The 69,154-nt window shown below is 31.8% G+C and overlaps 9 protein-coding genes and 1 pseudogene across 19 annotated transcripts; 7 read left to right on the top strand and 3 right to left on the bottom strand.

The window, feature by feature from the left end:
• The first annotated feature begins 959 nt into the window (after positions 1-959).
• LOC113847784 lies at positions 960-3,753 on the top strand. 3 transcript variants are annotated; one of them, XM_027477061.1, is made up of 6 exons: positions 960-1,166; positions 1,233-1,376; positions 1,917-2,069; positions 2,283-2,458; positions 2,677-2,808; positions 3,318-3,678. In XM_027477061.1, the coding sequence occupies exons 2-5, from the start codon at positions 1,245-1,247 to the stop codon at positions 2,777-2,779; spliced, it is 564 nt and encodes a 187-aa protein (XP_027332862.1). In that variant the 5' UTR covers positions 960-1,166; positions 1,233-1,244; the 3' UTR covers positions 2,780-2,808; positions 3,318-3,678. The 3 variants fall into 3 exon arrangements, with proteins under 3 accessions (XP_027332862.1, XP_027332863.1, XP_027332861.1); XM_027477062.1 differs by having other exon boundaries at positions 1,221-1,376; positions 3,318-3,628; XM_027477060.1 differs by having other exon boundaries at positions 960-1,376; positions 3,318-3,753.
• A 760-nt stretch (positions 3,754-4,513) lies between these two features.
• On the top strand, positions 4,514-5,140 carry LOC113848448. Its single transcript, XM_027477962.1, has one exon. It carries the CDS (start codon positions 4,514-4,516, stop codon positions 5,138-5,140), a length of 627 nt encoding a protein of 208 aa, XP_027333763.1.
• A 3,598-nt stretch (positions 5,141-8,738) lies between these two features.
• On the bottom strand, positions 8,739-13,959 carry LOC113847121. The gene is made up of 6 exons (XM_027476006.1): positions 12,680-13,959; positions 11,700-12,133; positions 11,213-11,374; positions 10,118-10,193; positions 9,359-9,514; positions 8,739-9,203 (listed from the first exon to the last, which is right to left on the bottom strand). The coding sequence occupies exons 1-6, from the start codon at positions 13,754-13,756 to the stop codon at positions 9,072-9,074; spliced, it is 2,037 nt and encodes a 678-aa protein (XP_027331807.1). The 5' UTR covers positions 13,757-13,959; the 3' UTR covers positions 8,739-9,071.
• A 4,213-nt stretch (positions 13,960-18,172) lies between these two features.
• Positions 18,173-22,982, top strand: LOC113847195 (O-fucosyltransferase 35). The gene is made up of 9 exons (XM_027476142.1): positions 18,173-18,879; positions 19,632-19,775; positions 19,922-19,994; positions 20,089-20,159; positions 20,240-20,328; positions 20,843-20,975; positions 21,285-21,517; positions 21,777-22,253; positions 22,389-22,982. The coding sequence occupies exons 1-9, from the start codon at positions 18,403-18,405 to the stop codon at positions 22,579-22,581; spliced, it is 1,890 nt and encodes a 629-aa protein (XP_027331943.1). The 5' UTR covers positions 18,173-18,402; the 3' UTR covers positions 22,582-22,982.
• Positions 22,983-23,553: 571 nt separating this feature from the next.
• LOC113846192 lies at positions 23,554-24,100 on the bottom strand (annotated as a pseudogene).
• Positions 24,101-25,243: 1,143 nt separating this feature from the next.
• Positions 25,244-28,854, bottom strand: LOC113846191 (12-oxophytodienoate reductase 3). The gene is made up of 5 exons (XM_027474179.1): positions 28,676-28,854; positions 28,424-28,564; positions 27,289-27,419; positions 26,941-27,123; positions 25,244-26,025 (listed from the first exon to the last, which is right to left on the bottom strand). Exons 1-5 carry the CDS (start codon positions 28,753-28,755, stop codon positions 25,364-25,366), a joined length of 1,197 nt encoding a protein of 398 aa, XP_027329980.1. The 5' UTR covers positions 28,756-28,854; the 3' UTR covers positions 25,244-25,363.
• Positions 28,855-32,696: 3,842 nt separating this feature from the next.
• Positions 32,697-45,067, top strand: LOC113848505. 9 transcript variants are annotated; one of them, XM_027478057.1, is made up of 19 exons: positions 32,697-32,808; positions 33,723-34,020; positions 34,368-34,556; positions 34,743-34,826; positions 35,384-35,443; positions 36,082-36,126; positions 36,985-37,190; positions 38,173-38,652; positions 39,067-39,193; positions 39,276-39,473; positions 39,563-39,649; positions 39,983-40,045; positions 40,535-40,609; positions 40,710-40,760; positions 41,061-41,138; positions 42,292-42,426; positions 42,750-42,857; positions 43,514-43,579; positions 44,544-45,065. In XM_027478057.1, the coding sequence occupies exons 1-19, from the start codon at positions 32,729-32,731 to the stop codon at positions 44,610-44,612; spliced, it is 2,499 nt and encodes an 832-aa protein (XP_027333858.1). In that variant the 5' UTR covers positions 32,697-32,728; the 3' UTR covers positions 44,613-45,065. The 9 variants fall into 9 exon arrangements, 6 of the variants coding, with proteins under 6 accessions (XP_027333858.1, XP_027333861.1, XP_027333859.1 ...); XM_027478060.1 differs by having other exon boundaries at positions 32,710-33,144; positions 44,544-45,054; XM_027478058.1 differs by having other exon boundaries at positions 32,711-33,123; positions 44,544-45,067.
• Positions 45,068-48,913: 3,846 nt separating this feature from the next.
• On the top strand, positions 48,914-50,655 carry LOC113874730 (growth-regulating factor 1-like). The gene is made up of 4 exons (XM_027512944.1): positions 48,914-49,097; positions 49,304-49,748; positions 50,076-50,554; positions 50,648-50,655. Exons 1-4 carry the CDS (start codon positions 48,914-48,916, stop codon positions 50,653-50,655), a joined length of 1,116 nt encoding a protein of 371 aa, XP_027368745.1.
• Positions 50,656-56,360: 5,705 nt separating this feature from the next.
• On the top strand, positions 56,361-59,052 carry LOC113847466 (mediator of RNA polymerase II transcription subunit 20a-like). Its single transcript, XM_027476600.1, has 5 exons — positions 56,361-56,430; positions 56,508-56,647; positions 56,726-56,904; positions 56,984-57,073; positions 58,466-59,052. The coding sequence occupies exons 1-5, from the start codon at positions 56,417-56,419 to the stop codon at positions 58,718-58,720; spliced, it is 678 nt and encodes a 225-aa protein (XP_027332401.1). The 5' UTR covers positions 56,361-56,416; the 3' UTR covers positions 58,721-59,052.
• Positions 59,053-61,157: 2,105 nt separating this feature from the next.
• On the top strand, positions 61,158-64,395 carry LOC113848187. Its single transcript, XM_027477588.1, has 11 exons — positions 61,158-61,226; positions 61,421-61,488; positions 61,622-61,677; positions 61,954-62,011; positions 62,080-62,119; positions 62,729-62,839; positions 62,954-62,985; positions 63,133-63,193; positions 63,483-63,574; positions 63,663-63,899; positions 64,243-64,395. Exons 2-11 carry the CDS (start codon positions 61,444-61,446, stop codon positions 64,393-64,395), a joined length of 885 nt encoding a protein of 294 aa, XP_027333389.1. The 5' UTR covers positions 61,158-61,226; positions 61,421-61,443.
• Positions 64,396-69,154: the final 4,759 nt, after the last annotated feature.

The raw sequence follows: 69,154 nt of genomic DNA on the forward strand, positions 1-69,154 counted from the left end.
CATTTTAATCAAATTTATTATGATATACAGATTTATATAATTTATATAAAAATAATAATTTAATTATATTTATATAGCTGTTTAAACAAAATTTAACATGTGATAAATATACTGTATAAGAAGGCAATAGTTGAATCGGCAAGTCATACTCTATACGAGCGACATATCAAATGATAATAACTTTTATATTATTAATAATTTTATAAAATGTAATTTGATAAAGCGGGGGAGAAAGTTTGTGTTTTTTCGGTGATGATCGCTTCAGATTTTTTTTCTTAATTTCTGTAACTTGTTTTAAAGATTAATTTGATAAAAAAACATTTGAAGAATTAATATAGCAACATCTTAAATTTCTGAATGATTAATTTCTTGGATAATTTATGCTAAAATAAATTTATTTAAATTATTAAATTATTTTTTTCATGTATATCAAAATTAATATATATATATATATATATTACAATTTAATATATATATTCTTATAATCATTTAATTTCAAAATGATTTAATACAAATAATTAATATAATGTAAAAAAAAAAATTGTTTCATGAAAAAAACAATAGATGTACTGTTCGATTTGACTGGGCTCCAAATTTAACAAACTTCATTCCTATTTCGCTAACTGGCTTCCTTGGGCTCTTTTTTAGCCCACTGAAAGTGCCAACACGGACCTTGTTCTCCTTGAGGTGTAACTACACTATACTTTAATTCCAATGGACCATTTACATATAAGACAAACTACTAAGGAAATGAGAGTATTATTATGCTTAAATGATATTATTTATATACTATTTTTATAATAAAATTTTTATTTATTTCTTTTAATTATATTATTTACATTATTTCATATTTTATTTTTAATTTTTGTTTATATATAAACTATAAATTATTGCAAATATTTATTGTATAAAATAACATTTTTTTCTGATGTTTCGATGATCCTCATGATAAAATATTTCCTACTTCCTACTTCAGGGGATTAAACGAAACTAACTAAAAGGACAAAAATTTAGGACTGATTCACAAAATTTAAGGATGGAGATTAGCAGCGTAAGAATACTTAGGAGCAATTAGGGCGAGTGAAATTGGGAAAGCAAATATATTTACCAAAGTGCTTTTCTTCCATTTCCTCTCGGGTGCACGCTTCGGTTTTGGATAATCAAAGGTACAAACAAGAGTATTGATAGCAACAATATCAAATACATATTATACATTGAAGTGATTTTTGCAGGTTTGTTCAAAAATGGATTCAGCGTCGAATGGGGAAGAACCCACGACGTGGGATGAATTATACAATATCAACTTGATGCCTTCTGAGTTGTTTCTTAAGTTCCGAAAACAAGTTCAGGGCATTCGAATTGGTCTCAATATGGAGGTACTTCTCTATTCGCTAGTCACTCTTCCCCTACCCATTTGTTATTATTTGACAAATATTTACACTTATTTGTTGCATTTTAGTTTAGGCTTGCATACATATTTACCATGCTTTAAATTAATAAGCAAATAGAGTTAGAGAGATATCATGCTGTCAAGTTATTTTACAGTTAGAGTTTCTTTGGATTGAATTTGGGAAAAGAGGGACTAGGAGAATGCCTACACTTCAATTTCTGCATTCTGATAGCTTTAGATTTAAAAGTTTGTGATGTGGTTTGAGAACAAGCTTAACATTTTATCAGTTTATAATGCATGGTACAGGAACTAGATTATTCTTTGTTCGCGAACCGCTGCATTTGGCTATTATTTTTTTATCCAGTCTACATGGTTAAAATCTGTTCGAGTGCTGCTATGTGAAATTTAACCACTCATATACTTGGATTGAATCTTTTCAGATAATAGGTCAATACTGTGGAGTTTTTGTTTACATTTATTTACATATGATGACTACTTATTTAGGAATCATTTTTTTTTATTGCAGTTCTATAATGCTCCAATCAATGAATATCAAGCAAAGCTTGTATTGAAGCCTTTAACACCTGAATGGAAGTGGAAGTTAATTTATGAGCCCCTTCATCAAGATGTTCGCATTCTCTCAAAAAAGATCCCCATTACCAAATTTCTTAATCTTCAGGTTTGTTGGTGTCTGATTTTTTTTTTTGTGGCAAGATTGTCGTATTTGTTTTTATTGTTGCTGAAAATGTTTAAAAATAGTATTAAATGTGGCATTTTTATGTGCTTGTATGCGTTGATTCCAATTTTGTTATTATTGATGCCATGATAAATTGATTTTCCGTTGTCTATGATTTCATTTGAAATGATTCACACTGAAAGTAAAACAGTGCAGGTGGGTGTAGGACACAATTTTCAAATGCATGCTACTGGCTGGAAATGGAAGCTCACCACATGCTTGGGTGGAGATGGTGTATCCCGGATCCGAAATAAGACATCAGTTGGCTTGTTTCCTGGCTTTGATTTACGGTTTGGATGGAGGGCCGACTATGTTCTTCCTGAAATTACTGGGCAAGTTTTGTAACTTTGTCGTTGGTAAAGAAATAATCAAAATAATAACTTTGATACTAAAATATATTTACCAGTGATTAGAAAGTATACTATATGATTCATTATTTTTGGATGTGCTATTCTGATACATTATGATTTCTTATTTTTTTTCTACTTGTTATTTTAGTTTTTTGTCATGCAACATATGACTGATTAGTTTAAATTTTAAACCTTAACAGGGCTTTGGGTACTGATGAACCATTGTTCAACATGCATTCTGGACGACTACAAGCATCTCTTGATAGAGTTGAGGCCATCTTAACCCACAGTGATACTGATTGACTTTGGTAAAAGAAGATAATGTTAACGAGGTATAATCCCCATTCCCCTTTGAAAGAAGTTCTGCTTAGTGGTTGAAAATAAGAAATCAGCAAGCAGGACATTGGAATTAATATATACCAAAAAATGAAAATATTATTCCTTCTTTCAAGTCAGTTACTCTCTTAATTTATCCAAAAGCATATATTAAAATCATAAATATATAGAATGATGATTTATTTGCACTTGACTGGAGTCTGTCAATAAGTATATTTTTCTAGTAATATGCATTATTTTATTCTGTGGACACTGAATCATAAAACTCTAACTGAGAAAAAAAAAAGAAATGCTTATTATTATTCAGAATTGAATTAAACCACTTTCTCATGATCCTGTTGATGATGCCGTTGTTGTACTCTTTCAAAACACATTTTTGTAAAAATAATTGCGCCAAACACTAATGGGTTTAGGTGACAGCAAAATTATATAGCTTTATGATAAGCTCCCTACCAATTGCTACTTGAAATTAATGGCTTTCCTAATCTAAGCATAGTTTCTGCAGGGTGTAAGTCAAATTTTGAAGTATGTCACTATCAGTTTGAATATACAAGCCTCAAAGTGGAGTCAAGCTGTTACTGCAAAAGATATTCGAAATGTGTGACATGGCCCCCAATTTAAAATAACTATGGAGCGTTTAATGGGGAGAGTAACTACTCATGGTATTTAGAGGGCATTTGTTCTGTGCATGCATTATTTCAACGAGTCAAGCTATAAACTTGCCTTGCTAGTGCGATAATTTGTACATGTGGCTGTAATCCGGATTTTAGATGTTGTTAATTGCTTGATTACTCCACAAAATAACACTGCTTTGCCAGAGAGAGAAGGTAGTGTGTGTGTGTGTGGAAATTCGAGTTCAGAATTTTCAATCTTTGTTTGCTTTCTCACCTAATCTGCAAAAGAACCAGGTCTAATTGACGATTGAATATGGTTATGTTGCGTATAAACCAATTGCCCTGCCTTGCTGCAGAGACCCAGAAGGACTAATCTCTTTTCCTTGGCAATGTTAGTAGGAAACTCACTGAATGGCAAACTAACACACGGATACCATTAAATACTACGTACAATAATGAATACAGTTTTTCTAAATGTGTACTAAAAAATGATAATGAATAATGCCTTTTTCTTTATGCGTTAAAACGTCAAGTGTTTAATTTAGGTATTCTAAAGTAGCAAAATTTATTAAAATTTTGAATATTTATTAAATTAAAAATATAAATATTTATTTTAATAGAAATTTTTTGCTTTTAGATTTTGAAGATTATTCATACGAGCTAGTGTTAAGAAAACTGTTTTTATTTGCTGAAAGTTAACATTTGTGGCCTGCTCGGATTACTCTTCCTTGAATATTGATCTACATCAGCTACCACATTCCAATCATATGAGACCATCAATTTTACTGCAGGAACATGCGTGTCACCACTCATGTAATGAAAAGATTGTCACGTTCATTCTGTACTTTTATAATATTATTCCTAATCATCAGGTGGCAGAGGCAGGCATTTATGCAGTGCAAATTTCTCCTCTTTCGAGACAGTTTGAATGCCTGCGGAGGGAATGAGTAAAACAAAAGTGGGACCTGATCTATGCTAGCCGTTGTACCCATCCTTAACGGCACCATTTCACCACCTTATAAATTCAAATTCTCGACTCTCTTCAATGACCAAAAACATACTATAATCTTACAAATCAACCTCAGATATGTCTTCTTCCAAGCTCAGAAGGGCATGTTCCTTCACCAGCCTACTCCTTAGCTGTTTGAATTTTGCTTTGTTTATCCTTTCTGCTGCTTCATTTGCACCCACTATTCTCCTTAAGATGCCTCCAACTTCATTTGGCATGGCATTCCTTATGGTTTCTGGCTTCTCACTCCTCTCATCTTTTGTGGGCTTCTACTCTCAGCTCACATACTTCTGTTTTCTCACCCACATTTCCCTTCTACTAGCCTCACTGATAGGACAAGTGCTAAGCATATTAGCTTTGTTTACAAAAGAAAAAGCAAGCATCTCCCTTCTAAAGTCACCAAGGGACCCAAAAGAAGCTAAATTTTTGGTAAAGCTGGAATGTGGGGCTTTCATGGCAATGTGCATGTTGCAGTTGGTGGTGTTGATATTGAGTTGTACAGTGCATAGTTGCTGGGTGAAGGATTATGAGGAACTAGAGGCAGAGAAAGAGGCATCAGCAAGGAAAAGGAGTAGAAGGATTGCAGAAGTGCAAGAGGAATGCATGGCAAATGCAACCAAGACTGCAGAAATCAAAGGTAAGGAGTTGGATGAGAAAGTGAAAAGCAAATATGGGCAGTGGGTGAAGACTGATTTTGAACCATGAGGAGGATCCTTAACATCTTGCTCTATGTTCCTTCTACCTTGTATATTAGTGCACATGTTTGCATCGTTGTTTTTATAGTTCCTATTTCAGTGTCCTATTGTTGGTGTTGTTTGTTCAGGTCACTATGGGTGTGGCCATTGCATTTTAGTGTGTAAGCATTCAAGGTAGAAGTAACCTGGGAATTTCTGCTGCTTCAAGAGAATCCATCGTGTTACTGAATAATAATTTGTACGTTATTATTACTACTATTCTTCTATCAGAATTTTCCATTGATAATATGTTAAATATTGACATTAAAAGTTAGTATATGGATATTAAAGGTTGACATACTTATCGAAATAAAATTTTAATTCTGATAAAAAACAATATTAATGATACTATACTTAGTACTGCACTTTTTTTTTTAACCTTGGCACTAATGATCACATCTAGTTTTGAACAAGCAAAATGAAATTGGTGGGTTCACTTGTCCAATAATACGACTACAAGGAATACAACAAACCCTGGGCTTCTAGCACCGGTGGTTTTGGGGAATCCACACAACTTGAATTTTGAGCAAATCATACTTAAAAAAGTTACATCTTGTCAAAATGATTTTAAATTCAATACACATCCAATGTGTCATCCACTCGATCGAACTACAACTCTCTCGGTATAATGCATAACAAAATAACATATTCAAGTAGAATAAACTCTTATAAAGGAAACCTATTATTAAAAAGCAATAATATAAATTTTGATGGAGTGGGTGAAAGATATTTTTTTTCTTTTCATTTAAATAAAATCTATAAAATTTTAAAAATATATAAATTCTGATTGTTTTTAAAAATCAGAAATATTGAATAGTACGAATTCCAGTAGTACTAAAATGAAAGAAAATGTGATAAAACCAAACCCACCTTAAATCTCGTCAAACTTCATACCGTAAATTTTCGTGATGGAATTTGCCATTTTAAAAAGTTTTCCCACCAATGTACCAAAAACTGAATAAATATTGAATTTAGAGCATAATTCTTTTTTATTTATTTTAAAATTGTGTGTGGCGACACGAAATATTGGTACGAAATTATCCGCTTCTTGGATTCTAAACTTTGTCATACCCATGTAAGATCCACAGTCACAGTAACAACAAAAACAGTTTCAAGTTTACCATTTTCTTCTGAACTCGATCCAACTATGCCTTCCATTTCCACAATTCACGTGCCAGAATTTCAGAGCTTGTTCTTCCATGCATGTCCCACACGTTGCAAATACCCAAGAATCGCTGTTTCTTGGACCATGTCAGTTTCAATTTCTTCATTCTTCAAACCATTTTCTTTGCTTTAATATGATCTTGCTTAGCTTCTTTGTGTTAGGACCATGAACAAGTAGAAGAAAGAAGTTTCAGTGCAGCTTTCGAGTTCAAAGCCACCCGTCTCCATTTTAAGGTTCTGTGATCTCCGTTTTGACCGGCTTCAACCTTCGGATCAAGAATTGGAACCACACAGTAGGTTTGAGTTTGGCCGATTCGTTGCACGAGAGGCCCTTCTTGACAAAGAGTATTGGGTAAGCAACCATAATAGAAACACATGCAAAAAAGAAAGAAAAAATATTGGCTTGCTTTCTTGTTTTCTTTAGTTTCTTGTGTCTGTTCTGTATTCATGTATAACTTATGGTACTTGGCACGTATTTCTATATTTATATATTTATTTGTATTAATATTAATGTGGCAGACAGCAGCATGATTAAGGGCATAAAGTCAGTGGAAATATTGAACGCTATGAACGCTGTATGACACGTTAAATCAAGATTAGTTCCGCTTTTCTTAATAGGGATCATTAATAATAATAATAATGATAATTTGATTTATTACAGTGATCGAGTCTAACGTATTGTGCCAATTATTTTTTTAAATAACAGCACGCTAGTATTAAGTAGATAAAGCGTAAAGATTCACAAGAGATGAAATGTAGGGTGCCACTAATTCTCATTATTTTTTATTTAGATATGGTGATCATTACAAAAAGAAATTTGCTGATCAGGTTGCCGATGTTAATTACTTTGTTTGAGTGTTCTTCCAAGAAAAATCTTAACAAAAATTCCTATCTGAATTTAATAAGATAAAAAACAGGAGCAAGATGGCGAGAGTTGCACATGCACTATCACGATAAAAACATTCTTTTTGCATTCAGACACGTAAATCATTTTCAGAGTTCTGATTATAAAACATCATGGTATGTTTCGGCTTATATTGTCTGCTGTCAAGTTTATCGGGTGGAGAAGGAGCAGAAAAACTGCAAAACGCCCAAGCAGCATCAACAGAACACCGTCAAGCAAATATGGCTATATCGCAAACTTGTGTGTTGCCAAAGCAGTTCGTTGCAAGGGTATTGCAATAAACATGTTGTATTTTGCCGTTGAATCTGCAAAATCTATTAGTAACGTGAACATTGAAATGAGAGTAACTTTTACAAATGATATATGAAATAGCACATCAAAGTAAGGCCAAGACCTTACCATATTAATTTGTGGAGTGTGCCACGTCTATACATGCATGTGGACAGAAATAACATGCATGCCCAGACATTCTAAAAAAACATGGGGTTTGAGGTAATACAATTACTGATTGTTCATTTTTAATATCAGAAACAATAGCTCTTAACGAGGAGCAATAATAATTCAGGCAATTTACTCGTCTTTATGATAGTTGAAATGGCAAACACCCTGTTGTTATAAAAGATCAAACATAAATGTAAAGCACGAAAGATAATGCCTCGACTTTTGATAGCTTGTTAATTCCAAATTTCTTTGCTCTGGTGGGGTGAATTGCAGATTGTAAAGTCAATAATTGAGTTTTTTTTACAATTTTACATTTGTTATACACTTGCGTAACCTCCACAGTTGATTTTTCAATCAGTAATCACAAATTTGTACCTAGTAAAATACATTTCTTTAGAAGATTCAATTCAAATTGGTTTTATAACTTATGTAAGTGCGCGCAGATGACCATGTTATATCAATGCATCATTTCAACTCTTCTTCAGTCTCATATTCCTCAGTCTCATGTTAGAGAAAACTATTTTACCAAAAATGCAAAAAAATAAAAAAAGAAGGAATAGCAAATTGGTTAATGCTAGATATCTAGGATCGTTTATCCATGTTACGATAACAAATAAATCGTAATTTTAACTGAATCTGGTATTTAATTTTGCAAACTCGTTTCCACAAAACTAATTTTTAATTAAAATAAATCAAATCTGAAATTAAGTGATTTATACTAAAAAAATTGAATCTCAAAAAGAAACTTATAATAAAATTCAATAAAAAATTTATTAGTCCACCTAAAAGTTAGGTATTTTAACTTTTAGTCTATAAAATGGTTTGCCATATTTTAATATCCAATTATTTAATTTCATAATAATCGGTGCTCTATAATTCAAGGTACATATAAAATTAACAACTATTTTGCAAATCCAGTTTTTTTTTCAATTCTATAATTAAAATGTTGCAAACAGTAATTTTTCAGAAGCAGATTTATTACGAAGAGGGGCAATCGTCAAATGTCCAGCAACTATATTTTCCATTTTAAAAATTTATAGCAGACATACCCGAGTGTTTTATTCCTTCTCTCAAGAAGAAACTTTATTATTATCTAAATCCACTGTACATAATGAATATGAAAATACTCTGCTAAAATATAATAGTCTGTATGTTTGACTTTGAATGCTTGCAACAAGGAAAAATGTTTTCTCCCCTTACAATTAGACTATCACAGTCAATCAACAAATGCACTACTAAAACAAAAGGTATAACCGGCAACAGTGATTTCCTTGCCTCTTCAGTTAGTACCATGTTAGCAGAAAGTTAAGTCTGCTTTTACTAGAAATAACCGCAGATTTTGCCAGATGTCACCGTCGATATATTTCATTTCTGATTCTATTTCATATCAAATCTACTGAGACTGGTAACGCAAAGCACGTTGAGGGGAATCGGGTACTTTGACATGTTGCAATAAAGGAGACATCTTCAATCCAACGATCTGAATCTCTAGGTTTGAGTGCCCGTTCATAAAAACGTCTGTTACCTACAAAATACTTGACATTTAAAAACTTTTTCGTACAAATCAGCTAATTTCTTTATTTAACTAGGTGAATCAGATCATTTTATATATTCTTTCCATGACCACAAGAGATTCATTACATAAATGCCTTTGAGGCGGGTTTAATTATAGATAAATACCTGCGAGCATCCAAAAAGTTTCAGTAACCTCAGCGAGAAGCAGCTATCAACAATCAAACCCAGTTCATTGTCCATCAAATTTCGGCACCAAGATAGATCTAAAGTATGCAACGTTTTTGCATGCCTAGCAAGTGACAACGTTGTGTGGTGGCCAACCTGGATTATAAACCAAATGTGACAAGCATTCAGAAAACAAAACAGTATTAAATAAGATTTAGCTGGCTGCCACAGCTAAAATGCTAGTTGAACACCAAATAGCAGAAAGATACACAATGTCTTCTATTAGTTACGTAATATTCAAGAGTCAGTTGAGTCCACGGTGTGTACCTCCAATAGGAGGGCAGAGCTTTGTTTCACATAGTTCCATAAAAGAACCAGAAAAGTAACACACAAGCATCATAACACAAGACCTTCAATTTTCACAATTTTATTTATATTGCCTATAAGTTATGAATTTGATCCTTGAAGAAAATAATTTGCAGCATACGGTACATGTTGAAGTGTCAGCTTGAGTAAATACAAATCAGAGAATAGATAATAGAGAAGCAGTTGCATTTTGAACACATAATCTACTATTTTTTAGGTTAAGTTGAAAATAATTTAATGAATGCTTTTATCAGCACAGAGAAGCCTTTCCAGCATGTCACAATGTGTAAGGGCCCATGTATTTAAAGGGCGTGTGTACTGTGTAGCACATACATCCACCACAAACCTGCGAGCCCATGGAGAGAAAGCCAGCTAGGAAGTATAGTAGTTTACCTTCTTAATGTTGTTAAGTGAAAGTTCTTTCATGGACTCTCCCTTGATCTCCAAAAAAGCAGCAATTGCTTCATCGCTGTAGTGAAGGAAAATTAGTTTTAAATTTTATTCATCAGTGAGAATTTATAAGAGATCAAGATTACAAGCAGTAAGCAGTGTTAATCACTATCCTAGGACACATCAAGCATATCATGCATGCATATATAACAACAATAACAACCAAGTCTTATCACATAAGATCAATTACGTGAATTACATAACACTATTAAACAGTCAAAAACTAAATTTTTAAAAATATGATTAATTAAAAAGTCTTTTTTAATAACTTCATATGATCTCCCCTGATCTCTTTTTACCAAATTACTTCTTATTGATGTATCTAAAAGTCTTCTTTGCACATGACCGACCTACCTTAACCCATTTTAAATTTTTTTTTTTTACTGTAAGTGTTACTCCAATATTCTCTCGTATATTATCATGTCTTTTCTCATGTATTCACTCATCCACTTTAACATTCTCATTTCTACTAGTCATACTTTTTCTTGTGTTGTTCTTTTTAGGCATATACTTAGTAATAATAAGATAGGTGGAAGGATGTTCTCAATCCCTAAATACAAAGTACATATATGACTATTGCTAGTCCAAGATTTCAAGAAAGGAATGTGTCAATCAGACCCATATGAAGAAATACTCCCTACATGCCAAATGCTACAAAATCTATACCAATTCATACAAGAAATAACAATACTCTACCAGTAGGCTTGGTGGAATGTGATCCCCCCCAGTTACAGAATCTGATGCATCTTAAGGAAGACAAGAACAACAGAAATCTAATTGGAGTCTTGGAAGCCATCAGAGAAATGCTCAAAAAGGATTGGGAATTCATCACAAAGCACTCTTAAAGAGAAGTCACATTGTTACAGAAACAAAGATAACCATCCTATTATAAAGCTATAAACTCCTATAAGCAAGCCATCTCTTGCAAAGAGCAGACAGATTACAGACAAGTGTCTAGCAAAAGCAATATGCACATGTAGAATGAAACAAGATATCCTGAATGGATTGCAGAGGAAATTGCGGAAAACAAGAAAACACCTGAACGAATTGCGGCAGAGCTTCAAAGTGTGAAGTGCTTGACAATTGTTTGTAAGATATCTTACAGATAAATCAGTCAATTTGTGCAAGTTCATAAGATCAAGTGCGCACAACCCAGGACAGTGTTCAGCAATGACTTTTATTGATGCATCAGTCAATTTTCTGTGGATTAAGAAACATAAATTGACAAGATTAGGTGAAAAATAAATTATAGCAATGAAAGATAATGAGGAAATCCCAATTTTTGGAATTCCTAGCAAACATATTCCAAAGAATGATTAATCCATGCTCAAAGAATGATTTGTGGTAAGTCCATGCTCAAAGAGTGGTCAATGGTTAACCAAACTTTAACGGATTAGTCATGCATCTCAGTTTTGGTAAAAATTTCCCCTTTCCTAAACGGGAAGTCTCCCAAGTTTACTTTGACAAAAGCATCTGTTATCAAGGAGATTCCAGGCATAAATTAGACTGTTCACATAGTACTCACATACAGTCCTTTAAAACAAGCTCCTTCATGTTGTGACCACGTGCAGTGATGTAGTCCTTGATAAATTCATCACAGACAGTTTGAATACCAGCCAATGACAATACTTCTAAATGTTCCAATTTCTTCAGTGCTGGCACAATTAGTGCAGCATCAGTGATTTGGCAATCATCAAGATACAACTCTTTCAGAAGTGATCCTAGTGAATTGGCCAAAATATTAAGACTGGCAGATGTGAGAAGGGAGCACTGGCTTAGATTTATCGATCTAAGTACTGGGGCAGAAGAAACTAGTACTTGTAACCCCTTATCTGAAAGACGGCACGCACCACTGAGGGACAGACTAGTTAATCTAGGCAACCACCTTGCTGACCGAGCCAAGGTAGCATGTAATGCATAATCAGGTATACACCGTCCACACTGGTCAAGTTGTAGCACCTACTCCACAAGTAAATAGATAACCTAAATTCAGATTGTGAAGTTTTTTTAAAAATAAAACGTTGAAAGAAGCTACTAATCAAACCTTCAACAAGCAAATAGGGCATGCAAAAGAGAATTAAACAGCAGAACAAGAAAAACAACTTTAAAAATAAAAATAATTAACTGTACGCACATGAAGATTAATAATAAAGGAAAAATGGGTACAAACAAATTGCCCCGTCACAACAACCAAAACATATCCTAAATCAAGATTTTCCAAGACAAAAAGTAAATAAATAAATTATTATGTGAAACCTGCTGTGTTAACAATCATGGTAAACACGGTCACATGTAGAGCAAGTCATCTCAGATCCTAAACGGAATTCAATTCAACAAAAAGTTAAAACTGTGCTGTCTGTAAATAGAAGTATCATAACTGCTCACCAACAAAAATCCATCCACACAAAACCACCGAATAAGATTTGAAACAGAGGATTCAGTTATGGCAAAATTTCAAGAAATACCGACAGCCATAAAAAAAAGTTAATTAAAGAACACACACACCTCCAATCTGCTAGTGTCACACGTTTGAAAACACTTCGTGAACTGTTCCTCCGTCAACCACGAACAATCTTTCAGCCTTATCTCCGTAGGAGACGAAGACCCATCAAGAAGAAGTTCGAAAAAGTGAATGTTCATCTTTCTCGAATCGCACAGCAACTGGCTAAGCCTGTGCCTCAGTTCATCCGGAACACCCTCAAGCGAAACAATTGCATCAGCATTGTCAGCGAGAACTTTAAGGGACAATTCACGCAAAGAGGGAACCCGAAACCTCAACCCTGCACCTTCTTGATTCCTCTTAGAAACCCATGTAACGGAAGAAGCAGGAACACACCCCTTTTGCGAAATTTTCATCTCTCGATCCTTGATAGCTCTCATAGCTATAGCAAAAGGGGTAGAACTTGAACTATCATCAATTCCAATCCCTTCTTCCCCTTCATCTTTAACATCAGTTTCAAAACGTGCAAAGCGTGATGCATTTTCCTTGGCGGTTTGTCGGAAACGTTTTATAATCTGATTCCTTCTGAACTCATGCACTGTTTGGCGGTGGTAGGGTAGAACGTCGATGTCTGTGTCAGTGTCGGAATCCTGGTTTCCGAGTTCTAAGGCCAATACGTCTTCACGAAAAGCATTGGATAAAAAATCAATCTCAACTAGTGGCTCCTTCCTCTCACCGCCACCGTGTAACTCAAAGGCGAATCTAACGGCGTTGGAATCGTCGTTGCCGGCGTTGTCATTAATCCTAGTACGCTTGACGGCGGCAAAATCGTCGGTGGCGAAAAAATCAACGGCGCTATCAAATTCTCTCTTGAGAAATTCTCTGGCCTCTGGTTGATCTCCGTTATCGTTAGACTGATGATGATGATGATGATGATGGAGAGGAGAGGCGTTAGGTTGGTCGAGAAAGTGAGCGATCATTGTAGCAATGTCTAGGTCAGAATCGGCAATCGAAGGAGAATTAGAAATTGGAATCGGAAGTGATTGAGGAATATATGATGATGATGAAGGAGAAGAAGAAGAAGGAGAAGAAGAAGAAGAAGAAGAAGGAGGTTGTTTTCGATTGGGTTTGGTTGGAAGCATTGTGCTGTGTGGTTGGTGGCCACGCGCGAAAGTGAAAGGGATGTGTGGTGCGGAGAAGTGGGGAGTGAAGAAGAGAATATAAAGGGAGAGGTTTGGTGGGCCTTTGAATGAAACGAGACACAGTAACACTCACTGACTCGACTATGGGTGTGGACTGTGGATGGAGCAATCCCAACGGAATTGGAAAACCAAGAACGAAACACAAAATGATGCCCAGAGAGAATTATTCATATTATTATTATTATTATTGAGAGGACAAAGAATAGAATAGAAACTTCTTCCGTACGTCTCACCCACGCTTTGTTTTTCCTTTTCCCGCCATTTGGCTTTTCCTATTTGTCTCTTTCTTGCTTCTTCTACCTTTTCACTTTCATCAAACATAATATTAGTGACACCTTACAATTGAAATTCCTTCAATTTTTGCTAATTCTAATTCTTCAAACACTTAACATCAAAAATGTTTATTTAAGCAATGGGGAAATTCATATTTCTTTAGAGTTTTATATTCGACTCTCATAAAACTATTAAGTAAACGTCCAAAATATGGTAAGTTGGTAACATGTCCTAACAGATATATTCCTTTAATAAGTAAACTTCCATTCTAACATGAAATTATAAGCTTTACTCGTCACGTCATGGTTTGAAATGTTAAAAAAACAACAATTTAGTCATCAAATTTGTAAATATATTGTAATCTTATTTATTTAAACCCTTAACACTAGTAAAAAAAATAGATAATAAAAATCCATTGAAGTAAATGACATTTATAATATTATAAAATTTATAAAAACTAAACTCTTAATTAAACTTATTTTTTTATATGATATATAATTTTTATTATATTGGAGATAGAAAATTTATAAGATCAATTCTATTATATGCATAAATTTGTAAATTTTTTATCACGATATAAGTAATTAATTCTTATATATCAACTTCAAATTTTATTATTTGATCTTTTTATTAATTTCTTTGTCAATTAAATAAGTGAAATATATTTAGACATATCTATTCTTTTTTATTGTATCGACTTAAAAAGATTAGATATGTTTAAATATTTTTTTAACTGCGATAAAAAATGTTTATTATATGTAAATTATTTTTAATATTTTATCAATTATAATAATTATTTTTTGATTGATTTATATATTTATTAAATTAATAAATTTTATCAATAAATGTATACAATTTTAAACAATAAATAATACTTGATTTTAATATACAGATTTCTAGTATTTTTAAAATTTATAATTCTTTAAAAAATATATATTTTAATCTTGTTATAAATATTTTATTATGTTTTAATTTATATTATTATTATCATCGATAAAGATCAAAATATAGATATATATACTAAAATATAATAAAAAAATTTATAAAAATTAAAATTTAATTTTTTAAAATATGCAAATTATTTCATATACAAATATAAAATATAGAACTAAACGTATAATTTAACTAGAAAAATACATCAATTGATACTTAAAAGAATTAGAGCACTTGACTTTCGAGGTACATTCACTGCTAGCTTGGCCCTCGATTGTTTTTAACTTTATTTTCAATAAATAAAAATTGATTTCGCCTTTTCTGAATTTTCAGCCAAAAAGGTTGCTATCGTTGCCGTCTGATCCCCTTATACTTTTGTAATGAAAGTGACTCGTATATATACAAAATAAAATAATATTAAAATTTATTATTTGACCCATTCAAGACATTTCCATGATAAAATGCAAATTTTTTTAATTTTATCTCAATTTAAAGACATGTAGTGGATTATTGAATTATTTCATTTTGCTTGTAATCACGTATCAGGAGTGAAAATATGTTAACTGCTCGTCAAAACCTAAACTTATGTAAATTTTGAGATTATGTCTTTATAAGGTTGATTATTATAATAAATCTCGTTTAATTTTTTAATCATCAAGTAAGGAGATAAATAAAACTATTTTGATTGTTTTTATATTTTTATTTAAATATTATATTTTAAGTTTTTGTATGTAAACTGGTTTAAATAAAGATTAAATTTATTTAATATTTTTTCAATTAATAATAAAGACAACTAAAATTTTAATAAAATAGATGTTATTTAACAAAGATTATCACAATAAGATGAGAAACGTGTTTTTTTAAGACAGACATAATAATTAATACACGTAATGTTAATGAAACTATAGAGCTACAAATTAATAGAATTAATATGGAATACGCTGTTATATTATTCTTTGGTCGACTGAGGAAATATATTATTTTCAACTAAATTTTGAATTATCTAGTGAAATTTACACGAATCTCATTTTTTTTCTTTTTAATTATATAAATATTATTATCATGTTTCATAATGATATTTAGAACACAACTTAGATTTATGTTAGAAGAATGATAATGAGATTAAAAAACATTTCTTAACTTTAAATCTTGATATAAAGTTAAACATGTAAAAGTAATAAAATATTGTTAAAAAGTTATAAAATTATAATAAATATTATTTTTATTTTTTATTTTTTTTTATTTTTATTCTTAAAAGTTAAGATTAACATATTTTATATAAAGGGTCTAAAATAAAGGTAAAATAATGTTTGAGGAAGAAAATAAATGTTAGACACTTGAAGATTTGAGAGTTGATTTTTGGAGAAAATAAAAAAATATTTTTATTATAATTATTAATACTTGAAAGTTTTTAAATAAGAGTAAGAAAGTTTATAAACTCTAAAACTTTTGTAAGCATTTTTTTAATTTAAAAAGTCTCTTTTTTTTCATCCTTTATTTTCTAAATTCTTTATTTTTTTCTTTCTAAACTCTCAGATAAGACTTAAAATGTCACCCAGAAGGACAGCGAAAAATAGTATACATTACACTGATTGATGCTTAAAAATAAAATTGAGACATATTATATTATTCTACACGCTATCACAACTTTCGAGTTTCAAATGTTCACATATTTTAGGTGATAAATTCCCCAAAATAATATTGCTTGGTATAAGACGACACCTTGCCTTTAGATAGATAAGAGTGTGTTTATTATTATTTTAATATAAATATTTTAGATAATTATTACTCTTAAAATAACAATAAATACCTAAAAAAGCAACGTGATTTCGTTCGAGGTGTCATGTTGATGGCATAACAGGTAAGAGAGCATATATTGGCAGCTAAGAATAACACATGCAACGAAAGAACGAACAAAGTTATTGAGTCGCTTTGCTAATTTTGGACACTCAAAACCTCTACGTGTTCATTTGTTAGATAAAGCCACCTTAGAGTGTGTTTCTTTTTCTGGTCGTGTTCTTGTCTTGTAACACTAAATGGAGGTCCACTAACGTGGCCCTGTTCAAGACTGGTAAAACAATTATTATTGTTTTTTAATTTTTTAATCAGTAATTTAAAACTCTGATTAACAGCTTGTTTAATCACTAATAAATACAATTAACTATTCATTAATTTTATTCAATAATCACACATCTATTTTCATGAAAAATAGAAAATAAAACAGACATTGACTTGAGTCTTCAGTTACATATTATTATTATTTATCTTTCAAGTGTATGATCATATGATGTAATGCCAAAGTGTTGGGCCGGAAAAGACATAAGTAGAGCACTTTTTATTTGTCCCATGTGGAGAGTGTTGTTCACTAAGCTAATTATTGTGTTTATTAAATACCCTTTCTACGTATATTTTATAACCAGTGAATATGGAAGCAAGCGATGTGCATAAGCATAATTCTTTGTTCGTTTCACTCTTTTTGTGATGTATCTTGAGAGAAAAAACAAGCAATAAATGAGGTGATGAAAAATTAAAATTAGAATAAATATAAAGCAACTGTAAAAATTAGGTGTAAAAAGGTTCATGGCTCAACGACTTTATGCGAACATGTATTCGGTGGTCAAAATAGATGTCCATTATTCCACGCATCCCATCCTTTGTGTGTGTGTGTGTGTGTGCGCGCGCGTGAAAGCTTTATCCAGCTAACAATGGAACATGATTTAGATTAACAATCCATTAATTGTCAATTATAGGTAGCAAATAGCAATTATAGGTACGTGGGTTCAGGCTTAGCCTTCATGTTCGAAAATACTCCCAGAAAGTTGTCAGGTTTTTTCATATCACTGTTATTCTTAATTTCTTATATTTTTCTCAAAATTTCGCATCCGGTAGAAGTTAGAGTAAAAAATAATTTGTAAATACTCTTATTTTTTATTTTATTGAATTGCTTATTAGATAAAAAAGATGGCAAGACTAAAAGGGACAAAAGAGACAATACTTTCTCCTGTGAAAAAGAATAACGATAAATTTTTAACGTAGACATATTTATGGTATTTTAAAATATTATAGAAAAATAAAATTATTATTAGTATTATTTACATATAAAAAACATACACACAATCTATCTTTTTCTGAATTATAGCAGTAACCGTGTCAATGATCAGAACCCGAATCATTATTGATCACACTCAAATTTGAGATTTTTTTTTTTTAATTTGTTTCCTTAAGGAAAAGAGAAAACAAGAACTAGGAACAATCTGCGAAGCATTGCATATATCTCGAATTTCGGACACGTAATAAAGGAGAGAGAGAAAGAGAGAAGAAAATGGAGAAGTAGAATATACAAGTACAAGCACAAGTGCAGAAGCTTCGGTGTAACTCTAATGGCGATATTCTCTGAATCAAATCATCATCACAACAGTTCCGATGGAGTTTCCCAGCGAGTCAACAGCCCGCGTTACTCGGGTCCAATGACTCGCCGCGCTCACTCCTTCAAACGAAACAATAACAGCAACTCCCACGGCGGCGCCGTCACCGGCCCCGCCGGTGGCGGCGGCGCTCTCAGTTCCCACAATGAGATTGAACTTCAAATCAACTCACCCAGATCGGAAGAAGGGTTTGAACCTGTGCCTGAGAGGAGGCACGTGCACCATCACGTGAGCCAGAGAATGCACGTGAGAGGGTTGTTGAAGAAACCTCTTGAATCCATTGTTGTGGATTTGGGGTTGAGGGAGAGGAAGAAAATTGGGCATTGGATGTTCCTAGTGTTTTGTGGGGTGTGCTTGTTGATGGGTGTTCTTAAGATGTGTGCCACTGGTTGGCTTGGATCTGCTATAGAAAGAGCTCAATCATCTAATCAGGTTAGTATCTTATAAATGGTAGACTCGTGTCAAGGTTTAATTTTGGGAGGAGTTGAGTTTTTAAGTGTGTATCTGTTTGTCCAAAGTGGAAGGTTGATCCATTTCGTTATGCTTATTGTGGATCTGTTTTTGTTACTTCAGGAACTTTGCGTTTGTTCCTTAAACTAGTTCTGTCCGATCTGGACATTTCGTTGCTGTTTTTGTTTTTGTTTTTTTTTTTTTTTTGGGGGGGGGGGGTTGTATTATTTATAGGAAACCTTGCTTTTTTTTCTGGCGCAAAAAAAAAATTGATGTATACAAGGTCGAATTTGCATCTTGAAAAATGTGAAATTTCTTATTCAGGTTTTAATTTTTAAGCGAACGTTCCAGTACTAATGCTGTGTTGGATAATTGTGGCTTTTAGTTGCATCCATTTGTGGGGTCTGGTAATTTATTTTAGTTTTGTTTGGATTTATCTGCTTTGTTTTTGTGAGCATTTGGGTTGTTTGGTACTGGAAATGCTTCAGTTCTAACGGTTGCATAATATTGCATGTCTAAGTGCAACTTTAGTGAGGAGAACTCACAATTGAGAGTCTGTGGTATTGCACCAATTTTTGAAAGTAACTCGTGTAGGGAGCTGGGGTGGATTAACAAGTAAATATATCATGGTCTGATTTATCCTTTTGTGTTACTATATATATTGGCTGTGTGGGAGGTGGGGTGGTGCTTGTGTATCTCATCTTACTTGTTAAATTATTTTACCTTTTTATCAGGAACTGTCTAAATCCATTGCTAGTCTAAAGCTAACGGATCGAAGCTCCCTTGGTTATGCATATAGGGAGGGAGCAGGTGATGTTGAACGAACTCTAAAGACAGTAGCAACAAGAGTAGATGGCGGCCATAGTGCAATATCTGAAGTAAGTCTCGAATATGTACCTCATGTTTATGCACTTAATTTTGTTTGGTTCTCAAATAAAACACGTACTTGGAATAAAAAGAAAATGGTTATTATAGCTTATTTAGTGAAGGCCTTTTCGTTCATAAAAGTTTGCCTTTTATTCAGGACTCGGGTATCTGGTCTAAACCCAACAGTGACAATTTCACCCAATGCATAGATCTGCCAAGTAATCATAAAAGTATGAAGGTTTATTGTCAACTATACACCTTTCTCCTGTCATGCAGTGGGTTATTCCAATATTTTTATCTCACTTTATGCATTTTTTTTGGCAGAGCTAGATGCAAAGACCAATGGATACATTATTGTAAATGCAAATGGTGGCCTGAATCAGATGAGATTTGGGGTCTGGCTATTGATTTCTGATGGTAGATTATAAAGTTAGGCTGCAAGGATAATCTAATGTCGCAATATATTTGATTGCAGATATGTGATATGGTTGCTGTTGCTAAGATTATGAAGGCAACACTTGTTCTTCCTTCTCTTGATCACACCTCCTACTGGGCTGACAACAGGTTCCCCCCTCCCCACCCCCCCACCATGAGATTAGATAATTGAATCACTTAACAAATGTATAAGGCCCTTGTTTCTTGCAAGCCCAAAACATTCTTCAATTTCAACCAGTGCTTATTATTTATCTGAATTGATATAAGATTCACAGTGTTATTGTTGTTCTAATCATGGCATAGCACAGAACTGGAGAAGATTAAATACATGCAAGAGATGTTGTAGGAATATAGCTTTATTCTGTTAGTACTTTGGAACATTTTTCTAGAAGTATGCTGTCAATTAAAATCCCACAATCAACATTTTTTTCTAGACATTTATCACAAATTTTCCTGTAATGGAAATAGCACTGTCAGGGGAAAGATCTAACTGGTTTTCCTAATCTCTCACTTATATATCCTCCCTTTTGCCATCATTTTTTCAAATTATCACTGTCATCAAGTGATGAGTTTCCAGCTTGATAATTCTTCCATTGAATACTTTTTCTGGTCTACAACTTAATTTGTTTCAATTTATTTGCAGTGGCTTCAAGGATTTGTTTGACTGGAAGCATTTTATTGATACACTGAAGGATGATGTCCACATAATTGAGAAATTACCTCCTGCTTATGCTGGAATTGAGCCTTTCTCAAAAACTCCAATATCTTGGTCCAAGGTCAACATATGTAACTTGTCTAGTCAAATTACTTCGATTTCAAATCTGGAAAGATATGTTTGATTAGTTGATTTTTTGCATTCCTGTTGATCTTGGTGATCCATCCATCTGGTCTTTTAGGTAGCTGGTTGAGTTTTTAAGAATATGAGAGTATTACTGTCAATTGATAGCCTTATATGTGCCATCATATTCATTTTGAATTACTTTGTGTCATACTGCCTGAATTTTATGCACGCTGTTTCATTGTGTCTCCTTTTCATAATGTTTCTCATAACCCTCATTGAATACATACATCTTGCTTATTTACAGGTTAATTATTATAAAACTGAGGTTCTCCCTCTCCTAAATCAGCACAAAGTAATCTATTTCACTCATACTGATTCCCGGCTTGCTAACAATGACATCAGAAATTCCATACAGAAACTAAGATGCCGTGTAAATTACAGAGCATTGAAATATTCAGCTCCGATTGAAGAATTTGGAAACACATTGGTATCTAGAATGCAACAGAATGGAAATCCTTATCTTGCTCTTCATTTGAGGCAAGTTATGATTTAGTAATTTAATGAAAATATTAAGGCTGGATCTTTTTTCTTCTTCTCTCTCTTCCTTATTGTTGTTTAGCATACATTTGATTTTCTTGGAGATAAAGTTATCTCATGGTATAAGAGTCCCAAGTATTACCCTATTTTGGACTAGGCTGATTATCTCAGCTCATTAAAAAAGTTTGTATTCTGGTCAAGAAGTTCAAATAAATATTATGCCTCTAATCACCTTGCTTTTTCTCCTCTTTTGTTATAGATATGAGAAGGATATGCTTGCATTTACAGGCTGCAGCCACAATTTGACTGCAGAAGAAGGTGAAGAACTAAGACAAATGCGATATGAAGTCAGTCACTGGAAGGAGAAAGAGATTAATGGGACGGAGAGAAGATTGCTTGGAGGTTGTCCGTTAACTCCAAGGGAAACTTCGCTTTTACTTAAAGCATTGGGTTTTCCATCACACACCAGGATTTATCTGGTAGCTGGAGAAGCATATGGAAGAGGAAGTATGAAATATCTTGAGGATGATTTCCCCAACATTTTTTCTCATTCCTCTCTCTCTTCTGAAGAAGAGTTGATTCCTTTCAAGAATCATCAGAACATGTTGGCTGGTATAGACTATGTTGTTGCCCTTGAGAGTGACGTATTTCTCTACACTTATGATGGAAATATGGCAAAGGCTGTACAAGGTCACAGGCGCTTTGATAACTTTAAGAAAACCATCAGTCCAGACAAGTAATACATTCATAACCCATTTCTTCTTTTTCTTTATTATTTCAAACATGGTGGTTTGGTGATATGCATTTTAGATCCATGTGAAAGTGTTTCTCATTCATTCTCACTATAGCTGGTTTCAAATGGTTGATGCAGGATGAATTTTGTTAAACTTGTTGATCAGTTGGATGAAGGAAAAATTTCTTGGAAAAAGTTCAGCTCCAAGGTAAAAAAGCTTCACAAAGACCGAATTGGTGCTCCTTATCCAAGGGAGCCTGGTGAATTTCCAAAGCTCGAGGAAAGTTTTTATGCAAATCCGCTGCCAGGATGCATTTGTGAAACAAGATAGTACTAGAGACTCCTCTGAAGGCTATCTGTCTTGTGGCGGCATGACAAGACTGCAATCAAAAGACATTGTGGCTGTGCTGTGATATTTTTCAATACTTGTGTCTTGACTCTTGAGGAGATGGCAATGTGAATGTTCAAAAGCTGGGTTATCTGGTTTAGATTGCCTGGCTGTTGGGATAAGATTACAGTTGGCCAAGGTGTGGGGGTAAGAAACTGAGATTCCTAGCTGTACCTTTAGAATTAAGGATCATTCACGGACAGGCCAGAATATACCACTGTCAATACTTGCAATAGAAATTAAACACCATACCATATTAAGCTACCTCATCCCTAAACACACTTGAATGAGGAAGTCTTTCTTTTTTTTTCCTGGATTGTATTTTATTCAATACTTGTATTAGCATCAAGAAAAGGGGATGTGACTGAATAAGTTGTATTCTTATTGTACAATAAGATTAAAAAGGAAGAAATCTAATTTTATGCATCTTAAATGCCGGTTTCTTTATAGGAATAATACTTAACAGTACATTCTTTAATGAACTTTTTTGCAGAACATTTTTTATTACCAGGTGAAATTTTACTTGAAAATTCATTGAATAGACCCCATAAATTAATTTATGCTGGCCGGTATGAGTTCCGATGGTGATAGCAGTTTTGAATAATTGATCGCAGTCAATTATGCTGACTCCAGATCACTATCATTACATGGAAAAACATGTATGAGAAAAGGATATAAATTAAATTAATCTTATATTGCATTTTTCTCAATTTCGAAACCATCTGCTTTCAAATGAATCTTAATAACAAGAAACATTACAACATAAACCAGATAAAACTAAATTTCAACACCTAACCAATAACCACAAAACCTGCTTGAAGAAGTGTCCTACTCTACCAACACATACATGCATACTAAATCCAAAATGCACAATCCACTTGAGCCTAGTCTCTTTCATGGATAATTTCCTATGGTTTAGCCAGTGCCTCCAAGAACACCCTTAAGCTTCTTCACTTGAGCAGCATCACGAAAAGTGGTTTCCGATACCAATTGTGTGGGAAAATCACTTTTGAAAAAGCAAAGTCCGTAATTTGAAGACCAGAATTGGACAATTGCCAGTGCTGAAGAACCACCATCTACATTGATTTGGAAGTGCAGTAAGCCTTGAGGAAATACCATAACATCTCCCTTCTTAAGAGTTTTGAAGTAGACTTTGTTGGCAGATGAAATGAATCCAGCTTTGATCTTTCCATGCACAACATATAGTATTTCTGAAGCTCCAGGCTGAGTGTGAAGTGTTACAACTCCACCTGGTGCCAAGTCCAAACGGGCTCCAAAAATTCCAAGTCCATTTACACCACCAAACTGATCAACAAAATACTGGAGTCACTGCAGCTTTGTAGGCTTCTTGCAAGAGTATCTGCAGGACCAATAAGAGTTGTATAATCTGCAACACAAAAATCTAGGACAGAAGCATGAAAGAAGGAAAAAAGAGAAAAATGAGGAAGATAATAAGAATCATCGCTTATTTTAGATAGATATGCTCTTAACTCTTAAGCAGTGTTGTTGGTAAGGGTTTGGTTGCATTATATATTGTTAAGAGGGGAGGGCATGGACTTTCTTTTACCACTGCCATTGTGTTGCTTCAATATGGTTTGACATGCATGGATAGATTTTTCTCACGTACAACTATAAACGACAGAATTTGAGCTGGGATTGATGCATGTGAACGTCAGCCTTTTCCCTAGATAACAACAAGAACCTACTTTTTGTTTGAATGTAAAACACAAGCATCTTAGGGTATCTTCTTATGCTGTAAAGGATATTATTTCTTCAAGAGAAGCGTTACACTGAAACCCACTTGTATATGAGCCGATACAAGAGAAGCGTTAATGAGCCAAACAAATTGATATCCAAAGGCCTTAAGTTTAGGTAAGTATAAGTTTTTTTAAAATTTATTAAAATAAAATTTAAAAATTATGAAAATGGTAAATATTTTTTTATAAATTATTCATAATTTTTTTAAAACACGTCCTTGCTTGAAAGAGTCTTACAAAAAAAACTTGACGAAGTTGCAGGCATTTCATTAAGAGGGGGAATGACAAGTTTAGACAACACAGCCTCGCAACGCGCAACGCAATAACCTCAAAAGTCATATGCCCCCATTATTCTTTCACAGTTTGGACCTGCCGGAGTGGTCAGTTTCGGACCAGCTTTAATTTAAGGACACAGATCTAACATGACTATTTTATTTTGTTCTTTTCTTTGTCTTTTCTTAATTGATTTTTTGTATATAATAATTTTTTATTGAAAATAATAAAATATCACAAAATTTAATATATTAATAACATCAAATACTATATTCTTAATAGATTTTATTATTTTTTATTTCTTAACATATATTTTATATGAACTTTAAACAAACCGTTTCTTAATAAAACTTCACGAGAGGCTGTCCCATTATATTTTCCTGTGGGTTCACTGTGTTTGTCATTGATCTCAAGCTGGGAAAAGAAAAAGATTCACTATACTAAGGACTGAAAGATATTGGATTAAAATTATTATAGAAAGCAACAATTGAGAAATAAGTAAGCTGCAGCCTGCAGGCAATATACATGAACATATACAGGCCAAGATATTATATTGTAGCAATTATAACAGGCAATTTTTTTCAGTAAAGCGTATTAAGACAAATTTTCACAATGAAGACAGAATACTCAAGATCAGGACACTCCAATTATGCATATGACAACATCAAAACTCAAAGCTAAAATAAACATTACAATTAAAGGCGTGCCATTGGCTCCTTAGCCTCACTTTCTTTGCTAAGAAAAGGATAATCTGTGTAGCCTATAACGGGATCATGGGTGTAAAATGTCTTCCTGTTATACCTGGTTAGAGGTGCATTAAGCTTAAGCCTTAAAACCAAGTCTGGATTGGAGATGAAAAGACGACCATAGGATACCAAATCAGCATCACCTTGAGCTACAGCTTCCATTCCTAACTCCCTAGTAAATCCACCGCTGCACATGAAGGTTCCCTGATAAGCTTTTCTCAGGTTCCTAATTAAATGAGCTTCCTCTTCTTCACTGCCAGGTCTACCAGACTCGGTTTGGCCATAAGCTGTGTATCGAGGCTGAGTAACATGAAGATAAGTGAGTTTTCTGCCCAGCTTTTTCTGCAGGTTGTTGAGTCTCTCAACCACTGCTAAGCCTAGCCCAAGTGGGTCAGAGTCACTGGCATCAAGGTGATCAATTGCTGGTGAAATTCTGATAGCTACTCTTTCTGCTCCAATAGCAGAAACAACAGCTTGAACCACCTGAATTAAGAACCTGCACCGATTTTCAAGTGATCCACCATATTCATCTGTTCGATCATTGATTCCATCCTTTAAGAATTGATCAATTAGATACCCATGCGCCCCATGAATCTCGATTCCATCAAAACCTGTATGTCATACACCTTGTTTAATAATAATTGTAGCCAAATAACAAGAAAATATGGTAAAGTTTGTCTCCTGTTTCTGATAACTAACGTTAAACACTAATTGAATTGAGTTCCATTCAACAAAACAAAAGCACAAGCTAGTAATCTACACAAATCCATAGCAAGAGATCTAGAGTAATTAGTCTCCATCTAGCTGCATTGAAACTGGCGAAGAAATTAAATGAAGGTATTGGCCAATTAGAAATAGTAGGTCATATTTCACAGCTTGGATGCAAAACTTTTGCTTTGAGAGGGAAACTATAGAAAGAAATGTCACAAAAACTGATCAATACTTCAATAATCAATCTTGTATGTTTCGAAGCATTGTGCAGCTATTTCTCTACACTATGATGCTCATTAAAGCATTATGCGACATTTTGTGCCTAGAACACATCATAAGATGCATCGTTAGGTTAGTGTATTAAAAACGGCAGCATATCATCACCATCATTGTCTCTTCCTTTTATTAAAGTTAGGAATCGCAAGAAAAATATCAGTGTAGGGAAGCAGACCATGTATACATTTTTACATAATCTCAAAATCACAATCTGAAAAAAGAGACTTGCATTAAGTTTTTTAAATCATTGTCAACAAGTTTTCAAAACATACAGTAACATATTCTCAGTTCAGACAATGGGATATTTGGAAGAGCTTAGAGTAATTTACAAAAACATTTAATAATTCTGGTAAGCTCTTTTCGCTTATTCTAATATATTTTACGATGAAATTTATTCCATTAGTCCTTATGTGATAAGAATTTATTAAATTAGTGTTTAACTAAGTTATTTATCGAAAATCACGTACTTAAAATAGAATCATTAGCCATTGTTTGATTTTGAGAACCTGGAAGTAAGAATTCAAAAAAGTAAATCTAACCTGCACGAATTGCATTGATTGCTGAATGCCTATAATGCTGCACTATTTCAGGTATCTCAGAAGTGGTGAGTGCACGAGGCTGTGGGTAAACACCATAGGACCCATCGGGCAAGAGAATCCTCCACCTCCCTGATATGGGTTTGCTGGTGGACGAAATTGGCGCAGCCCCACCAGGCTGATACACTGCTTCACAAGAAAAGCAATCAATTAAGTGCAAAAAGACTGAATCACTGACAAGTAAAAGTATCAAAATATTTTATACAGATCATTGAGGATGAAATTCTGACGCATATAGTAATAGTTGTGTACAAAATTGAGAAGATAGCTGGTGGGTGGATTGCACGTTACCTGGATGAGATGCACGGCCAACATGCCAGAGTTGACAGAAGATAAAGCTACCTTTGGCATGCACGGCATCCACAACATTTCTCCATGCCTCCACTTGTTCATCTGAATATATTCCAGGTACATGTGGAAACCTGCATCAAACAACCACTATCATATTAATCATCGACCTTCTCCTTACAAAATGAACGTGAATCATTTTTCGATGAGTCCCACCAAAGCACCCGAAATGAACACCGTCCAAAAACAAGCCAATATCTAGAAATTAATAAATAAAAAATAATGTTTAAACAATAGAAGAGTAAGTTAAATCAATTTTGTGTGTTTTCTCCCTTGTGTTTATTTTACGGGCATTTACAAATAGCATACCGACAAAGGAGACAGTATTTTCTCTCTGGCCGATATGCACATTAAAAAAGTAATTATTTTTTCTTCTCTTCTAAATAAAAATTAAAAATATGTTTCTAACACATTCTCTCTCTTTTTTCGAACAAGTAAAATATAAAGTAATATAGATTTTTTTATATGTAAATTATTTTCCTTCTTTATTTTAGGATGAGTGAGTATCATTATTACATTCATAATTTACCACTGAACTTTTTGGGCAAAACACTTTTTTTGGACAGCTTTTAGGAGTCAGTTACTTTGAAATGTGTTTTTTTGTATCTTTAATTATAAAAATATCACTTCATTTTTAGTTTATTTTTAAATCTTTATATATAAGAAAAAAACATTTTTATTATCATCGTTATCTTAAGAATTGCGGTAGTGTGAAATCCAAGTGAAGGAAGGAGTCGTTATTTGACCGTTCAATTTCATAAGGTGGCAGCTAGTACAAAAACACACAGTTATGCGTTGAAACCGGAAGGATAAATGTTTTTTCAATTGACTAATGTTATCGAGTCTTACAATTAATAATATTTTGAATATTTTATTTAAAATATTAAAAATAAAATAAATATATCAACATTTTAAAAACATAAAAACGTGTGTGGCGGTTAAGAAAAAGAGAAGCACCGGTTATTAAATATTAAATAATAGTAAAAAACTGCGAACATGAAATGAATATGGTTGTTGAAAATAATTGAGGGGTTAAAAAGAGCGTAAAAATGAGAGAAAATTACTAGAGTAACAGTACCCAGGAGCAGTGGGAGAGATCAAAGTGCCTTCAGTGATGAGAAATCCACCTGGTGTTGATCTTTGAGCGTAGTATTCAGCAAGTGCAGCCTGTGGAACCCCGTTCAACGCTCTGCATCTGGTCATCGGAGCCAGCACCACCCTGCATAAATAAAAAGATTGTTAAGATCCAAAACTGTAATTGATGATAGGTGATAGGTGAGGAAGAGAGACGCGAAATAAACAAATAAAAAGAATTAACGAAAAGTGTGACCTATGAGAGAGGTTGATTGTTGCCCCCATCTTGTAAGGAGAAAAAAGAGTCGTGGCTCCTTCTGTTGAATTCTCCGCCATTGTTGAAGGCGATCTATCTATGAGTGGATTCAACTATTGGAATCTAAGAGATGAAGAAGAGGAAGCGCATGTTCATAGCTTTAATTATTGCCGTTATATGGTGTGGGTGCGTCCTCACCGGAGAAACCGGTTTGACTGCCCACGTGAAGAATATCTGTGGTGCGTTCAGCACGTGTTTCCTTTTTGCTCTTCACCACGTGCTTCAATCGAGAGTTTAATTGGGTTGGGTTCACCGCCCAAGTTGCATTGGGCAATGGGTTGGGTTCACACGGTGGAGCCAATTCTTAATTTCATTGTTCATACTAGTAAACTTTTTTTTTCCAAACCATATGTGAATATAAATGAAAATGTTATTCGTTATATATAAAATGATCCAAATTATCTTATTATCATCAAAAGTCTCATTTTTCATTTTCGTAAAGTTATACACTTGCTCAATTAAAACATGTTACTTTTATAAAAATTTAAATAATTTTAACACTAAGTTTTACTTATTATGTTTTATAACCAGTGTTTGGAATCTTTTTAAATGTTTTACAAAGTTAGGTGTATTTTTAAATTAATTTTTGTCTTGACTTTTTATTGTTAATTTAAATCTTCGAATAATAAATATATTCTAATATTTTATTATAAAGAAGTTTCATTAACAAAATATTATTTAACAAAAGTATAAGTAACAAATGTAAGTATATATTAATATGAAAAAAATATACTACAGTTACTTTTTATACGAGCAAGAAAAAAAAATAGTTTACTATCTTACTTAAAGTACCCATTAGGTCATTACACATCTAGCAAATATTAATTAGCATGGTATTTATATCATCGTATTCAGAATCACATAAATGACGGTTTTTGTTTACATTCAGCTAAAATCATTCATATTCAGAATCATTCGGATGTGGTCGAAGGGACAAAGTGACTCGTATTTTAAAATCCATTTAAGGAAATTGTTTGCGGGTAAATTTTAATTAATCTTTGTGATATTTGTATGGACGAGGTTGCTTGCCGCTTTGGATGAAGATGACGAGGCTAAAACTAAAAGGATCATTTCAAATATTTTATTAACGGAACAAAACACCATTTGTTAATCGGTTTTCACTTGGCTAAGATACTCAACACTAGGCGAGTTCGGATATATAATTCATAAAATTATTAAAATAATTTAATTTATAAAATATATAAACTATTCTTTCAAACTATTTCAAACGAGCTCTTAATTAAATGTCATCTTGTTGTTGATGATAATATCAAATGTCTAAACACGCTTATCTTTGAAGTTTTTATAATCATACATGTCACTGGTGTTCTCGTAACAAGTAACGAGCAAGGATGCTATATTGAATCATTCCACGCTAAAAAAAAATTGTTGTCAATCATCGACTGATATTCACACATATATTTTAGTTAATTTAGATCACAAATTTAATATTAAAATGCGTGTATAATCTCATAAACTAGTCCTCACAGATCATAGAAAAAAACACGCATAAAAAAGTGTCGTAAAATAGATTCTTTCGATATTTGAAAAACGACAAAAATTAAAGGAAAACATGGGCTTTCTTTTTTGTTCCTTTAAAATTCGGAACACCACAACCTTTTCCTTGACCTTTAACTCGTTCTCTTCCGACCAAATAATATATAAAATTATTTATTTTCTTAATTCAATTAAAACAAAATGAGAGGCACAGTGCAAGTACGAGGGAAACGGAAACATCTATTTGTCAGATCAGCAATTATATTCGTCATTAGCTAAGGGAAGAAGATAATCGGATGGGCCCCACCAACATCACCAGAGAGTAAAAAAGTCCAACATTGTTTGGTCACTTTCATCATATTCATGCCACTTCGTTTTCCTTCCCCTAATCCTAACTTAATATTGGACTATTCTTTTGAGCAAATAACGATTATAATATTATGTAAGTTGGTAAAGAAAAATAAATAAAAGAAAATAATTTCAGACCTAGTTAATTCGTGGTAACGTATTATCAATACGGAAAGTAATGAAATTAAAAACGTTATTCATGAAAATTGAACAGAGAGAAAATGAAACGCTGAATCCTCAACGTTTGACCAGAAGATTTCTCGTATAGCCTGCGAGAGTAAAGTCTTAGCACGCATTTAACATTACACATTGAATTACAACTACCTTATTTACCACTTATTTATTTATTATTTTAAGGGTATCAAACAAACGCATTTTTTTCAATTTGATGAAAATAAATGGTGGTATCAGTGTGATTCATCTGAGAGAAGAAAAAATAAAACTTCAAATCTATTTTTAAATAGTTTTAAAAATTTAACACTGTTGGTCGCTTTTTTTAGATGACCTTACAGAAATTTATATTGTAATATAAAAATTAATATATAATAAGATTTTAGTTAATTATGTTGTTATTAAGGGTTAAAAGTATTAAACTTAAAAAAAACTAAAATTAAAATTTCAAAAAATACACAAACAAATGATATATTTAAGCTTTAAAAAAATTATCATCTCCATCTCACTTCCACGCAAAAAAAGGTCGCCCTCCTTGGTACTTCGGAAACGGTGCCCCCTTTCTCTGATTATTTATATTTCTTTCCACGCAATATAAACGCTGAAATTCTTGGATCACATAATTTTTCTCTTAAAATAATAATAACTATTTTTTGTATGATTGGTCTTTAATTTTTTTTTTAAATATCAACTAAAGAAATGTAGGTATAAGAAAATAAGTATTTCAAAAGTACGAAAACTATTAAAATAATACAAGATTACGATTTTTTTTTTGCCATTACGCATTTCTCTAAATGTCAATAATATACTAAATTATACAGTTTTTTTTATTTAAAATCTTAATTTTACTTTCCGTAATTTTTATAATCATTTAATTTCTTTAATATTCGGGTTTCGATTGTTTAATTTTTTTTTAACTCTTCTAAACTTAATAATTCGACTTGAAAGAACAGTTAAAAAAAGAAATTTATTTGTTTATAGCAAAGAAAGAGCTTTGTTATGTTTTTATTATTTTGTAAAATAAATATTAAAAAAAGTATATATGTTTATTATTTAAAAATATAAAAATAATTAATATTTTTATTTAATAAATAAGAAGATTTATAGACATAACAAATACAAAGATTTAGAATAGTTTTTTTTGAAAAAATAATAAAATGACAAATCAAACTAAGAAAAAAAAAAGAAATTTAAACATTGAATAATGACAAGAGATAAACTGATAACAATATTAATGATAGTAATTAAGTTATGTTTTCCTCATTGTTGACAACGAATTTAAAGCGATTGAAATTAGGTTTGTAATTCTAAAAGATTAATTAACATTTTATATGAAAATTCAAAAGTAATAATAGGGTGTTTACAAATTTAATTCATTTTATAAAATTCTAAAAGTAATTTTACAACGTTCTAAAGTTAATTATTAGTAACATTGAAAGTTGTAAAAAAAAGATATTAAGAGACATTCAATGTATTGAGGTGTATTTATTGTGTAACTATTCTCACTTAATGGATTTTGTTCTCTAAATCGACTGGACCGTGGCTCTTTTGCTTAGAGGGATGCAGTGAGCGTGTGTAGTTTAAAGATTTGTAGTACTAAGATTTTTAAAATTAAGAAATTATAAAAAATAAATTTAAATCAAGAATGATTAAACTTATAATAATTTTAGAATTTGATTGATGTAAAAAAAGATAATCTTAGTTTGATACAGTATATTAATATTGAAATAAAAAACAGCATTTTAAAAGATTACCTAAGAGTTAAAATTTGAATGTGAAAAAATTAACTGCTTAAGAACGTGAAATCAAACTTTTAATACATAGAGGCAGAATGGAATGTTAAACAATATAATGGAAACATCTTTAAAAAATGTAATTTACTTAATATTATTAAATAACTAAAAAATGAATAAAATGTAATAACAGTTATTTAATTTTTCTGTAAAAAGGGGGAAATGGAAGAGAGACATTGATTGGATGGAGTTGTTACCAACCAAAGAGAAGAGAATCTTGGAAGTGATGAGTGCAGTAAGAAGCAGCGGCTACAACGAAACAAGGCGTGCAAAATAAGAAACTCACCTTCCCTTCTTCTTCTTCTTCTTCTTCTTCTTCTTTTTTCCCTTTCCTTCAATCTCTCTTCTCTCTCTCTCTCTCTCAACTTGTCCCTTCGCTTCACCATTCCACCACTTTATTATATTTTCTTTCTGTTCCATTCATCACTTCCAAATCTAATATAAATATATATTTATATTTTTCACCCCCAACCCAAAACTACCTCGTCAACTTCATCAATTAATTCACCCAAGTGCCCGAACTTTTTCTCTCTTTATATATGTAATCTTTAGTCTTTTCTTTTCTTTTGCTATTTCCAGGTGAAGCTTTTTCTTTTCCTTGTATGTGAATTTTCTTTTTACTGGTTTTGTTTATATATATTCAATTATTATTTTTTATTGGTTTAGGTATGGTATCATTAAGTAGTATGGCGTGCTTCTATTCAGTAATTTTCTTTTTGCACGTGTTTCATTGAACTGGTGCATCGTGTTTTCTTTCTCTATGTGTTTTGTGTTTCGGATTTGTTTCAATTCAATTAAATAAAATAGATGATACTTGGTTCCTTTGAAGAGAATTATGAGTGATTGAGTGTGTCATCAGATAGTATTAATATATGTGTTTGGGGCATTTTTTAAAAAGAAATTGTTTTGTCAAGTACTCAAGCTTCTTTTTTGTGCGGAAGCTTTTACTGATTTACCACAAAATGCCTTATGACTCATTGGTGCTCGGGAGTTTCAGTTTTTGGTTATTTATCCGTATACCTGTTCATAGCTGTAAATATGCTCCTCCGTTCTCATCATTCATGATGGATTTGAAATTTAATGTAGCTCTAGTTCCAACAGATACTTTATTTGAATTCATGTTGCTTGTATGACATTCTTGTTTATTTGAGTCATTGGAAGTTGTGTTCACTGTTCAGGAAGGGACAAATGACTGGAATGGCAAAGGAAGAAGGGTCAGCTAGTCCTAGCTGGGGTGCTACATTTTTTATGCAGACAACAGAGGATGTGGCTAGAGCTGTTGCTGCGGCTGTTAACTCTCCAATGTCGTCAAAAGATGATAATAGCAGTAGCCAGCTTCAAAGGCTGCAGTATCAACTTACAAAAATGTTAAAAGGCTTTTCGCGGACTCCTGATGTTGAAAACACCAATTACAATCCTGAGATTCTGACTAGTCTGAAGCGTCAATGGGCTGCAAACTTTCAGTTGCAGCATATGGTATGGTACAATTTTGTGCTTCAATGTACCACAATTGCATGTTCCTTCTAGTCCTTTGACTATGAACTATGAAAAATGTTTAAGTTTCTTGTTATTGGATATTGAAGAACATGGTTTTGGAAGTCCTATCCTTTTAATTTCCTTTAAAAGTTCATCCCTTGCATCTTTAATTGAGCTTTTCAGCTCCATCCCTTTCAGTTAAAGCATTGTATTTGTGTTCATGTTTCTTCACTCTGTATGCCATTAGCAGCTTTTAGGATCTATATGTTTTTTCGTCTTAGGACAGACAGATGAAATACGCTGTCCCTTGACTTGTCTCATACAGTCCATTGTGTTTGAGTGCACAGGACCATAGGTTTTGGAAGGAGCCCTCACGACTGTTTGAGAGCATGGTGGTAGTCGGACTTCATCCTAATTGTGATGTTCAGGCACTGCAAAGGCAATATGTTAATCGAAAGTCTGAAGGCTCTGGTAGATTGAGAAGTGCACTTGGTTATCAGAATCAATCTCGTGTTGAACCCAACATTGAACCGCAGGTTGTGATCCTTGGTATCAGATACTGAACTATTATAATTATTATTCTAATTGCCAAATAGGACAAGTTCTAGTGAACCATTGAAGTTTTACTACAATGACTTCTACACTATGTTGATTACTGTATTTAATATTAGTTGTCTTCAAATATATGTGCATCATGAGCTCTGCATATTCAATTTTTTCAGGTCTTATTTGTTTACCCTCCAGAAAAACATCTGCCTCTTAAATGCAAGGATCTTCTTTCTTTCTGCTTCCCTGGAGGCTTAGAGGTTCGGCGAATGCTTAATGAACTTCAATCTTTTCTGCCATCATTTATTATGTCAAAATCATCATCATTATTTATTAAGCTAGATATAGATGAAAACAGAAATGACAAATTTTGTTAATTAAAAAATAAAATGCCGGAAAGTTTCTAGCTCAATTGGCCCTGGCCTTATCTTTAAGACTAGGGTGTGACGATGATGCTGGGGATTCCATCCTCCACTCCCTTGGGTGTAGGGTAAGTGGCAATGGGTGGAATAGGGATAAGGAGAGAAAGAGAACATCATTTATGTTTGTGTAATATGTTGAATTATGTTGAGTTTGCTAGAGTGGGTATCTACTGTTGATAAAGTATACTAACTGAAAAATAGAGTGATCAATACTCGATAGTGACAATATTGCTTGTTTTTAAATTTTTTGCATCGATGGAATAATAGTTGTTTATGCATTTACTTGGTTAATAGTCTGTAGAGTCAGTCATCTTGTCTAATTTGTCTTGCATTTATTTATTTTCATTTGTGAATAACTTGTGTGGAACTTTAATTTTTATTGGATGTAATTTTAGGTCCGTGCTGTTGAGAGAACCCCTTCCATGAGTGAGTTGAACGAAATTCTTTTTGGGCAGGTATTTTTTGCAATGTTAAACTTTGATTAATATTAATTTATGCAAATTATTTTCTTAATTAATATTTAATTGGTGTATGATTATATTCTTCCGCCCCTTCCTAAGGGATTGACCAATTACTAACATACCATCTAAATTGATACATGCATCTTTGTAAATCCGTTTACCCTGTATGATTATATGTAACTTTAGTTTTCATAGATCTGGTATATAAATAGACATGGCAACATGGACACTTAACCGGCATTGTTCTAGCAGAATGCTTCTTTCTGGAAGATGTTTCATGCTTGCATGAAATTGTTATATTACAGTTATTAGAAATTGAAGATGCTATATGGTTATTAGTTGTCTTTCAGATCCTTAGTCTACTGACACATGTTTTGGTTTCTAGTTTTTGAGTCGTTTATGATTTCATTCAGGAAAAGTGGACTTCATATCTATAACTTTGTGTTAATGGATAACAAACAATTTAGGTTGTTACCATGTACTTTTGATATTGTATTAAAAATGTCAAATCTTTTTCATCAAATTTCTGTTTACTTCAAAGTGTTGACAACCTTTTCAATTTCATTTGATACAGTTGGAGGTCTCCTAAGTTGTTAAACACTGGTAACTAAGGTTCTGTTTGTGTATTGCAGGAACACCTTAAACAAAGAGATCTGTCATTTGTATTCAGGTTACAGGTATGTGAAGCAATTTTTTCGTTACTTTGTTGCCACTTTGTTACATTTTCTTCTTTTGGTTGTTGTGAGAGCTTTTGTTATTTTGTTTAATATCAAAATATTCTAGGGATGGTATTTGGAACACATTCAACCTTTTCTTTTTCTTTTTCTTTTTCCACATGTATCTTTCCTTTTTATGGTATTGCACTCTTAAGAGTAATTGAGTACTACTCTATTACTGATGTCAAGCCATCTGAAGAGGTTTTTTGCTGGAGTAGTGTTTGCCTGGATTCTTTCATTGTTGTTACGGACCTAATCCCCTTGATCTACATTCAGATGATGGTTATGATGTTTACCTCCGTCTATGATGCAAAGCAGCCTCACATTTGCCAGTGCTAATTGTGTTTTTAGTAGGTCATCCTAGAAATAAAACCTCAATTTCTCTTGTGCAAGAATATAATTTTCTTGCTAGTTAAATTTATTTGTTGGTTTTCTTTCACGAGGACCAAGGCATCTAAATATTTACAACAATGCATTGTTTGGTGGTGTGGATTTAGAAAGAAAGGAAAGGATACGGTTGATGTGTTTGGACTATAGCCTTTTTTATTGATGGGCATTGGAGGTCTAAGACCTTGTGTGGGGAGTGGAAGTGTATGCTAAAGTGCCGGCCAACAAGTAGCCTAGTATGATTCCTAGGATCATGTAGTTCCTGAAACTTGTTACTTGAGCTAGAGTCTACTTTATATGCATCAACCATTTCCTTTATTTTCTTTCCTGATCTGCCCTACCAACAATACGTTGTTTGTTTTTTATATTTAAGTTGTACTGATTCCTGTATTCACAATGTTACTTTGTTTGTTTGATTTTTCAACATTGTAGGGTGCTGACAACTCAACACTTTATGGATGTTGTGTCTTAGTTGAAGAACTAGTGCAAAAGCCCTCTGGATTGCTCTCTCTGTTTTCTGATAAGCAGCCATCTAGCTCTTACTCTTCTTTTAGACGACATATATTAACTACTCAGAGATGTTACTGCATTCTTTCAAGGCTTCCAGCTTTTGAATTGCACTTTGGTGTGTTAAATAGGTAGGTATTTGTAATCAAGAGTCATCTGATGGACTGATGGAAAGTGGATGTAGAAGATATCTGCAGTTTCATCGTGTACTTAATGAATTAAATTTTGAAAGGGTGGTCAGTGAACAGTAGACGAGTTTTTCACTTTTTATATGCATCAAAACATTAAAAAGTGTCATTATTTCTGAACTGGAGAGGGTTCAATGGGCTTATTCTGTAGTACTTTGTGAAACGTTCAATGTATGATATACTTTTTTAATTTTTTGTGAAAATGCATTGTCAGTGTAATAAACTAAGTATACTGATGTGAATATAAACAGATATACAGAAGGAATATTTGCATTTCATCAAATTAATCCATTATAAAACTAGCTGGGGGGAGGGGGGTTGAAAGGCACTCATAACATACAATGTTTGAAAGATAGTAAACATATGCACTTGTCCACTTGGGCAGAATATGCATGTGCACACGCACACACATCCGAACATAGGTTGCTGCAGGAAAAAAAAAACAGTTCATTAATGTCCAAAGATTAAGTGGAACAAATAATATGTTGGTTGAAAGTAATTTAAAAGGTACAAGCTTCCCAGGATCTACATTGTGGTTTATTGTCACAAAATTTTGGTCATGTAATGTGGAGTCAACTTAGTAACTTCATTTATTGTTTTTCTTTTTCCTGCCCATTGGGATCGGATTTCATGTGTGAGATTATTTCTGACTCGAGTATTTCTCACATGAAGTAGCTTTCTACATTGAAAGTTTAAGTTCTATACATTGTGGAAGTTGGATTGAAATGTTTTCTCCTTTTTTTTATGTCATTGACATGCTGTTAATTATAAACTGTTTATTTGGCTGAAATAATTGAATATTGGTGATATATGCTCACCCATTTTATTCTTATCCATCAAACTTACAATTGTTTAATTTCTAAATTGCTAGGTAATATTATGGTTTTATGATTTTGTTCATTTCATTGTGCTAATATCTATGTAGCATCTTCACTCAAGAAAGGCTAGAGCGGTTGACAAGAAGTGTTGGGGATTTAGATTTAGAATTTGTCGAAGGTAACTATGAGGGAGAAAACTCAGAGGGATATTCAGACTCAGAAAGTGTTGTGGTGAACAATGAACCAACAGAAGACAGACTTGATGCAAATCCAATAATATCTCAATCAAGAGTGAGGGAGTCTACACCTGAAAACAGTCTGGATGATGGTCAACCAGAGCACATAATGGTTGATGGGGAGCTGCACAAATTTAAGGAGAGAATAAATTATGACAGTAGTTTTCTTACTGGTCCTGTAACTGATAAGACAACGGCCAAAGTAGAATCTGTCCCTACAAATTCTGAAGAAGGCTATCAGTGTGGGGATACTTTTGCAACTAACAAACAATCAGAAGACAGACAGTTACCTAATGCTATTTTGCCCCTACTGCGCTTTTGCCAATATGAAAGTTCTGACTCTTCCTGCAGGTTTGTGGCTCTGGATCTTAGTCGTTTTGTTAAGAAATATATATTGTTTTAACTTTTGTGCGCTTACACTCTTCTTTTCCTATTAGACATAGTGTGTTTGCTCTCTTGGAGTGAAATGCTCATTCTTTAACATTAGAATCTAAGACTTGCTTCCATAGCCCCTCCTTTTGGAGTTCCTACATTTCTTTCTGGAGTATTCTTGATAGACATGTAGAGGAATTGGAGTGCTCTTTTTTATCGATGTCCTTGCTTTGTATGTGGTGTGGTTTTTTTCTGTGCCCTCGTCATTTGGTTGCTTTGTCTGCTGAGAATAACTTGTTCTCCTTTTATTGGACGGCGTTTATCCTCAATGAAATTGTTGTCCTTTTCTTCTAAGTGAGGCATCTTAAACATATATTCTGCTTTATTATGCAGTATTCAAGGCTCGCCTTGTGAAGACAGAAATTTTAGGAGTGATGTTGATGAAAATGAGACAGAAGATGCATCTTTCTCTGGCCAGGAGGATTTGAATGACTTCAATGATATTCTTGAATGGGCTAAGGTTTGTATTTTATCAAACACCTTCAGTTGTTTTTGCCTGGTATTTCATGATTTATGGCTGATGATACTTTACCAATTCCCAGGAAAATAACCATGGACCACTACAAATTATAAGCAAGTATTACCGTTTAAGTTGCCCTGCCAGGGGCTCGTCTCTTACATTTCATCCTTTGGAGCACTTGTATCCCTTGGAATATCACAGACCAGCTGAGACAGTTCTACGTCTTGCTGGTTCAACAGTTGATTTGAAAACTTCCAGTACTGGTCTGGAATTAACTGATGTACGTGCTTGATTACTCTGGGAAGCATTCTGTTTGATAGTCACATGTTCTTGATAAATACAGTACTTAGTGTTGTTTGTTCCTTGCAGGCATATAATGCTCTTCTGGTGGAAGAGGCAACTGCGTTATCTGTATGGGCTGTGGCTTGCTTATGTGGTACATTGAGACTTGAAAATGTATGTTTTATGCTTTGGTCTAAGACTACAAACTCTGTTATGTTGCCATATATTGTTAATATCTTGCTTGGTCTTCCTAATTTGTGGATTGCTAATTTTTTTCTGTGGTAGATTTGGCTGCATTATTTCGAGCTTGAGCTTTATGCATGGGTGGATTCATTATGGTTTTGCTGGGTTTTTTAGGAGTTCTATTATATCTAAACTAGAGACAAAATTAGACATCTCTTGAAGTTGAAATGCAATGATCTGTGTAATAGTTTCATAATGCTTGCATATGAGTTTTATGACAATGAGTTGGCTTAACTGATTGTGTGTTCCTTCTGCACTCTGCAGGTGTTAACATTCTTTGCAGGCATTCTACTAGAGAAACAGATAGTTGTTGTCTGTTCTAATTTGGTATGTCTTACACCTAAAATTAAATTTGTAATGATCTTGTGAAAGTGGTTAATCTGTCTTGCTCTTTTATAATAATAATAATAGTTTGCTGTAAAGTTATATGTGTCAGTGGTTATATATTGTTTTGTCCTTTGGAAACATTATTGCTCCCTTGTTGATAGGTTCCTGCTTTATTAGGAACAGTAGTAATTATATTTTTATTTTGTTTTCTTCTCATTGTTGTTTTTGCCCACTTCATGTTCTTATGCTTATGTGATTTAGTCATTTTGCTACTTATTTTTTACGATAAAGTTACATTCATGATTTGGGTATCCTGCAACAGCATTCTTATTCTCTATTTTTACAAATTAGCCACTCACAACAAAATATTTATGTCTAAAATAGTAGAAATAATTTTGGTGAGATATTTTATCTTAGTACATAACTACACAGTAGAGATAATTTTGGTGGCTTGATTTCATTATTTTTTAATTTTTCTTTTATGACCAGGGAATCCTATCTGCTTCAGTTTTATCAGTTATTCCGCTAATCCAGCCTTATAGATGGCAAAGCCTGCTAATGCCAGTTTGATTTCTTTCTCTTATCACTGTTAAAGTGAATGAGTTTTTACATGTTAATTTATATATTTCACCTTATGGTATTTGATAAGAACATGATCTTCCAGGTTTTACCAAATGACATGCTCGAGTTTTTGGATGCACCTGTCCCATATGTAGTGAGTATTCACTTCTTAGTTCTTACTTGATTGATAAGAATATTAGCTACTTGAAGTAAGGCCATGAGTTTTTTTTCTCTGTTTTTAAAATTATTTTTCTCTTTTAAATACATCCTTAAATTGACTTAGATACTAATATTGCCATATTTCCTTGGAGCTGGTTAAATTTTTTGCATTACCTTTCATACATTGGAAGAAAATGTTAGATGTGCTACTGGAGTTTCAACTGTTTTTATCTTAACCCTTCAATTGATGATACCATTTGTGATGTCTCTGACTGCCTACAAAATTAATTTCTAGGTTGGTATCAAGAACAAGACCAGTGAAGTTCAGTCAAAGTTTAGCAATGTTATTCTGGTTGATGCCAATAAAAATCAGGTTTGTGATCTTTCTCCATCTTCTTAATGCTAATAAAAATCAAATCCTTTTTATCCCAACAATTTATGAAACACTAGTATGAATGACCTTTTCTTTCCTTTTATAATTGTAAAGTTATTGCTTCAACTGAAGGAAAATGTTATCCTACATATCAATGAATTGTACTATTGTATTTTATTGTTTCTTTCTGTTTTCTTGTGAGATACATTCAAGTTTTGTAAATCTGTTAGCAAATTGACGTTTTTTATAATAATTTTTTCTCTTTTTGGTAAGAAAGGTTTAGTAGATATATTAGACAATATAACATAAGTAACAAATGCCTTAGAGAAAAAGCAAGGTATCACCTATGATAGAAATGATGGTAGAAACTCACATTAAATGGTTTGGAAATAGTTGGAGAAGTCTTATAGAAGCTCCAATAAGGATAGTAGATCAGATGGAGGATAGCGCAATTGCTAGAGTCAAAGGGAGGCTGAGAAAACTTTAGGTGAAACCGTGGAGAATGATTTAGAGATTAATAGTTTGTCTATAGTCACGATTTATGATAAATCATATCATTTGTAGCTGACCCCACTTAGTGGGAAAAGGTTTTACAGTTGGTGTGGGTAAGATTTGTTATACAAGTTTTAGGTTTATAACTGCAGAGTTACGTTTGTATTTTGCTTAAACTGTGTAGCAATTTGGTTGATGCATTATTCAGTTTTAGTAATTTGTATGTTTGATTAATTAGTTAAATGATGCTTCAGATGCTGTCTGTGTAACCCATGGAAGCAAAAGAATTAAAATTTTGGAGGCTAGGGTTAAAGCTTAAAATTGATTAAGGTAAACTAGTTAGACGGGTTGAAGATTTTATACCCCAAGTTCCTAATCATTTGTCACAGGTTTGCTCACACTGAAAGACCTCCTAATTGCTGTTATATGTTTCTATGATTCTGAGACTACTAGCCATTTATTTTAACACCATAGTGCTGTTGGATATTTGTGGTACATTTTAGATTTACATCAATGCAGACACTCCTTTAATCCTTTCTTGAAAAGGAATGGGCTAAGCTCTCAATACTATTTGCTCATGTGCTTACCTTCTAACAATTGTATATTCTAGTTTCCAATAAACACACATGTTCCTTATCAAACTGCTATTATGCTGCAACAGGTGAAGTCACCAACAATACCTCAACTGCCAAGACAGAAAGAACTACTCTCTTCTTTACGTCCTTATCATGCAACCCTTGTAGGAGAAAGTTACTTGGGTAGGAGAAGGCCTGTGTTTGAATGCACAGAAGTGCAGGTGTGCCCCTTTTAATGAAATCATCACTATCATTATCCTTCCTGATTTCCTCCTTATGATTCTGTCTGTTTCCACTTTTGGTATCTTGATTAATGATTATTATAGATGTTAGTCATGCTTACATGTAATATATCAAAGTGACTTGATAGCCATTTTGTAATAAACATTTATTAAGTTTCTTAATAGTTCATCATTATATTGTGCATCCTAAAAATTCAAGTCTTATTTCTGAATTTTCACTGTTGTTTCCATGTCACACTTGGCAAAGTCAAGCTTTCTCAGAATTTAGTCTGTTGTTCTCATGTGTGTTAGTTTCCCTACAGATTGAAGCTGCGAAAGGGTTTCTTTCAGTGTTAAGATCTTACTTGGATTCTCTTTGCTGTAACATACGTTCTCACACAATTACCAATGTACAATCCAATGATGATAAGGTCTGTATTTTAGTCTCAACAACAAATTTAAATGTTCTGATTTTTATCTCTATTGCTTTAACCTCTCCAAAAATAAGGATTTGATTGAGAGTTGTAATCTAGAACCAAGTTAGACTTGCACTGACTTTTTATCCCTAAAATAACAATCAATTATATGTTGTGGTTAATTTTTAAATGTAATATTCTAATTCAGTTCTCACTTATAGTTCTTCCTTTGATCAAAGAAACTGTAGTCCATTCAGAGTAAATTTTCTTCCGATGACCATCCTAATTTGCTGATAATAATTCTTTGTTGGTAATATTTTCAAGTTCAATGATATGAAAGACACAAGTTATAGAATACCTTAGACAGCTAGATAATTTTAGATGTACTCCTTAGATTCTAATGCTCAATTTTTATCATGGTCACCTTTAGTCTCTATATGAAAATGATGCTAAGATGCCTAGCTTGCCTTCTGCACAAGTGGTAATTAATGAGAGGCAGATGATAATATCCTAAGTTTGGTAAGCAAAATTATATAAATAAACAATACAAGATTTCGTATAACTTAAAAAATTGTAACTGAAAGGCATGTAAAAAAAACATTGGCTTGCTTTGAGAAGAGAACATTTTAATAAAAATTATGAAGATCTGAGATGATGGTTTGTACCTTCAGGTATCCTTGCTTTTGAAGGAGAGTTTCATTGACTCATTCCCTTACCGTGATCGGCCTTTTATGAAGGTTTTTTTTCTTTCTTCTTCTTGAGCTTACCATGTACCTTATGCTAACTATATACACAAATTTTAGTCAAATTTGCTTGTAAGTTTAAAATAATCAGAATTGCCTGGCAAACTATCTGTGATTTCTAGTAATTGAGGGCTACTCCAAAATCTGCATTTAGTATGTGATTATTATTCAAACTTTCAGATTATTATCTTCCTGGAATACAAACTATAGCACTGTGTAAACAATATTTTGTTATAATTTGTGTGGTTAAATTGAGCAGACCGATGTTCTTAAAATCAGGATCCTACATGGGATCAGGAAGAGAGTTCAAGATCATAAATCATGTGATCATAAGAAAGACTATTAGATCCTGCCAAACATACAAACTTAAGTATATACCTAGCATAAAAATTAACATAGATAAAGAATATAACCCCTAAATCACATAATTTAACTAAATATAAACTTAAAATTCATAGACCTAAGATCCAATACAATACATAATTAGTCAAATATGAAATGACATGATTTTTTCATAAGAACTAGTCTACTGCATCTAGGTTGCAGAAAAGAGAAACTAGAAACCCAACCGTAAGCAAGAACCACAAACTGTAGTGCAGAGCCTAGGTCGCATAAGAGAAGAGAAACCATATTGGTTCGTGATGCTATACCCTAGCAATGACAAACCATATTTTATAAGTACTAGATGCATCAAGCCATCAGCCCATAAATATGTGTAGCCCATAAATATGTGTGAGAACTCAAGTGATCATGTTTAATGAGAAGCACTTATTTCAAAGACAATTGAACATATGTATAATATTTTTTTAATCATGATTGTGTCATCAAATCGGCTTAAGCTTATTTGTGTTATTTAAATGACAAACATTTCTATATTAACAGAGCTCTTTCTGTTCCGGTATTGTATTCAGAGTACTAATGCAGTTTTCCCCTCTTTTTGTTCCCCTGTGATAATCAGCTTTTCGTGGATACGCAGCTTTTTTCTGTACATACAGACCTTGTGCTCTCTTTCTTACAAAAGGAATAGGGTGCCATGCAAAACATTACGAGAATATTATTTGTTTTGTTTCAGCTTGAAGGCAAGTTCACTGTTGTATAATTTTCCTTCATTGAGTTTAAATTTTGCTCCCTTCGACATGTTTTACCCAAACATCCCCTCCCACGATCCGGGCCCCTTTTTTCTTTAGGCTCACTGCAGTACCTGTAAATATTAATTTAAATTTTATATTCAGGCCTAAAAGTGTTATAGGGTTTCATTCTATGTAATGCCTCTTTTCTTGCAACAAGTCTATATATGATATTCAAAATGTAAATATTCCAACCCATGTTTTATGCTATTAGGACTGTATGGTCTAGATTTGAGGCTTTAGTTTATTTATATGAGATATTTGATTTTGTGAGTTCATTCCAGATAAACACTGTATTGGAGAAAAAACTTTGCAGATTTGACAATATATTTACTACTTCGCTCTCTTGCCCTCCAACATCTCCAGCATACTTGAGTTACATGTTGTCGTCTTTGGAGAAATAATGGATATTTTTTTGTCAAGATTTACGCTTGAAAATTTGGTTGGAAGTGATCACGGGATTTGCATTTATATTTAGGGCAAATGGTTAAGTTAATAGTTACTCTTATCATAGTAATTAGAGAGAATAAAGAAGGGCCATGCCACGAGTTATTGGAGAGAATAAATAATGTTTGAAATTAAACGGGTAAATAACTTTTTATAAACAAATTTCTTTTCGTAAATTGTTTTGAAGAATTATAATTGAATCATTTAGTATTTTTCAAATTAAAATTTTTAGAATTCGTGAGATTGTTGAAACAACGTTGAATCCACATGTTTTCTTTCACTCTTGGATGTTAAAGATGGAAGTGTCAAGGACAGTTTGTTGGAAGGGTTAAACTATAGGAATATTTTCTTTCACTCTTGATTACACTAAACTACGAAAAAATGGAAAAGAAGAGAAAAGGGTCGCTAATTTCTTGAACTGAAGGGCCATGCCACGAGTTTGGTACGAGGCAAGCTTCTATATTCAAATTTACCATCATCTTGGATGTTAAAGATGGTCCGCAGAGTTCAAAGATCTTCAATATGCTCTCCTAAGATTTTGGCCTCAATGGACATTATAGTAGAACGTTTAACGTGTACCTGTAATTGCAATTGTAAGTTGGGGACATGATCAGGATTCACTAAGCGTGGGTTGTGTGGACCGCCAGAGTGTGGTCCAAGTCCAAGATGTGGCAGCTCTGCTTGCTTCAAAACCAGAATGCTACAGCAAAGATGCCGGGATTTGCCCTTCTGGCTGTTACATTAATGGAAACATTTGTTGTGTCCCTTCCTGCTTGGGACCTTTTACTTCTTAAATGTGCCACTGTTTTGAGTAACTTGGTAGTTTTGTGGAGCTTTGATTAAGCAATTGTACTTCAATTGATTATGACCTTGAGTGCCAAATATAAAGTACATGGCATGCTTATAGACCACAGGCTCTGTGTTTTCATAAAGTGAAACAAATAATGGAATAAGGACAGATGTTGCTAACACTTTTTCTCATTCACAAAAGATTCGAATAAAAATTAAAATGGAAATATTTTGTAAATCGATTGTTTCCCCCTTTATTTGATTCAGGTATAAAACAGCAGCAAAGATAGTATTCATAAACATCGTACACGAATAATATCTGAAAAGAAAATCATATAAGGATAGAGAAATAAAATCATATAACACTTAAGGCTGAACCAGAACCTATCCCTAATATGCTTAAAGAATGTGTGAACAACACCGTGTAAGAGACACGAAAAAAAAAAACCTATACTTTTCTTAATTTTGCGTTGTATTTCTATTAAAAATGTCATTTTGTTTGCAAGATAAAAAGAAAATGACAATGAAATCCATAGCATTAAAAATAATCGTAACCCTGCCGCCTCTTCTTACCCTCTTTACTCCCTTATCCAACAATTCACTCCTCATTTTAAATAAATTAATTCCATTGGTTATCACAGCATACAACTAACAAACAAGGAAAAGCTTCAGTTGACGTTTGCCAAGTTGGTAGATAGTGTCAAACATCCAACTACCTAATAAATTTTGGCTTGTGTTTTTTTTCTTTTTTCTTTTTGTGATATATATTTTATACTTGTATTGTTATTAGTTAAAGTGGGGATCAGGGTCACCTTTCTTGTTTACTTTGACAGAAGAAAAATTATTTCCAACGAAAAGGGTAGCGACATACATTAGTATTTGGTAATAAATGTCATGTTTGAATCTTCTGGTTTACATCATCAATTTCAAATTTCAACATTAATTAAACTATTGCAAATCTTGGTGAGGATAATGACTGCGGTTGCTAACATACGATGATATTATCATAGGATATTCTACCTTTTGACAATATTAATGCCTATAAATAATACGCTAGCAAAAATTTAAAAAAAATAAATTACATGACACGTATAGTTAGCAATGACCTCAAAAAAATTTCACTTTGCATGTTTCAGTGCACATCATATAATTGTTTTCAGGTGCAACATCATCTTTCTATTCCTTTTTATATCTACAAAATTATATTAGATGGTGCTCAATGTTGAGAGGGCGTCTTTATGTCAGCTAACCAGTGAAAGTACTTTAATTTGTGAGCATTGAAATTGACAAAGTGTTTTGAGTACCTAAACGAAATGAAGGAAAAAAGAGTTAGATGTTATATTAAGTTATGGTGTAAAATTGAGTAATAGAAGTTCAAGAGAAAAGTAAACCCAGACAGATGCAAAGATTTATTTGGCTGGTTGAAGTTGGGTGTTGTACAAAGACAGAAAAGATAAGTTTAGGCAATTGTGTGTAGTAGGGGGATAAAAATTGTGCTGAAGACCGCACACTTGTACTGCCAAACTTACAACACAAGAATAGGTCCTAAGGTTTTAATGCAACCAAACAACATAAATAGTGATGCCAATCTATCGCTCTCATGTTACTTATGTGTCCCCATTTTGGTTCAATTGGTTTTGCATCTTTAAACCTTCTGACTTGGACCCTATTTGTTAGGCTATGCTAACACTATTGACCTGCTTTTCGTTGCAATCTATATTCAGATTGTAGTGTTCTGCTATGTTGTTAAGAAGTGACCATCTGGGCACGGTGGTACTTGGCTTAGAGTCACTAGATAAGCCAAATAGTTAGCACGTGCTTTCTACAATTTCCTATTAATTAATTAATTAATTAATTTGGTTATGAAACTCAAACCAAACCATCCTCCTTTCTGCCATTTTATTCTGTCTTAAATAAAACAGAAAAAGGTGTTACATTTTAGCATGTGAGGGGTGTTTCATTTTTAAGTACGGATGTATATAAAGTTTTGGTGTTTTGTTTTCTGTTTTTCTATGGGAATGATCTTGAACTTCCAGGGTAAACGGAGGATCAAGTTCTAATACCCAAGTCACTGAATAAAGTTCACAGTATCTGAGCACTAACCACTATAAGTACAAAGATTTGAATTAGTACTTTGGATTACCTAAGTAGCCTTGCTTTAACAGTAGAACGTCCATCTTGTTTCAATGGAACTAGCAAAATGACAACACAAAATAACCCCAGTTAAAAATATTCATACACATGTAAAACTAGTATGAAAAATAAAATACAATAAAAAATTACAAGAGGGTGATTCCTGTTTTATTTTATACACTGTTTCTCAAAAGGAAAAAGGTCAAATTTTGTAAGTGGGAGGTGGGAGGTGGGAGGGGGGGGGGGTGTTCTGGGGTCTGAGTCTGAGGTAAAGGAACAGAAAAAGTAAATGAGTTAGTAGCAGTAAAAGCTCCAACCGTACAATCTTCTCAGACAGGCATTGGCTTCAGACACCAACTCTTAAATAGTTTCATATACAATAATACCAATAATAACTATTTCCTCTTTTGTCTTTAGGAGCTTTTCTTTCTCTCTCCTTTAGTTTATGGATTTCCGTAAAGATGTCAGAGACAAGGGCTGCCAGAGGGGCAGCTTAGTTGCAGAAGCAGTAGCAACAGAGAGGTGCAGTCATAATAGGAGCAGAGAGAGAGAGAGAGAGAGAGTGAGTGTGTGTGCATTGGCATGCAGCTATGTAATCAGAACCATTAGTTTATCCATGTACAGAAGATTCTGTAGCACAATGGTCCCTGAAATAAATATACCTACTCTACTCCAAGGCCAAAGTAATAAGTAATAACCCATATTTCTCCCTGAACCTGTCTTCTCTTTAACTGCACTGTGAGGTTTCAGGAACTTCTGTTTCATTTGTTACTATCACCCCCTTCAACTTCAACCCTTTTTACACTTTTTCTCCCTTTCCCTCTGCTCCATGATGAATGCAAGGAACAGGTTCCCCTTCACTCCATCACAGTGGCAAGAGCTTGAACACCAAGCCCTCATCTACAAATACATGGCTTCGGGTATCTCCATTCCACCTGATCTTCTCTTCACCATCAAAAGAAGCTACATAGATTCTCCTCTCTCTTCTAGGCTCATGTCTCACCAACCTCAACACTGTAAGTCTATCAAAGTGCATGTTTGGATAATAATCATTTTTTTCCTAAAAGAACAGCAAATAATTAAGTTGTTATTATTATGATGTGAATACATATAGCATGCAATTGTATTCTTGGTACTTGACTACATGTCAGTAGTGTTATGGTTCTTGAATGAATAGTTTTGATAAAAGGGGTTGTTTGTTGTTTGGTTTGGGTGCATGCAGTTGGGTGGAACTATTTGCCAATGGGATTGGGAAGGAAAATAGACCCAGAGCCAGGAAGGTGTAGAAGAACAGATGGAAAGAAATGGAGGTGCTCAAAAGAAGCGTATCCAGATTCAAAGTACTGTGAGAGGCACATGCACAGAGGGAAAAACCGTTCAAGAAAGCCTGTGGAAGTTTTGAAAACAACACCGACAGCAACAAACACAGATGCTTCAACCCCCACAATCTTATCAATCACCAAACACAGTCCTGCACTAACCCCAACCACTCATTCTCTCTCTGTGTCCTCTCATGACACTTTCCATCATCACCACCCTCACTCCTTCCTCTACCACACCCCACCTTCAAGGCCTTCTTCTGCTTCTGCTTTTTCGTTCCAAGACAACAGTGCCCCCTTGTTCCTTGAAAATGGTTCTTCCTCTCACAATAACAACACTCACTGCAGGTTCTTTTTCACAAAACCAAAATCCACCACACACTTACATCATGAATGTTTCTAAACTAAACATTGAAATTACTTGATTTAATAAAATTAATATTTTTTAAAAGTAAGTTTAAAGTTATCCGTTAAAAGTAAGTTCGATAGAAAATTAAGCATAAATTTTCCAACTCAAAGGAGAAATTAATGTAAGCATCAAAATTTTTCTATAAAATCACGTTATTGTAAAATGAATATGACTATGTAGAATTTCAACCAAGATCCAAGCATGCACTAAAGCTACTTCTTTTAAGTGTTTGTGGGTGATTCTCTTTTTCTTTCTTCTTGGAAAAGGAACAGGTATGTCTATGGGCTGAAAGAGGAGGTGGATGAGCATGCTTTCTTCACTGAACCTTCTGGGACTATGAGAAGTTTCTCTGCTTCATCTATGGAAGATTCTTGGCAGCTAACACCACTGACTATAAGCTCCTCATCATCTTCAAAACAGAGGAGTTGCTCTGGTTTATCCAATGACAACAACACCGAGTACTCTTATTTGCAACTTCAGAGCCGCAATGACAACAACTCAAAGCAGCCACAGCAAGATCATGGTTGCTACATATCAGGAAGTGATATCAAATGTGAAACGTTCATGAAACTTGGGAAAGAGGAAGAAGAAGAACCTCAGAAAACCGTTCATCGCTTCTTTGATGAATGGCCACCACCCAAAAGCAGAGGATCATGGCTTGATTTGGATGACAAATCATCCACCACCCAGCTTTCAATTTCCATTCCCACATCGTCTCATGATTTTACAACTTTCAGTTCAAGAGGTAATGGAACTCTCTCATTTTTTTCTACATTATGGGGTGTGTTATTATCAGTGGCTGGGAAATTCTCTATAACTTTGCATTGTTGTTTTGCAGATGGTTGAGTTTAGCTTTGAATGATGGGGTCCTTGTACTTGTATCAAAGGCCAATAATGTACTTACATGGTGGGGTTCACATTATGTTATGTGACGTCTCTCTTTAATTACTCCCTCTTTTTCCATCTGTTTTTGAATGTTGTTGTTGACATGGGTTTGTGTTTCCATGGAGGGATCCAATGCCTAGTGCTATTTTGTGTGTTATATTAACTATTTGCTTTCAAAGTTGTGTTCTTTCTGCTCTCCTTCCCTGTGACTCCACCATTTTCTGTTTGTGGGTTTTAGCTAACATTCAAAGACACGTCTTTTTTTTGCTTATTCATTATTGATCATTCCCTGCTTCTGGTTAGCACAATATTGGATGCTTGTTTCTTTGTCCCTTATGAAGTTGAAAATAAACCAAAGGGGTGTCTTTGATTACTAGTAACCAAGAATGCACATTTCAAAATTACTAATGAGGTGAGACACCCTTTGTTAAGAAACAAGGTTTGTTTGTACCAAAAATAAATAAAAAAAGGTTTTGTCCAATGTGGTTTTCTTGTCAACGTTTTATTATTCATTTGGTTACTATTTTGCTGCTTCACCAGCAGAACTGAGGTTCAATCATAAGGTCAGGTGCATGTGCTGTGGACAAACGTCCAAATGAAATAGTAAAATCAGGAATGATGTTCACACAAGGTTTTTCAGTTAGGTTACGGGTGTGTACCATAATGTGTCCCCTAATGCTAACCATAGATGTTCAGTCTACTTTGTACACTAACAAATAATCACGTATATGTTCTAGTTCCCTCGATAATGTTGTTATAGGTACTCATTCTATATTGATTTAAATATAGTATTCTTAGTTGTGAGTGCATGTTTGATAATTTTGTTTGCAAACGGGTAAAAGAGGTGGTCATAAACAATTCTCGGTGGTTACTTGCTTCACATTGGCCTCAGTCAGACCATGTATATTAGAAAAGTTTTTTTATTTTATGAATTTTTAGATTATTTTAATTTTTTAAATATAATAATCAATTTAATTAAATAAATATAAATAATACAATAAAAATGTATGCTCATAATACTCCTACCTGTCTCAAATAGGATTAACTTTATTAGAAGATAAAAAACAATAATATAATAAAAATATTATGTTTATTATTATTATTGTATTAAATTTTTATAATAATATTTTGAGGTTATATAAGTATTTAAGGGTTAACATATGTTGACTTGATTAAAAAACTTTATTATAAAATGCCTTTTTAAATAAGTTTTTAGATTAAGTTTAACATTAAATAAATAGATTACACTCGAATTTTAAATTTAGAAAACAAAACAGACTTATTTAAAACAAATATTAGCCTAACTCAATCATCTCTACTCATCCTGCCTTGGTTATATAAGTCAATAAACCTTTGAGGCTATCTAAAATATTTCTAGACCTGTTTAGTCAACTTATTATATATATGCAGAGCTAAATAATAATAATAACAATTCCTCAAATAATTAGTCTCAACTTAATCTAAATTAATCAAAAATTAAAATACTTTAAAATATAGAATAATTCACACAACAAACACATACATGTTTACTTAAATGTAAGGAAAATTAAAACTTGACCCTTCCTTTTAATGTGTAGAGTGAGAGTGAAGGGATGAGAGAGATAATAATAATAATATAAAAAAAAAGATATAATTTAAAGATGTAATAGAAAAATAAAAAAAAATTATGTAAGAAAAAATGAACATGAGAGTTATAACTATAATTATAAGATGATCAGAATCCAGTTATTTGGATCAGCGAAGCTCTTGTCAGTTTATTAAAAGGAGGAAAATTTTAATAAAACACAAAGAATCATGTCATACATTTTTTAGAGAAGATGCCATAGTATACTCAGAAAATTTGAACAAAGCACGTGTACCCTCACTCCCCCTCGCTCCAAGAAAGAAAGAACAAAGCACCTTATAAACAAAGGATAATTGATAAAAAAAGAAAGAACGAAATAGATGCCTTAAGCATTCTATCACTAACCTCTAAACGATTAAGTTAGTTGTAGACTACATAGCCATTTTTGCCTTTAAAATTCGGTAAATAATTACCCTTAAAATTTTTTCTTGCCCTTTTTTAAACTTTATTATTTTCAACTATGGGAACATATGCAATGTAAATATTGTTAGATGTTGATGAAAAAGAAACTACGTTTTTTAAAGTAAAATTTTGACAAACTTTTTAAAAATCTAATATTCGAACTTGCTCTTTAAGGAAGACATAATTACATGCCTAAACTTTTACATTTAAAGTAAAAAATATGATGGAATCTTGGTAACACAGTGCCTAAAAAATTAATTGTTCTAAAGAAGAAATCAAGTAAGTAAAATATCAGCATATATCTCTAAAATTGTTAGGATTCGAATGCTGTTATTCGTGCACTTTCTATCAGGCAAAAAATGATAAATAAAAATTAAACCCGTTAAAGATTATTGTCTTGTAATGACAAAAATGTTAGTAAATAAGTAATAAAAATGTTAAAGACCAGTAAAAACATTTCTATCCAATAATTAAAAAAAATAATAGTATATTGTACACAAACCCACTTAAATTATCATTATATCAACAAATGTTTTTATTTTATTTATCGCACACATTACAGCCAAACAGAAGAAGAGGAGAATATTCTACTTTTTTTACTCCCTCATTTCCACATCACATTATTCCTTTTTTTTTTTGTCAAAAAATAAAATCTAGGGAAGTCCTACCACATGGGTAGGGCCAAGGGAAGAGATGAGGAGCAGGTCTTTGGAAGGGTTGGACCTTTGTTTACTCTTTACAAATATTCAGCTGCCCAACCAAATGAGCTAACTCTAAAACTTATGTTAACCCTTTTTCTTTTTAAGTATTTAGATAAAACCACCAAGTTCTTATCAAAAACCATAGTTTTAAAATGTACAAATAAACCATAATTAATCCAAGTATAAGATTTCCTTCCACGCCGTTCTGCCGACTATATTCTCAGCAAGTACACATTTATCTTTTAATAATGCCATGAAAAGGGAAAAGAAAAATAGAACAGTACATTAGTACTCCATTACATCCATGTAATTGTAAATAAAAAAGAAGCATAGCATGAGTGTGATTAGTGATTGCTTAGTGGGTCAGAAAAATGAAAGCAACGAAGAAGCCATATCTTTGGACTGCCCAAGTCAGCTTTAGCAAAAAAGAGTTCTGATTGTGAAGGTGGTGGGGTGGTGAGTGAATGAGAGTGTTGTTGTATTGGTCCAAAAAAAGGGGTAACTAGTGCTTGCAGGGCTTCAGAGTCTCTTCAGGCCTGGAAGGAAGGACTTCGGCACTAATCAGTAGGGACAGAAGTAAACGTACACTTATTATCCTTTGCATTGAACCATCTGATCTGACTCCCTCAGTTACCAGTCACTACCCGACATTCAAAGAATCTCTCTCCCTACATTATTATACTTATATTCGATGAATATTGAATGATCACGTTTATTCTGTATATATAGTAAATCTTAGGATAAATTTACCTTTAATAAATTCTTGTAATTATGCTTGATTTTTAGTTAGATCTCTTTAGTTTAAAATTTTTACAAGTAAATCCTGAAAAGTTATTATTAAAGTTTCATTCAATATTATTGACGTAATATTTTTCATGTGATACTCTCTGTCTAAGTTGCTATCCAAAATGCTTGGTTTTAGAAATAAGGGAATCCTACATAGTTGCACTTCATTTCTCCATTATTCAGAACTTGCATGGGCTTTTGAGTTGTATATTGTTAGGAAATATCTTTATTCGTCATGCATGAAACTTTATTTGTGATGCTAAAACTTCTGGTGTTTCAATTTTCAGTGGATCGACAAACTTGAATGCAAAGTGCAATGAGGAAAATAGACTATTCAACTTTTTATTGTATTCTTTTTTATCCATTTTAAACAATACCCAAATGATAAAAGGAGTTACCCTCAGAACAGTAACTTTTGTTTTTGTTTCTTGCAACAACGCATGATTGCAATGATGGGTAATTATTTAAAAAATGAAGGGATAATCTTACCTATGCGTTTGAGAGATCGAATTACTTACATCTGCTCAAGTCTATGTTTAGTTTGTTTTACGTGTAGCACAAACATAGAATAAGTGTTTTATTTTAATTTTTTTTCTATTTTTGTTGTGATAATTTTCTAGATCAAGCAATTTTTGAAAAAATGAGAGAGACAAGAAAAAAAAATATTATTATTATTATTGTTATAATTCATATAAACAATATAATGTGGTTTAGCAACATTAATTTTTAATGACTTGAGTATAAAATTTCAAACAGTAAAGATTTAATTAATGTTTTTAAACTATAAAAACAAGATTATTATTGAGGACATGAATCAATTATAAAAAATTATTTCAATTTAATTAATTTATAATTTTGAATTTGATTTATATTATATAATAAATTATAAAGTTATAAGTAAAAATGTAATAAATTTTTAGAGACACATGAATTAATTCAATTTAGTTTTATAAATTAAAAAATATTAGTAAACTAGTAATATTTTCATCCAATAACAATATTACCAATACTAGTTGAATTTATTTGAGTGTAAGTATTTCAACTACTATTTGTGTAACTATCGTAAAATCTAACTAATAATATATTTGAGTACGCCCGTGGTCGTGCATGTGCAGAGGTGAAAATTTTAAAATAAAATAGAAATAAATTAAATTTTTTATTGTTTAGGTAAAAAAAAACATTGTTTTCTTTTGGTTAATGTCTAAAAGTGTTTTTATTTATACCTATTCAAATTAATAACTTTCTTTTGGACAAGATATCACTTTTTAATAAAAATTTCAAACTTTGAATTTATTCACATACTCTAAGCCTTGCCAAGATATGTGATTTGAAAAAAATTCTATACATGCTCATGGGCATGGTGCCCCAATATATTACCACACTCCCCTCACAAAGGACCAAACATTTTACAATGAGTCACTCCTTCTATGTATGCCATTAACAGGGCCCAAATGGATATGGATCTCTTTTTTTGTGCAGTTCATGTATTCCCTCCATTAAAGAAAAAAAAAAAACATAACAACAACAACAACATGCACTCCCTCCATTTGTGATAGAAATTTAGTAACATTTGTTTATTGGAGGTGAAATTCAAACTGTTTCGTGGGTTTAGGGTGGTTAGTTTTAACTTTAGTGGTCTTTTTTTTTTAGATTTGTAATAATTTAAAATGACAAAATATTCTTTAAAGATTTTTTTCACAAGAAAAATTGTGAGTTTAGCTCTTAATTTTGTTGATTTTTGAAGTTTTAAAAATTTTTAAGTTGTATTTAAATTTGACTGTGTCACTTTTTGTTTGTGTGTACATGTTATACCCTATTGTAACTAGAAAACCAAATAAAAAATTAGATATAGTTAAAGAATTAAGGATATTTTTATTTAGAGTGAGTGGAAACATATACCCAGAACTTACACACGTTTTAAATTAAAAATATAAAATTTGAAAAATATATTTTCATTTAAATTTTGTTAATTTTTTTTTAGTCTTTTAAAAAAAATAAAAATCACATAGTTTCACTTTTAAAGAAAGATTAAAAATATATAATTTCTATTAAATATAAAACTAAAAATAAATAAAACAATAATAAAAATTAAAACCAATAAAACTGGCTTAGTTTTAAAGAAACATGGTATGTATCACTTGACTATCATAAACAACTGCGTGGGAGCAAAGGGGTGGGGTGTTGTTATCCAGTTGGAAAGGAACCGAGAATGCCTGTGAGATGGTAAGAAAAATCAATGAATGAATTTCATGTTTATTTGTATTGTGTTGTGAAATTTAAAATGGAGTTCTGTGTGTTAGTATTCTTCTATGGCAACCCAATCAAGGAGGTGTGAACAGTGTAGTCCTCAACGAAATCTCACACTGTATCGAAACCCTTAATGGCGTCAAAGATGGAAGAATGAAAGCCTCTCTCACTTTCTACAAACCCAATTTACGAGGTTACCCCTTTTCCTTCTTTTTATTGTTTTCTAAAATTTCTCTCAAAACTCTTTTCAATTTCAATTTGATTCTGGCAGAGCAGAATGTGACCATGGATTTCCCCCGCGATTTTCTGGGGATGTCGATGCTGGAGCAGCCCAACAAATACTACTTCATCATTCGCGGCCAAAAAATTGTTCTTGAGGCTGATTCTTCTATTTTGACTATTATGGAGAAACTTCAGTCCTACAAGTGTAGAATCGCCCTTAATTTCGAGGTCATTTTTTCTCCCTTTTGCTTGTGTCTTTTGATTTTATTATTCTCTTTTTGCTCTATTGTTTGTGCTGGTTGTGCAGGGAGTGCAGTATAAACTGGGTGACTTTCAGATGAGAGTCATTAAAGTTGTTCCCCTTCAAGGTGAGGGTCTCAAAGGAATTATGATTGAGGTAACTAACCCTGAGTTCTAGTTCTGTTCCTCTTTAATTTGTCTACTTTGTTAGGTTGGTTTTCGTGATGCTTTTGTTTAGTTGATAAATGTTTGTTGCTTGTTCTTGTTGTGAAGATAAATGTGAGGTTTAAATGTTATCTCTGAAATAATTGGGGTTCTATCATAATCCTTGATACTGCCGAATATTATGGATAAATGCAGCCACAACTAAGATCATAATGCAGTTGTAGAGATTACAAAAACCTTGATGTTTTTGTCGCAATTTTGGTTTTGGACCACAATTTAAAACCATATCTGACTATTCCTGCTTCAAAATTTGGAAAGGATGTGTACAGAGTCCATTGCTAGTATGGTTTTTCCCTTTGTGGCTGTTATACAGCAATTTGCAATGATGGCTGTCTCATGTCTAACTAGCCACTTTTAGGTATAACTTAAATATTGAGATAGCTTATTCTGTTCCATATGTTATGAGATTGACCACATACTACGGTCAGTGAGGTGTGATTCAAGATTTACTGCTTGAATGGTGCAGTACTAGTGTATGTGATTGAAGTTTTTGTTTTTCTGTAATTTTCTCCTGAGAACAAGCCAGAAAACTACTGTATGTGAAATCAAAGGAGTTGAATAGTCTACTTTGGATTATAATTACTCTTTTGAGAGCTATACTTTTGAAACTTAATCAAGCTTTGTTTCTTCATGAGTGTTATCTGGTGTTCATAATTCTTCCTTCAACATATTTATTATGGTAAGATATATTCACTTCTCAAATTCATATGGAGTGGCACATCTTGACATTTTCTTATGGTGATTGTGTGGGTGTGCACTATGCACTTTATATATTGTACATAGCACTCTTCTTAGATGGCTACGATTGTAAGTAGCTTAGTGGGTATAAATGAAGAAAGAAGAGATCCAACTAATGGTTTCTCGATGTGATGTTATAATATTTTCTTTGTGCTTTTAGTTAAAAAATGTTTTGATTACTGTAACTTGCTCTTTAGACTGAGTGCAAGTTTAGTTGTATGGATTAAAAAGTTAAAAATTATGAACATACATATATGAACACTAATTTTTTATTGAAGAAATTATAACTCTTATTTAATGACTTCTTTGATTAAAGATGAGAAAACTTTATAGTTGATCTGCTTAGTCTTAACGATCTCTTCCTCAGATGTTCAGCCATTATTTATCTTGCTTCTCCTTTCAAAAGTAGATCAGCTTTATTGTAGGGGAGGTTGAAATTATCATGCTTAGTTTTGCTTAAGTTAGGATTTTTCCCCTGCTGAGTTTAAATAAATGTTCACTCTATGCTTGGCATCTTTATAGTTGTTATGTTCAAGAGCGACTCTGCTTCAGTCTGTATTCAAGTTTGGTTTAAATTTTTGGGCAGATTGAGTACCTCCCTATTTCTTCAGTTGAAAAATCCAAACAAATAATGGAAGAGTTCGTTGAAATGTGGAAAGAAGTTGCGTCTAAAAATTCATTAGCTGGTCAATTCATACACGTCGAACCAAATTATGCAGAATATGGGCTATCTGACACTTTTACTTCTCAACACACAGCTGTTCAATATGCTGCTGCGTTGGCCCAGCTAATTCAATCATCAGCGCAACTAATTCAATCATCAGCGCAGTTACGGAACTAGGATCATTGAAGGATTTCTGTATTCATCTGTTACTCAAAAGACTACTCCTTTTTGCCATTGCAGGGATCTACCTCGATTATGTTTAGCTGTCTGAAGCTCAGTAATCAACTTGTAAGGGGAATCCTGGGTTCATTCTGGGGTTGGGGATTGTGCTGATGCTCGAATTGAATTCAAGTTATCAAGGGCAACATATATGTGCTGCTTCTCTAGTTACTGAACACCAAAAATGTAAAACATAGTAATTGTACAAGTAATTTTGTTGTCTCTTGAAATATTAATTGTTTTTGAATCAGTCATTTATATCTAGTGATAAATATTATTATCTCTACTTGAAAAAACTTTAGTTAATATTAGTCTACATCAGGATTGAAGCATCAGTATCGTTATAATTTTTCTCACAATGACCCTATAAATCATAATAGTTTGGCCATTCAAAATAGTATGTTGACTTTCGGAATGTTAAGAAAAAAGGCAAGTTATTTTGGCTAAGTGACCTTGAAAAGATAAGGAACTTTCTGTATTCGATGTTTAATTTTATTTATAAAGAAATTTATTTTATATTTAAAAACTTAAATTCAGGCATGGTTCGTTTTCATATAGATAACAACAATTATCATTTATGAGAAATGAGAAACACACATGCACAGGAGGCACCAAATGTGCACTAAAAGCCCATTAAGTGGGCACTTTTCTTTTAAAGTTTAATACAATTTTTAATAAAAATTGTTTAATTTTAATTTCTTAACTAGTATGCCTTGTATCACTGGTTAACCAAATTTGTACAGTATCCCTCTCTTGAATAAGCATGGGCGGAAGTAAATTAATTATTTTTAATATACAGTTTCACAATTTTTAAAATACTAATTATTTTAAATTATTTGTCACATGTAACCAAATTATTGTAAATGCATTAGGTACATTTCAGCGGTACTGATAAATTAAATTGAATCAAATTTTAAAAGGTAATTCATTTTATTTAATTTTATTGATTTGATTTAAGATATGATGTTATTTTATTCGATTTAAAGAAAATTTGAATCAGTTTTTTTTTAGAAAATAATGAACAAATCTTGAAATACAATTAATATAACAAAAATGTATATTTCACAATAAATTTATGCGAAACAAAATCCTTGGATTTGATTGGATAAATTTATTTATTATTGTCCCTTATATTTCTTTCTCCCACCTGAATTTTGTTCTTTCCCCGTTTTAGCACCAACCACGTATATTCGTAAAGACTTGGTTAAAACGATTTCAAATCGAACTAGTAAGTTATTGGTGAAGTAGGCTTCAAAATGTTATTAGAGGATACAAATACTTTTTGTGAATAATATTAAATATGTGGTTATATTAAATAATAGTTGAGAGTTAGATTTTAGAGAGAAAAGATAACTTTTTTATTTTTAAATAAAAGTCAAAAAGTGATATATTAATATAAATTTAATATCTTACTTTCATTTAATTTTATAAATATTATAAGATTTTTTAATTTTTTAAATATTTACTTTCTCCCTTTTTTTTCTTCAAATTTTAACACTCGAATGTGTCTTAAAGAGACATTATTGTTAAGAATAAAGGAAAAATTATGAAAATAAATAAATAAAACCAAAATAAATCATTTTTAGTTAAATGATATATCAAAATCTTAAAATTAAACTAAAACTAAAATTGATTAAAGTTACAATAATATTAAAATCTGAAAAGATATTTTTACAGTGTACCACAATTTAAATTTTAAATTCAATTAAAAAAATATGAAAGGAATAAAAGTTATAAATAAGAAAATAAAGTTAAATATTCAATCTAAGAGGAATTAGGTAACATAAAGATAAAAGTAGTTTTTAAAAGACCATTACCTTATCAATAAACTAAAACATAATTTGTATTGATAGTCGCATTCATTAGAATATATAAAATAAGAAGTTTAAATTATAGATTACTTATCAAAATAATAAATTTGTAAAGTATAATAATTTTCTAAATAAAACAGAATAATATAATTTGGATAAATTTCCTATAAATACAATTAGCATCCTTAATAAGAAAAATAAACATGTCATTAAAAAACCAAATAAAATAAACAAGGTTAACTTTTCTTTTATACCTGAATTTAAAAAATAATATTTGATGAGAAAATTAAATATTTTATAAATTTTGATAATAAAAATATCTATATTTTAAAAAATAAATTATCTAATTTAATGAGAATCATGATAGGATACGTTAAAAAAATATTGAAGGATCATATTTTGTAGAATAAATAAATAAAAATATTCTTCAAAGCAGAGAGTAAAATATCACCATTTATAAATTTAAAAAAAAGGAAAATATCCCGATTCCTGATATATTAATTCAGTTGCTAAAAGTAAGCTTAGGTTTTAGCATTGACAATGACTGCGGCATGTTAGTGTTTTTTAGTTCAATTTCCTTCTCACAACCGTTTACGTTCTTCTCAGTTCTCACACAAACGCTAACTCGTGTTACCTCTCTCCGATCAAACAAAGTACATTCTCATGTTTCTGCCATCAATTCATATATGCTTCCCTCTGTTTCTTTCTCTATCTTTCCCACATATCAATCTGTTTTTACTCTGTTTCATGTTTATCTATAACTTCTCCCAATGTTTCAAATAAGTAACCGTTTTTATTAACTTATGTTCCAATCATCTGTTGATTCACAATTTTCTTTCTTTATTAGTTTGGAATCCACATAAGTCTCTTATGGATAAAGGGTCTTCAAAGGACGCTCCTGCCGTTCAAAGGAAGGTTTGATTTGAATCTGCTTTATATAGATTAGTTGCTTACTATAAATACAACCTTTTTTATTTTCTTTTTCAATCACAAAGTTGAATTATTTAATTCACTGTTGTTCTTTTCGCCAATATCCGAGCCATTGCAGGTAAAATTTGCGCCAAGAGCTCCACCTCGTCGAGTACCAAAGCAAGAAGTTAAAACGTAGGTGTCATTTGTTTTGACAATGGTTGGTATAACTTGGTTTGATTTAGCACAAAGCTTAGGTGCAGTTCTTCAAGTGCTGTTCGTGTTGTTTGTTTAATTAAAATTAGAGTTTCACTTTAGAAATATGCCACAACATTGAATGCTTAGCTTTTATCTAAGTAAAACTCTATTTTTTATTATATAGATAGTACCAAAAATACCTAAAGAAATGCAACGTGTTTGGTCCTTTAATTTAAGGTTCCTCTGTTTTGTTCTACTTTTATGTTTCTGCAGTGAAGTGGTTGAGGATGCTGATGCAGTCCAGGCAAAAGATCTGCTGCGGCGTTTCAATGTATGTATAATTTTAATTTGCTCGATACCCTCTATTCAACCTTTCTCTGATTTTATGATTTATTTTAGGAGAGTGCGATGAAGGCAAAGCACAAGGTTGAGAAAAAAGGTCTAGTAAGTTCTTATTGAAATTCTCTGATTCAATTACTGTGACTTCTATTATATCTTAAGCATTGATTTTCTGCTTCCATAATCTTAAGCTGCGTTTGCTTATTTTGTTCTAGATAACTTCTCTAATAATTCCTCAAAGTGAAGGTACACACGACTGTTTCAGTCATTAAAGTAATGAAATAATGTAAATTGCTAAACATCCGTCTCTAAAAGAGACCTACTTATACTAAAATAATCATAAGAGCAACTTCTCCATGGAGTAAAGTCAATTTTACAACTTTATTAATGTGATATGTTGAATAGGAAAAAACAGTCAGGGAATGTTTACTTTGAACATGTTTCATACCATGCAAAACTACTGGAGAATCAAAGAGTTAGAATTTTACCCTCTCAAATGTTTGTGCCATTCCTATGAATTCCTGTGCAAGTTCCTTGCACTGCATTGATTAAAAGTAAAGTTGAAGTTGAGCAATTTTGGATATTCCGTGCCTAGTCTTTCTATGCATAATCCCAGAATGATGCTTGGCATTATGCTCTTATCACTAAAGCAGGAGTAGCACCACTATTTCTGTTTTCTGAAATTGCATTGTTAATTTATGGTTTGCAGTGTCAGCTTCGCAAATTGCTTTTGGTTATGGAGGCGAATCGACTTCTTTCAAATCATTTGGTATTCCTAGGGCTGGGTTCAATGCCAATATCAGCCAAAATTCAGCATTCGGTGGTATGCCATCATCAATTCATTTTCATTTAATAGACTGCTATAAGATGTTTATCTCTTTGCTGCATGATCGTTCCTCTTATTAACAATATTTGCTTGATGCTTTAAACACAGGGGTGAGAGAGAAAGAATACAAAGAACCATGGGTAAGTATACTGAGTGAAATGAATATGTTGTCTTATTGATGTATTGTTCGTAACTTTTTGTCCTGTTCTTGTGTCTCTTAAATTGGAGGTGTAATTGTTTTTTTCTTGTTTTATTCTGAAGTGTTGGTTTGTTGGATGTTGCTACAGGACTATTACAGTAATTATCCAGTAACTCTTCCCTTGAGAAGGCCATATTCAGGAAACCCAGGTATATTCCAAGAACCATATTGGAGAAAAGAAAAGAAAAGTAAAATAGATGGAATTTTAGTATCATGCATGGGAATTGAGTGATGTCACTAGTTAATTTAGCGACAGAATTTGTTCTGCTCATTTACAGAATTGTGTGGCTTTTATCTTTTAGTCACACTCAAGAGTATCAGCTGTTTTTTTTTTTTCTCTCCCACTTAATAACTTATTTCATTGTTAGGTAGCTGATAATACACTTACTGTACTATGCAATATCTAGTGGCTTTGACTTCACATGTTTGTTCTTATAGAGCATCTTGATGAGAAGGAGTTTGGGGAGGCTGCAGAGTCCAGAACTTATGATGAAAATGCATCAAATCCAGCAATGGAGCTTGGCCTTTTGGTAAGTAAACTGAAATTTAAGAAATTAAATTTATTAAGTTCCACTTGTTTTAATTATTTTAATGGTGTTCTGAGGATATTGTTGGTAGGAGGAAAACCCAGAGGCAAGTATGTTCTTGATTAATTTGCCTCCAACATTGCCTATGATTAAACAATCAGCTACTGCTGGAGGCCAAGATGCTAATGTGAACTCCAAAGCCCCTGGAGGTTCCAAACTAGTGGCGAAACCTTGTAAGTTGAAAGAGATACCATCTGGCTTGATAGGTAAAATGCTTGTATACAGAAGCGGTGCTGTCAAGCTGAAGCTTGGAAATACCCTTTATGATGTAAGCACTGCGTTACAAGAAAAAAAAAACTCTATTCGTATTAATTTATCCTTTCTTCTTTTTTTAAAATATTCATTACTATGAAAAGGTTGATCAATTTATGGAAATCTCACCAATGTTTTACCAATGTTATAAAGTTGAAACATCGTAAAAGGCCAAATTATATATATGAGTGAAAGTATGTGAGATGCTTAGTGACATATAAAACCAATTTTAGTTTATCTATTTATGGAAATCTCACCAGCCTGCCTTGTTGTTAAATGAGTTAATGCGAAGGTTGATTATCGTAATGTTGGTTTATCTTTAAGTTAAACTGTGCATTCTGATTTCAAAATGGTTACAGGTTTCCCCGGGTATGAATTGTGTCTTTTCTCAGGATGTGAATGCTATCAACACTGATCAAAAAAAGCATTGTTGCGGAATTGGGGAGATCAGCAAACATGCTACTCTAACCCCAGATGTAGATGCCGTAGTTGACAGTCTCTGTGATTTGTGATAAATCCAATTTTTTTTCTTTCAAATAGTTTACATTATATTTGTGAAATTGTTAAAATTTTGTCTTAAACAATGAAAAGAAAAGAAATAAGGGGAAATTTGAAGTTTTCTTGATTAGAACAGGAACAAAATGACGAATTGCAAAAGTCAACAACTACTAGAGGAAAGTTATATAGAAACAAGCCTATTTAATTTGTTTTCTTTTTTCATTCATGATGCTCTCAGATAACTTCCTTGAATCGTGTTGTGACTAGTTTCATATTCTACAGTTTATTCCCAAAAATAATCAGACATAACATAACCATCACTAGAACAAAATATGGTAAAAGAACGTTAGATTGTGGGCTTTTTTTACGCAAATATAATTTTTAAAATCAAATATTATGTATGTCTTAAATTAAAAAAAATTTACAAAATATATTATTTTAAATTATATAGAAGTTTATTATAATTTTACTGTTACAATTATCACAATGTAGAAATCTATTATAATATTTTTTTTATTTTTAAAATCTATTTGTACAAAAGTTGATTAATTAATTTATTTTAATTTTCAAAATATTCTTATACAGAATATGATTATAATTAAATTTCTTTTTATTTTTAAAAAATTCTTACACAAAAATCAATTATAATATATTTTTATTCAAAATAAAAGTCAATCATAATAAATTTCAGTATATTCTGATTTATTCTAAAAGTTACTTATAAGTAATTTTTATTATGTATACGTGATTATGTTAAATATTTAATTTTATGTTCATGAGTTTAGAGTAATTACACGTGTTTAAAGATAGAATACAATAAAAAATAAAAAATAAAAGAAAATTTATTTTAATTATAAATGTTGTCTATTGTAAAATTTTATTTTATTACTTAATTTAAAAAATATATATTTATTTAACTTAATTATAATTTGATTTTATTTTATATACAAATTAAAATAAATATTGTTTCTTAAAATTAATTATTAAAATAATTTTTTATAAAATTAAAATGATCAACGTATTAATTTAAATGAATATTTATTAAAAATATTCATTTTTTATTAAAAATGAAAAAAATAATAAAAATAAATAAAATAATAAGTTAACATATAATAAAAAAATAATTTGTTAAAATCTTCATTGAGTGCATAAATATTTTTATTTTAATATTTGAGATAAAAATACCTATTAAAATTTTAATATAAAAAATATATTTACTTTAATTGATAAACTATGTTGGAACTGAATTTGCTACATTTTTATATAAAATATAATTAATTATAAAAAAAAATGTTTAGTAGTAATTTTTGTAGAGATGAGATTTGTAGGATGAAACAAAAGCATGGAGCAATGAATAGTTAGCGAGTGAAGATGTGTGTTGGGTGTTGATTCACGTGCCATGCAGTGATTCATGTTCCCATAATACAAAAAAACTCTCTTCTGACTTTCTGTGTTCCCTTTTCCTACACTTGTGGGTTCCTATGTGACGTAACATTCACTGCCATTGCCACCTTCCTATGTACACGTGGGAGCTGTTCCATTACTGTCGCCACGTGTTAAACAGGGTCAGTGCAATGACGTTATCTTTCCTATTTATATCTGACGTTATCTGAATTTTACTTTCACCTCAAACTTCATCCGTCTTCCCCTTTTATTTTGGGTTATAAAAAGATAATACTCCTTTTTATAAAAAATAAAAAATTAAATCATCTGATAAAAAATATTAATTTTATTATATTTTTTTAAATATAAATTTTATTTTAAAAATATTAATAATATAATTAGTAATTTATATATTTAATAATATTAATTAAAAAATATTAAAAAAATTAACAATTAATGCATCTTAAATTTATCATTTATTTTTTATAATAAAGACTAAAAAAATACTCTATTTAAGTTATCTTTAAATAAATAAAAATAATAATATTTTATTAAAATATATTTATTATTTTTTTATATTTTTAATAAAAAATATTCCATTTTAAAACTCATTTTTTCATATTAATTATTATTTTATCTTTTCACTATTTTGAGCATTTTTCAGACGATACTTTAACTTGAAGATTTATAAAGTCAACAGTCAAAAATGAAAAAAGAAAATGAAAGACTCCCTTTACGCAACACAAAATAATAAAATGCAGAATATTAAATTTTGATATTAATCAATAAATATATTTATATTTATCTCTTTTGTTTTATTGTATTTACTTTAATCAGTTCATCTAGTAACTTTAGATTAAATCTTAGAATAAGTGATATTGGGTTGGGCTTCATTTCGTTTTTAATAAAAGGAATAATCAAAGGTAGATCAGTTACTGCTTTAAGCTCAATCTTTTTTGTTTTGCCGAGTTTCTATGTCAATAAAAATACGAAACAAATTTAGATGAAAAAAATGATAAAAGTGTTACTATTGACAAAATAAATCAAATTAAACTTATTTTATGATTTAAAATTAATTTGTATTCATCTTTTAAAATATACATTATGATCATTTTATACTAATTTAAAATTTTAATTAACTTATTTTTATAATTTTATATTATTAAAAGTTAATATATTATATTATATTATATATTTTATTATTATTAGTTCAACCCTAACGTAATTAATGAATTATAATCAGTGTTTTTACTAATTCAATGATCGGTAAAAAATTTTAAAAATATTAATTTTTAGTTAAGTTTTGAATGTGAAACTTTTATATATGAATTATAAACATAATATTTTGAAAGATAAAGTTCTTAAGAGTGCTTTTCAACACTCTTTTTAAAAATTTTAAATAAGACTTTTTTTATAAGCTAATTTATTTTTCATCATATAAGTGATATTATTTATGTTATTGATTTATTTTAATATTGATTTTCATAATATATTTTCTATTTTATTTAATAACACAAATATTTATTATTAATATTTATAATATTTAATTTTTTAAATTCACAATATTTATTAAATTTAAATAGTAATATAATATATTTTTAATTATTTATCTAAAAATATAATTTTTGTAAAATATTATTAATTTAAAATTAAAACTTTGAGTCTGATTTATGAGGTTAATTTATTTGATTTTAAGTTTTGTTGATTTTTTCTTTAAATATTGTTTCTTAATTTTAATTTCAAACTTTAATATACAATAACATGTTATAGATATTTTAAAATTTTTGACCAAAAAGGTTTAAGATTACAATAATTTTAATTATTATTAATTTATTTTTTAATTATTAAATTTGGCATATTATATCTATAAAAGTTAATGCCAATTGATTTTAATATATTGCCATAAATTATCTGTGTTACGGTGTAGAAGGGGCTTGATTTTTTAATTTTTTTATTTTCCAATTTCATCGTGAGAATCAGAACATGGATTTCATGGAAGAGGATAAGAAGAATGAGAATCCAGTCCAAATCAACAATCCTGTGACTGTGACATTTATTGAATGAACAGACAGAGTTAATGAAATGATAGACACAGAACGGGAAAAAAGTGTTGGAATATCGAAATGACTACAACAAAGTTAAACTGAAAATTTAAATAAATATAAATTATAAGAGACATACCTGGGCAGAATTTGAATAATTTATTGGATAATTTTTTAAATGAGTATTTATCAAAAAATAAAAATAATAAAAATTTTCTTATATGTAAAAAAAAAAACTTATATTCTTCAAACTTAAAAAAAAATTAAATGAAAGAAATTTAAAAAAAATAGAGAAATATAAATTAATTTTAATTTCTTTAAATTTTTTATTCTTATAATATTTATTGAGAAGTTTGTCAAAATTAATTTATTAAATATTTGAAAATATCAAAACATATTTTTTTGTACTTTATGTTTATCAATTTACAGTTTCAATATGAACTTCTTTTTGTCTTTTTTATCAATTTAGTTCTCCAACTATTAAATATTTTAAACATCAAATGCCTATTAAATATTTTAAAGTATCATGTAAACTTGGTTTAATAGCAAGGCCCAGACAAAAGTATAAGTCGTTCCTAAGCCGAAGATATCAATATAATTTGCAAAACACAATCCTGATTTAATTCATCTCGGCCTTAACTAAACTAAATTAAGCCTCCCTACTTAGCACGATTATCATTTCATTACTAGTAAGATATACTTTTTTTTTTAAATATTTATTTTTATATAAAGAATTATCTTCACAACTTTTCAATTAAATAGAAAAAAAAACAGTTTTTTTTTTTTAAATTGATTCTTTCACTTCTTTATCTAATACTACCATTTTATGCTCTCTCTCTCTCTCTCCCTTTCTCTTTCTTTTTCATAGCTAACATTTTGAGAAAAACTTAGTTAAAAAAAAAAAAAGATATGTGAATTTTATGATTCCATTAGGCCTAGTGCTTATTTTGCAGTTTTTCAACATTCAACTATCATGAAATAAAGAAACATGTTTTCCCCCGCAAACGCAATGGTGGCTACTGCATTTCTTTTAATTTTGAGGGAAAGGTAGGGAGTAGAGCCTATACTTGTTTAAGCTGAAAGTGAGGAAAAGAGGGAGAGTTGTTTGTCTGGTTTAATGCATTTAGATTCGGTGAATAGGTTAGGATTCAATCAATTAAGGTAAGAGAGATAAAAAAAAAAGGGATTAGTGCTTTAATAGAGCACATGATTGCCCCAGTAAATAAATCATTTAGTATATATGAAGCTCTTCTAGCTTCTGAGCTTTATTGCAGGACTCAAGTTTAAATTCTTAAAAATGCAGTTAAGTTAAAAATTTAAAGGGGAAAAAATTAACATGACATAATGA

Source organism: Abrus precatorius, unplaced genomic scaffold, assembly GCF_003935025.1.
Source record: "Abrus precatorius isolate BTA unplaced genomic scaffold, Abrus_2018 Scaffold8, whole genome shotgun sequence".
NCBI classification, from domain to species: Eukaryota; Viridiplantae; Streptophyta; class Magnoliopsida; order Fabales; family Fabaceae; genus Abrus; species Abrus precatorius.

What these genes read in the sequence shown, in the direction of transcription:
- LOC113847784 (XM_027477060.1), top strand. Translation starts at nt 1,245, where the DNA reads ATGGATTCAGCGTCGAATGGGGAAGAACCCACGACGTGGGATGAATTA. An exon ending in GAATTGGTCTCAATATGGAG is followed by an intron (nt 1,377 to 1,916) that starts GTACTTCTCTAT and finishes TTTTTATTGCAG; the next exon opens with TTCTATAATGCTCCAATCAA. An exon ending in CCAAATTTCTTAATCTTCAG is followed by an intron (nt 2,070 to 2,282) that starts GTTTGTTGGTGT and finishes AAAACAGTGCAG; the next exon opens with GTGGGTGTAGGACACAATTT.
- LOC113848448 (XM_027477962.1), top strand. Translation starts at nt 4,514, where the DNA reads ATGTCTTCTTCCAAGCTCAGAAGGGCATGTTCCTTCACCAGCCTACTC.
- LOC113847121 (XM_027476006.1), bottom strand. Translation starts at nt 13,756, where the DNA reads ATGCTTCCAACCAAACCCAATCGAAAACAACCTCCTTCTTCTTCTTCT. An exon ending in GTGACACTAGCAGATTGGAG is followed by an intron (nt 12,134 to 12,679) that starts GTGTGTGTGTTC and finishes CTTGTGGAGTAG; the next exon opens with GTGCTACAACTTGACCAGTG. An exon ending in AACTTTTTGGATGCTCGCAG is followed by an intron (nt 9,204 to 9,358) that starts GTATTTATCTAT and finishes AGTATTTTGTAG; the next exon opens with GTAACAGACGTTTTTATGAA.
- LOC113847195 (XM_027476142.1), top strand. Translation starts at nt 18,403, where the DNA reads ATGGCGATATTCTCTGAATCAAATCATCATCACAACAGTTCCGATGGA. An exon ending in TGAATCAGATGAGATTTGGG is followed by an intron (nt 20,160 to 20,239) that starts GTCTGGCTATTG and finishes ATTTGATTGCAG; the next exon opens with ATATGTGATATGGTTGCTGT. An exon ending in AAAACCATCAGTCCAGACAA is followed by an intron (nt 22,254 to 22,388) that starts GTAATACATTCA and finishes TGGTTGATGCAG; the next exon opens with GATGAATTTTGTTAAACTTG.
- LOC113846191 (XM_027474179.1), bottom strand. Translation starts at nt 28,755, where the DNA reads ATGGCGGAGAATTCAACAGAAGGAGCCACGACTCTTTTTTCTCCTTAC. An exon ending in ACAATCAACCTCTCTCATAG is followed by an intron (nt 28,565 to 28,675) that starts GTCACACTTTTC and finishes TTATTTATGCAG; the next exon opens with GGTGGTGCTGGCTCCGATGA. An exon ending in TGGCCGTGCATCTCATCCAG is followed by an intron (nt 27,124 to 27,288) that starts GTAACGTGCAAT and finishes CTTGTGAAGCAG; the next exon opens with TGTATCAGCCTGGTGGGGCT.
- LOC113848505 (XM_027478057.1), top strand. Translation starts at nt 32,729, where the DNA reads ATGGAGTTGTTACCAACCAAAGAGAAGAGAATCTTGGAAGTGATGAGT. An exon ending in AGTTCTGACTCTTCCTGCAG is followed by an intron (nt 38,653 to 39,066) that starts GTTTGTGGCTCT and finishes TTTATTATGCAG; the next exon opens with TATTCAAGGCTCGCCTTGTG. An exon ending in ATGCACCTGTCCCATATGTA is followed by an intron (nt 40,761 to 41,060) that starts GTGAGTATTCAC and finishes ATTAATTTCTAG; the next exon opens with GTTGGTATCAAGAACAAGAC.
- LOC113874730 (XM_027512944.1), top strand. Translation starts at nt 48,914, where the DNA reads ATGAATGCAAGGAACAGGTTCCCCTTCACTCCATCACAGTGGCAAGAG. An exon ending in GTCTCACCAACCTCAACACT is followed by an intron (nt 49,098 to 49,303) that starts GTAAGTCTATCA and finishes GGGTGCATGCAG; the next exon opens with TTGGGTGGAACTATTTGCCA. An exon ending in AATAACAACACTCACTGCAG is followed by an intron (nt 49,749 to 50,075) that starts GTTCTTTTTCAC and finishes TTCTTGGAAAAG; the next exon opens with GAACAGGTATGTCTATGGGC.
- LOC113847466 (XM_027476600.1), top strand. An exon ending in CTACAAACCCAATTTACGAG is followed by an intron (nt 56,648 to 56,725) that starts GTTACCCCTTTT and finishes TGATTCTGGCAG; the next exon opens with AGCAGAATGTGACCATGGAT. An exon ending in TCAAAGGAATTATGATTGAG is followed by an intron (nt 57,074 to 58,465) that starts GTAACTAACCCT and finishes ATTTTTGGGCAG; the next exon opens with ATTGAGTACCTCCCTATTTC.
- LOC113848187 (XM_027477588.1), top strand. Translation starts at nt 61,444, where the DNA reads ATGGATAAAGGGTCTTCAAAGGACGCTCCTGCCGTTCAAAGGAAG. An exon ending in GCACAAGGTTGAGAAAAAAG is followed by an intron (nt 62,120 to 62,728) that starts GTCTAGTAAGTT and finishes TATGGTTTGCAG; the next exon opens with TGTCAGCTTCGCAAATTGCT. An exon ending in CAGCCAAAATTCAGCATTCG is followed by an intron (nt 62,840 to 62,953) that starts GTGGTATGCCAT and finishes CTTTAAACACAG; the next exon opens with GGGTGAGAGAGAAAGAATAC.